Source organism: Onychostruthus taczanowskii, unplaced genomic scaffold (genome assembly GCF_017590055.1).
Source record: "Onychostruthus taczanowskii isolate IOZ18803 unplaced genomic scaffold, ASM1759005v1 scaffold36, whole genome shotgun sequence".
NCBI lineage: Eukaryota > Metazoa > Chordata > Aves > Passeriformes > Passeridae > Onychostruthus > Onychostruthus taczanowskii.
The window spans coordinates 429811-495923 of NW_024501015.1; the positions used below are offsets into that span (position 1 = coordinate 429811).

The 66113-nt window shown below is 40.3% G+C and overlaps 2 protein-coding genes across 7 annotated transcripts; one reads left to right on the forward strand and one right to left on the reverse strand.

The window, feature by feature from the left end:
- Nucleotides 1–15815: 15815 nt before the first annotated feature.
- TRA2A (transformer 2 alpha homolog) lies at nt 15816–40613 on the reverse strand. Of its 4 annotated transcripts, XM_041411399.1 has the most exons (9): nt 40350–40613; nt 31354–31487; nt 29632–29797; nt 27027–27215; nt 18743–18858; nt 18223–18282; nt 17768–17875; nt 16990–17057; nt 15816–16810 (listed from the first exon to the last, which is right to left on the reverse strand). In XM_041411399.1, the coding sequence occupies exons 1-9, from the start codon at nt 40383–40385 to the stop codon at nt 16800–16802; spliced, it is 888 nt and encodes a 295-aa protein (XP_041267333.1). In that variant the 5' UTR covers nt 40386–40613; the 3' UTR covers nt 15816–16799. The 4 variants fall into 4 exon arrangements, with proteins under 4 accessions (XP_041267333.1, XP_041267332.1, XP_041267330.1 ...); XM_041411398.1 differs by lacking the exon at nt 17768–17875 and having other exon boundaries at nt 18175–18282; nt 29632–29791; XM_041411396.1 differs by lacking the exon at nt 17768–17875 and having other exon boundaries at nt 18175–18279.
- A 4398-nt stretch (nt 40614–45011) lies between these two features.
- CCDC126 (coiled-coil domain containing 126) lies at nt 45012–60247 on the forward strand. 3 transcript variants are annotated; one of them, XM_041411522.1, is made up of 4 exons: nt 45012–45287; nt 55325–55464; nt 56062–56465; nt 58647–60247. In XM_041411522.1, the coding sequence occupies exons 3-4, from the start codon at nt 56228–56230 to the stop codon at nt 58826–58828; spliced, it is 420 nt and encodes a 139-aa protein (XP_041267456.1). In that variant the 5' UTR covers nt 45012–45287; nt 55325–55464; nt 56062–56227; the 3' UTR covers nt 58829–60247. The 3 variants fall into 3 exon arrangements, with proteins under 3 accessions (XP_041267456.1, XP_041267459.1, XP_041267457.1); XM_041411525.1 differs by having other exon boundaries at nt 55330–55464; XM_041411523.1 differs by lacking the exon at nt 45012–45287 and adding an exon at nt 53223–53338.
- Nucleotides 60248–66113: the final 5866 nt, after the last annotated feature.

The window sequence follows — 66113 nt, forward strand, 5'->3', positions numbered from 1 at the left end:
ATTCAGACATATGCCCCTAGCAGGGATGCTGGCTCCTCACATTTTCTTTGTGAAAATGTGGAGACAGAAGAAGAAGAGTGTGTACATGTGTGGTTCCCAAGAAAGTGGATTTCACATCCCTGCATGGATAAAACACACCATTCTTCCCAAGAGCTATAGGTAAATCTGATCTCCAAAAGACTGATGTCCTAAGCAATGATTTTCAGAATGTTTCCTTTTCTGCCAGCAAAAGCCAATGGGAAAAGGGTAGCAAGCTCTAAGCCAGAGAGCAAGTCACCCAGTGGGATCTGTATCCCACAAATAGGCTGGATTCAGCCTTACCAGGGTACCAGCACAGTCCCTGCAGACCTGTTCAGAACCTCTCATTTTAATGAAATACAGTCCTATCCTTCCTGGTGTCTTCACATTCTCATTTTCAGGGCAACAGGATCCTTGCTGTTTGACAGAGGCAGCTAGTTGTGAAGTTTGATGTGTATTTACACAGGAAAAGCGTGACAAACCTCTGGTGCTGCTTATTTTCCTACTCAGTCTCTACTCTTCTTTGCCCGACTTGTAGCCATGCCTTTTCTGATTTGTCTGTGTTTCTTTTCTACTCCTTCCTTCCCTTTACAACTCTTGACCTTAATATTCCACCCAATTTTCTTTCCCCAGCTGTTATTCTCTCTCTCCCTGTCTCTTCACCTGCCTCCTTCCCCTCTTCTCCTTATTGAACAGTATTTGGTGCCTCTATCCCTCCAGAAGCCCATTTAGGCAATGAACTATGGAGTGATGTACTCCTCATGTAGGTTTCCCCATCTGCAGGGTTCCCACTTGCCTCTGAGAACAGATTTGGTGAGTATCAGGCTTTGCTGGAGCTTTACTGCTGATTTAGGGAATCCCTGTGAGTTCCAGCTGGGCTTTGAAGGGGGCAGAGAAGAAGCAGCCCCAAGGGGCAGTGAAAGACTGTTTCAATATAATATGCTTGAGCAGTTCCTTCAGGGGATTTTTCTTGAAAAACAGTGATCTGATATCTTACAACTCTATTTTGATGAGTTATCTCCCATGAGTAGGACTTTGGTGGTGGAAATATCTCACCAGACGCATGGGTGGAGTAGCTGTGGGCTCGGGAAGCTGCTGCTGGTGGAAATGCTGGGGTCAGCATGCTCTGGAGCTCAGGCAGACACTGGCTACAGCAGAGGCAGTTTCTGCCAAGAAATTGGCACTATGCTGGAGAAGAAGCAGTGCAGACCCTGAGCTGAGAGGAGGAAGTTAAAAGCAGATGAGATCTTTGTGGGTTTGCAGTAACCGATGTCTGACAGGAAGAGTAAATTCATGCCAGCATAAAGGAAAGCAAAAAAAGGAGGAGAGCCATAGTCAAAAATCCATATTGTTCACTCAGTGACTAAACACTTGTCTGACTGCAGAAGAAAAACAGTGTATTAGCTGCAAGAAGAGAAATAAAACTCTTTCTGTAGCTTACTCTGAAACTGAAGTTCTGCTTCTTTATTAATGACTTTTAGGACTGTAAACATCACCTTCTCCTCTCTGTAAATCTTTCTGCTGTTTATGTAATTTTACAAGTTCCATGGTTATTGATTCAAATGTTAATAGTTTGTACTCAGCAACATACCATACAAATGGATTCATCACAAATCAACTTTCTGTAATAAGAACCTTCACTGCAGCTGGAAGTGAGGAGGCGACAGTGTTGCAGAGAGATGAGGTAACAGAGAGGGGGATTGGTGGGAGGGAAAGTCTTAGCACTGGTTGGAGAAAGCAGATAAAACGCTAAGCTCCAGGTAGTGTCATCCACTGCCAGAAGTGACTTCTTGGACAAGAATAATTTCTTCTTCATTTTTGTCTTCATCTTGCTCAGTCCCACTCTTCTCCATAGGCAGAAATCACAAAATTTCCACAGCCACCTGCTCCACAGTGTGTTTGGCCGATGGTGTGTCCCAGAATGTCCTCTTTCCACAAATTGTTTCTCTCCAAATTCTTGATTCCAGTAACTCCTTCCCTTCCCTTCCCTTCCCTTCCCTTCCCTTCCCTTCCCTTCCCTTCCCTCTGTAACTCCCTGAGCAATCTCTGAATTTTCCAATTTGCACTTCTGTCCTCAGCCTTGCACCTTGTTTTCCCCTCTCCTTGCCCACATTCCAGTGTGGTTTAGCAAAGCAACAGGAAATTCCTTCCTTATACCTCCTTTCTCTCTTCACTTCTGGTGCATTCATTATTCCTGTTGCTGAAGCTCACAAATGCCATTTAGCTTTTGCCAAACACCGAAATGACTGGCAAATCCTTCCTATCTCTCTCTTGCACATGACGGTTTTCTTCTTCCATCTTTGCCAATGAGGAACTGTACTTTGATTATAAAGGTGATGCTGATTTAGGTAACACTTTGTCTTGTTAGAGGAGAGGACCACCTTCCCAGCACAGGAAGAGAATCAAAGCGGAGCCTTTCCTGATTAAGCCTGATCCAATGCACCTGGTGAATTTTGGAAATTCTTGGGTACCTCCTCAGAGTTCTACTCACATTCCTCCTGATTAGTAGAAGATTATGGGAAGTTTTTGCATGGATATCACCATCAAGAAAGTAAGCTGGCAGCATGTTTCAATGAGCCATTTTCATGCTGATATTTAAGAAGCTAACTCATAAAATTATCACTATTGCCATGGAGGCTCATCTTTCTTACTCCAAACAAGTTAGAAATCATAGAATCAGAGAATCATAGAACATCCTGAGTCGGAACGGACCCACAAGGATCAACAAATCCAACTTTTAGAAAGAAGAGTGTGACAAAAAGACCTTGGCAGTGTTTGGAGCTGTCAGAGTTTTTGGGGCTGCTTCTTCCCTGGGGCTGTTATTAATGAGGGACTCAACACTGGTCCGTGCTGATTTTCAGCAGCAAGAGGGTCAAACAGCTGCTCAGATACATTCAGTTGCCTGTGACGTGCCTTCAGTAAAAGGCAGTGAGACAGCAGAGTGCAGTCACAGTGGAACTAATGAGCTAAAAGTAGAAAGAAGGAGGGGACAAGAGCAGGTGGCTTTAACAGGCGGGAAAAGGAAGGTTTATATTTCCACATGCCACAGAGGATGATTTTAGCTATCTGGGTAGGTATTCAAGTGGAAATCCTCTCTGCTGCTAGCCAGGCTCAGCAAGAGATGAGCAGAGATGCTGCTCTTAGACCCTGGCTACCTCCCCATATCCATTTCACCAGTCCCAATGGGGTAAATGGGTGCTGAAGCCCAGAACTGGATACATCGACAGCTGCTCTTGGTTCAGCCAGAGACGACAGCAACCCCCTTGCTTGGATTTGCTAAGCTCCCCTGTGTGGGGTGCTGCAAAAGAGGCAGCAGCTGCTATTTACTTTTTCTTTGAGAAGTTGTAGAAGGAATGAGTTGCATCTTTGGGACACTTTGAGACTTTGCCAGAGACAGCCATAATTTATCACCTGCAGCGTCAGGACGACGCGCTGGGCTGGCTCACGGGCTCGTGCTGGTGGGGGACGCAGCTCCTCCCTTGGCACTGTGAGGCTGGACAAGCTGGGAGGGCAGGGGTGGAAGCTCCTCCTGGGTGAGCCGGGGATCACTGTGACACACCACAGGTGTTGGGGGGTTGTGACTGTAGGTCTGTCCCAAGAAAACAGGAAGCCCATCAGGAATCATGAGCTTTCTGCTGTGCTTCTAGGGATGTTTTCTCTATGCTCTCTCCTCTGTGTGCTTTACAGGACAAGTAGGGAAGGGGTAAGAAATCAGGCATTGCAGAAAAATTCATCCAGATCAATCCCCAAAAGAGAGCAAGCTCTTACAGAAGCTCCAGAGGGTTTTATAGCGTCTCTGTGGTAAGCATAGCTTTGCTGCCCATCAAACACCTTAATAACTTGGTGCTTGTGAGACATCCCAGTTACACCTCTGTAACCACTGTTCCTGTAAGAGGCACTGTTCTACCTCAGCCTTCTGCCTAAGGATTAACACAGGGAATGGTTTTATTAATGTAAAAATACATGGCTATCCAAATGAGCTACCTCAAATGCTTGAAGTGTTTTGCTTAACTTCACCTATCCAGTGGCTGAACTGGGTGCAGAAGCCGAGAGGCAAAACTGTCTCAACTCAGGAGACAGTGCAGAGGTGGGAAGCCACCAGACCTGCCCTGCTTATCCTCTACTAATGCAGCCCAGCTCATCCTCAGGGCAACACAGACCATCTGCGTGGAGAGACAGAGTGACAGTGTCTCAAAGGGCTTATTTGGTCATTTGGTTTGCTTACTTTAGAGGGTAATACCTGTGACACCTTGGAAGCTTGCAGTTTAAAAATGGTATTCAGTGCTTTTTTGGGGCAGAGGAGGGAAAAGCAGATGAGTGTCTATGAGTGATTAGTCCAGGCTCTGTGGACTTGGAACCAGGCATTGCCATTTAGAAGGTTACTACACTTTATATAAATAAAAACTGCCTGTTGAGGATGACTAAACCTCACTAGTTTTGTTTAAAAATAAGAACATAAATAAACATTATACACTGTTTTGCCATTGTTCCCAGTCTATTTTTCTAGCAAGTCAGAAGAAGCTGTAGTTTTCTCCAGGAAAAAAAGTTGTGGATACATTCCTGCTCCCACCCTCCTCTTTCCCATCCTGCTCTTCCTCCTGCTTTCTCATTACATCACTTCTGTTTCAGCAGACTAACAGTTGCTGCAGGAATTGAAGAATCTGCACCTACTCCAAGACAAAGAGACTTGCCATTAAAATGCCTTTAAAAAACAGTTATTACCAGAAGTTATGGTTAAGAAAAAAAGATGAAGATGTGTTTTAAAAGATCAGAGAGGTTGGATCCAGGCCGGAGCAGATTTTGCTTCTCTATTCAGAGAAGCAAAATCTTCTGAGGTCTTGCCCCTGGTGACACAAGATGTTGCTCCCCCACTCTTGCTGTCTCTTGCCAGGATGGAGGAGTCCCAATTGCTATGGATTGTGAGTGGGTTTCTGACCACACAATAGAGGAAAGGAGTCATTGTTTTTCTCCTTGTGCCAAAGTGGAGCAATAAGAAATATTTTTGAGTGACTTATATCCCCAAGGGCAGGACATGAGAGTTCGTGTATCTGTGTCAATAACCTAGCTCTCATCTCCAGCCTTACTGCAGGAGTCTTCTCCGTGGCATTGCCTGTAGATCTGCCTCCTTCAGATCCCTGTGGTGCTTATCTCATTAAACACCACCTTCCTCTGACAGTGGCTTTCTTTCCCTGCTAAGCTCTAAAGCTGATGTTAAAGCTCTCCATCTCCTCAAAGATACATTTCTGCATGGGAACCCCAATGTTCTGAGGCAGGTTGGTGCAAACCATTAGCTCTTCTACCTTTTTCTCCATTGAGTTTGAGCTCAAGATCCCTTGCAGAGGGATAGGTCCATGCTTAGAAAACAAAAGTTTTGGTTTTAGCTAAGTTTTGGTTTGCTAATTTTGCTGCAAATTTCAGCAAAGTTTTCATTTGACTGGTTCCTCCACACTTCCCCCACTGTGGATACTCCAGCCCTGTTATCTACTTAATTCTCATTGTATTTGCTTACTTGCCCCTCTTATGCATTAGAGAGCTCTTGCCCACTTTCTCCTTCCCTACGCAGCTTGCAATACCCCAGAAAGTTAGACACTAGTGGCCACAAGAAGAATTGGAAAAATTGAGAACTGTAAAATGTTCACTTGTGAAAAAATATTTTAAAGATGCTAAAGGAAGAAATAAGCAAGTAATCTGCCCACTGTGGGGAGTTAATTTAAAAAATGGGCATATCCTTTATAGGTCTAGCAATTTCCCAGCTACCTGCTTCTATTAGTTCATTAAATTGATTAATGATATTCTTAGTCAAAGAAGAATTGCAACAGTCACAAAGAAAAAGACAAAGAAGCAGGCAGATGCTGCTTTTGTATCTCTGGTTGTGCAGTTCCAACAGACAATGAAAATTTCCTCTCTGTGAGTAGCTGGAAATCCACTATTCCCCAGAGAAGTTGTTTCTTTTTGCAGTTTGAGAACTCCGGTAAAATGATTTCATTCAAAGTTTTCCCATTTTAAGGCTTTGATAGATTCTAGCCAGGTATCAGGCTCTTGATTTCCCTCTTCTTGTCTCTCTCCTCAGGATTTTGTGTGTGCTGTCTGAGCAGTATTTAGCCTGGAGTGAGCACCTCTGCTTTTCTGCTTTTGGACACAGCTGAGATGCACACAGGCACCGAGAGCCAGCAGCCCCTTGCTCACCTGGAGGCACACCTGGGTGCCAAAATATCACTGGTGTTTCACCTGGACAGAGCCCAGAGGGGAAGTGCCCGGGTGGGGGGTCCAAGCCCCCGTTCTGGCTGACCACTGTGCAGGCTTGCCTGGAGCCACTGCTGTGCTGTAGCATGGCTGGGACTTGGATGAAGGCTCCACTGAGTCTTTCTCACTGGTGCAACACAGAGATATCTTTCTCAAACTGAAAAGATAAGGTTGGAGGCATGGCAAGGCAGGGGTTAAGCACAGATGGAAGGGGCAGAAGCAGACATAGATTCTCTTTCTCTGTACTCCCCTGACAGAGGCAGGCACCAGGGACCCTCATGAAGAAAAAATGAGCTTTTTTATTCATTAATTTCTGGACTCCTCTGGCCGTTTAAAAAGAAATTAAAATCTGGAGCACAAGTAGCACCTTCTTCCCAAAGGATTCAAACAACAGGAGGGCCACAATTCAAACTTTCTAAATACTTCTGCTGGCCACAGCCCAAACTCAATACCAGTTACTTCCAATCCCACCTGCTCTGACAGTCACTGGAGCAGCTGGGCTTGCAGCACATTGTGGTTGGGGGATTTGGAAGCTGCCCCAGAGCAGGTGATGGAGCTGCTGAGTCTCTGACCAAGCACATTTCTCTCCCTCTTCACCTGGGACTGGCAGGAAAAAGGATGGGGAATCCCCAGGTGTCTCCATCTCTCTGGGTGCCTCCCAGTGAACCCCGGCCAGCCCCGGGTCGGCAAACAGTGGGGGGGCAGCCCCGAAGTGACCGACAGCGGGGGGACACTCTCTGGTGCCCCGAGGGTACTGAGGGCAGCTAGGCTAGTCACCTTTGCAGCAGAAGAGACGCTGGAGACATCGGTGGAGGGTAAAAGGCCGACTCTGAACAGAGGCCAGTCCAAGGTTTATTCGGAGCTCCCCAGGGAGCCCCTCTCCTCAGGGTGCGCCGTGCTCAGAGCAAGACAAAGGAATCTCAAGGTTACATTTAAAGGGGGGGAGGAAACCGAGGGTAGATACATTTGCTGACCAATAAAGACCCTCCAGGGATACAGCCTTAGGGGATGGACATTTGGGATAGCGTATAACATCATCCTTGGGGGGCTGACCCCTGGCTTCGGGCTAATCACTCGACGGCTTTGACCGAAAGATCTAGATAGAAGGGATGGGATGCTGAGTGACTGACAGAGAGCCAGGGCGGGGATTTGGGGGATGATCTCAACACAGGAGAATGGTTACACAGGTAGAGGAAGGGGGTACAAAAAGGGGTACATCATCTGGGGAGAATAAGGGGATACAAAATCAGAACTATTACAAAGTATAAAAGCACACTGCAACACCCAGGGTGCTCCTTGCTGGCATCAGTCACTGCTCAGCTGCAGGAGGTCTTCAAGTTAGAAATCCTCAACCCCCAGTTTTGGCAGCAGTGAAATGGGAGAATATTTTGGCAGCAGAGAACTGAGAGCATGTTTTGTCTTTCCTAGGGCTGGGGGGTGGGTAGAGAAGCCCCCAGGTTTTGCCCACAACAGTCCCCCAGATTTCAAGGTGGGGAACAGTTGCAGCCCAGGGACCCCTGTTTGACAGTGGGGTGTTGGGGGGTTGTCAGTAGGGGAGAGTGAGCCAAAATCCTCTTGGGTGCTACTGGTGGGAGGTTTGGGCTGTATGATCAGCCTCTGGACTGGGCTGTACAACTGCTTTTTGATTAAACCAGGGATAACCGCTGTCCTGAGTGCTCTGATTTCTGTGGTTGATATTTCAGGTTTCTCTGGCTTTGAAGACCTAAATTAACTCTGTGGTAAACTCTGTTAACTCTGTAGTAAAGATGTGCTAAACTGCAGAAATTTAAGGGAATATTAAAACATGGATTCTGTGATATTTTTAAAATGTCTGGGTGTTTGAGCCTGTGTTTCCAGCTGCTCTGCAATGTGCAGCTTGCAGGCACTGTGAGTGCTCAGCAAGGAGGGGCCTCCCCTCCAGCACTGGGCTGGGGACATCACAGGTGGGGTGGGATAGGCATGGACTGAGACATGGGGCTCAGCCCTTCCTCACACTGAAGAAAGCTCTCTGTTCCTTCATCATCTGAATCCACATGAGAAAGAATCCTCTTGTACTTTTTAGTTCCAGAACTGGATCCTCTGAAAACTCATCTCCTGTGACATCTGTTTGGCACCAGGCAGCCCGGTTCTTAAGGCTGTCCCTGTGCATGAGGCCACTCTTACATGTTCTGCATCTGTCAGTACTAGCTTAGACTTTATACACTTATTTTTCGATTATATCACGTTGTTTAATCATCTTTCACAGATCCTCTTGCAAATCGCCCACCATCTTCCAAAGCTGGAACAGACAAAATAAAAAAACATTGGAAGAGCATTTATTAACTTCATACATGGAAAACTGGGAGCAAATCTTCTCTCCAAGGTTACCCATGTACCCATCCAGTTCTCCTACATTCCCACCACACCACATGAGTCAATCCCAGTAGGAATTTTCCTTTGCAGGGAATATTTTCAGCTATATCAAAATTTAGTCCAGCTGCTAATTTCCATAAGGTTTTGTCTTTTTATATTTTGAAGATCTACTGTTCTCAACTCCTTTCTATGAATTTCACAGGTGAGTTGCTGCATGGGTTCCCTTCTAGCCTCCAGGAGATAGAAATTAAACACACTGTATATAAAACAGTCTGGAAATCTAGACTTTGACAGAATGTTTAAAACAATAGAGAACCCTGCTCTATACGTTCTACTCTGCGTGTGAGCCCGGCACCGGGGATTTTTGGGGTTTTTTGGTGAAGTTTTTCTCTTGCTACCTTTTCTCTCAAGTGCCAGCAGTGGATGTGGTGGTATCACACGCACCCTTGGCAGAGCCAGCTGCATTGGATATGGATATTCACCATGGCTGCACAGCAACAGCAGTGATTATTTGTGCTACTGTCACTGCTCATGCAGAAGATTTGGCATCTGCCACTTTAAATATTACTTATATTTGTTGTAAACATATGAAAGACACTTGGACACAAGCAAGAATCTGGTCTTCAGCTTGGCAAATAACCCTGCTTTTCCTGCTCTAGAGAGGCAGCAGGTCTGCTAGGTGCTCCTTTAGACATGGCCCAGTGGGATGAGGATGGCATCCTCCCTGTTCAGATGTCCACTGATACACGAAGAAGAAAGGCTTTGGAATGTGAAATGCAGGTTAGGACCTGTTATCTCTGCTTTTTTCCCCCTCTCTGCCAAGGAGAACAGAGCATTCAGTACACTTTCCTATGCTCCACACTTTGCAGGGGGGAGAAGAGAGCCAGTGAGAGCAAGAGGAACCCCACACCTGGCTAGGGGCAGCAGCTGGGGAAGTCAGTGTTTAGCTAATGGGAAACTTGACTACTTGTAGTTAACCTTCCTCTAAAGTTAATTAATTGCTCTGAAGGAAGAAAAATATCCATGCCTCCTAGAAGTATAAATTGTCTGACTGAAGTTGTATTTGATGAACTGTTAAAATCTTTGGGGCTTGGGTGTTTTTTTGTTGTGGGGGTGGGGATAGTTGTTTTGGGGGACTTTTGAGTTTGGGTGGTTTTTTGTTTGTGTTTGTGGGGTTTCAGAGTGTTTTGGGGGTTTTTTGGTAGTTTTTTGTTGTTGTTGTTTTGTTTTTTTGTTTGTTTTAAAGGAACCAGTTCCTAAGCATTTACCACACAAAACTGTTAAAGATACAACGCAGAAATCCAAATTATCAGCTCTGCCTGGAAGTAAGAATCATCAACCAGACAGAATTCACCTGTAAAATAACTATGGGATTTGACATCTGGGATTTTTCAGTGTGAAACAGATCACCTTTTTGTTCCTTGGATGATACTCCTCTCTGCCCAATCCTGCACTGAATCCAGTGGTCCGGAGAAAGGGGAAAGCTGACATCCAGATCAAGGAGGAAACAAGAAATAGGAGCACTGGGAAAGCATGTCAGACTGTGAAAGGTGAGAAGCAGGAGACAGCTGCTGGCTGGGAAAGTCCTCCATTCTGTTGCCATCCTAGCACAGTTCAGATCACACCAAAATATCCCAGCAGTACACGTGAGAGTCATCAACCAGTTGAATGTTCCCTGGTGAAGGCAGTTTGTGTGTTTATTGTGAGATTAGATGCTAGACAATATTTGTAATGATGTGTGTTGTTAGTGTAGTGGAATCATGTATCACCAACAGTGATTTAGTAATCAATGCTCCATGGTTCCTCTCTCCTACACTGCTGTGGGAGTTAGGCATCTGCTTCCACAGAACCTGTAAAAGACAATAGAGTCACTGCAAATTATTAAATCCCAATATCATAGAGGATATGATACCCTACCCATCAGCTACCTTTAGCCATCCATCAGGTTATCTTTATCTCCATGACTTTTACCATGGATTTCTACCATGAGACAAAGAGACCTCTTACAATTATTGAGGTAGTACTGCAAATACACATCTCCCTCATAAACTTGGATCCACAAACCAAACTGGCAAAAGGCTGGCTACTTATCATGCTGAGAACAGGAGCAAAAATGGAACAGTGAGAAAAAGGGGGTCCAGGCAGCCCATAGTTCCACCATCCAGAGAGTTGCAAGACTGCACTCCACACAGAACTGATCCACTGTTCTACCCCAGTTAGTTTATAATTTTATTTTAAAACAAATATAAAGCTCTGTGCAAGCCCCTGTGATACACCTGAAAGCTACTTGAGGAGTTCTCTGTCTGTACTTTTCTTTGGGGTAAACACTGAAAGACAAGGAAGCATGGTGGAAAATTACCTTGTGCCTGTGCTGCTTATCATTGCTGCTATTATCCAAGTATTATGGGACTGGTTCAGCATGAGAAAATTGAGCTTGGAAATTTTGGCAGATTCTAAATTACTGAACTTGAGATGCTGTGCAGAGTGCATCCTTGTCCTAATGCAGTAGTGGAAGAAGAGCAAGGGTGCAATCACAGATCAGAGCTGGTGGAACTGCTACATCAACATTGGCTCTTGGTAACCACAGCTCTCCATTCTTGATCCCTAATATATCAGATACCTTCCCAGTTGCAAGGCTCCACCAGGAACAAAGGAAAAAGAGAAAAGGGGAGGGACAGAGAAACAACTACATTTTAAGCTTAAAAAATAATCTTACACAGGAAGCATCACTAGCCTTTTGCACAGTGGGACAATTATTTCCACCATAGCACTTGCACATAGACTTAAAGAAAGGTTTGCAGACGTTTGTTGACAAAGATCTTTCATGTTTTGCCAAAACAATTTAGTTGCTATTTGAATGTGAAAGAGATCTACCATTAGATATCAAAAATGTAACCTCAGTTGCTACTACAAAGGTTAAGAAATCATTCTGTGTAAGGTGGTCTCTCAATTCCTCAGGAAATTCAGCAACAGACCCACTGAAGTGGCTTGTAGCCTTTCTAAGGCCATTATTGTATCTGCCAGTTTTAATGAACGTTTCAACTTCTGTATCTAAAGCAAGAGAAGGAAAAGTATTAGGGTTTATTTGTTCCAATTTAATAACAAGATACCTCAAACTGAGAAAGCGTGATGGTGGTATTTTTTGTGCTCTCTGGACATACTGACCTACTTAAGGCAAATTGTTTTCTACCTTTACTTGATCAAAGTGTTGTATTTACAAATACAAGTGTATGAAAGACAGAAAAACATCCCTCTGCTGAACCTAACAGTCCCTACCCGTCTATGTACAGATGCAGTGCTACCTGAAAGATTTTATGCAGAAGTAAAATGTCAGCAAGCAAGAAACTGTCTACAGGCACTGCAGATGAGGTGGCTTAAGTGCATTTTGTGTTCTCCTTTATGCTACTCTTTAAAAGGCAAGGGCAGTGACTGCGAGAATGAGGGGAATTCATTCACATCATTTGCCCAGCCAAAAAACCAAATTGCTTTTGTAGAAAGCAATAGAAAACGTTTATCCCAGATTGTTTTCCTTCTCTGGTTATTCACATTAGCTCTAGAGGACTGCAGCAGCTAAGTGGACTGATAGTAAAGGGTGGCAGTGGTCACACTAAGTCTGCCTGACCTGTTACTTCGTGAAGCCATGCAGCAGAAGGTGCTTTCCCAAAAAGCATGCTCTAGCTGCCTGGGCCCCACCATTTCCACATCATGCAGTACCACAGCCAAATGCTTTGCTGAGTACTGCAATACCAAGTCTTAATGTCATTACAGATTTGGAGTATGGTTACACAGGACAAATGACTAAACAACAGTCTTGATGAACTTCCTCTTATGTACATTGTCTTTATACACACACCCCCTCTTGGAAGGTATTCTGTCTCCACATGTGAACCAGTATGTCTCTTAACTGTTGCCATCGGGTGCAAATTTTCCATTACATACACAGTCTCGGAGTGGCCTGGGTAGCAGCTGTTGTGAACTTCTTGTGGCCACTTCTCGGAAGCATTTGGGAACACAGCATATTTAAGAGCAAGTGTTATCTTGCATTCTCTAGGCTACGCCTAGAACTGAGGCTATACATAAACCCAGATAAACGTCAGGTTTGCCTAAAGTCAGTATTTAAATATTCCCTGCAGCTCATTGTGAACTTCAGCTTCTTGTGTACTAGCACAGAGTAACATCAAGGTTTTTTACTTAGGTTGACTTGTTGTCACTCTGTTCTAAAAGTGTAGTATTTGTTCAGAGTTCTCACTACACTAATAATTCACCTAGGACAAGAAGTACAAAAATGTCTAGAGAAAAGTATGTGTGTTTCAGTAGCTGTGTTTGCAGAAACAGTGTAAAAATTTGGCTAATTGACTTCATATATAGAACCTGGAGCTTAAAGAAACCATGTTCCTAAATCCATTCACAACAAAGCAGAGATGACACTGCCATTCCTGGGGAGAATGCAAGCCACAAAAGTTAAAAAAAAAAAACCCTGCTAACCCAGAGATCTCTGCCCAAGTGATCTCAGTTAAAAAACCCCAACCAACTAACAAACCAACCAACCAAAAAACCCCACCCACAAATGAGGAAACAGCTGCAAATGACCCTTTCCTTTTCAGGACTGCCAGTTTTAGAGGTGGCCAATTAAGTGCAGCAATTATTCATACATTTCAGACAAGTATGTCCAGGACAGTAAGAATTACCACTCTCACCTGTTCGTCAAGTGGACTGCCTTACATCACTCAACATGAAGCACAAAATGAACCATGTAATACAATGCTGCTATCACTGATAGCTTTATATGGACTTGTGCTAATAAATAGGACGTTTAGGTCCACAGATCTATCTGTTGGAAGATACAATCGCCGAGCTAAGTATCGCAACACTCCTCTGGCTTCTAGGCAACATATTTGCTGAACTGCTCCCCAGCTGGCAAATACAGCTTCTCAAGCCTGGACATTTACAGGCCACAAATACTATAAACTGCAGAAAGTAGCCACCTCTCTCTCACTTCGTTATCCCAGTTCCCTGAGCCTGAATGCCTCCCTCAACCCGCACTGCAGCTACTCCCCGTGCCTTTGCATCTGGCTGCCTCACTGTTTCTACACACCGTTTCATAATCCATACAGAATGATCCAGGCTGGAAAAGACCTCTGAGATCAAGTCCAACCTCTGACCAATCACCACCTTGGCACTAAGTGCCACACTGGAACACAGCACCTTCAGGGATGGTGACTCCACCACATCCCTGGGCAGGGAATCCATTCCAACGTTTAACCCTTTCTGTCAAGAGATCAGAATGTCTGACCTGAATCTCCAGAGGCACAGCTTGAGGCTGTGGTCCTCTTGTTGTATTGTCTGGAAGAGGAGACTAACCCTCGGTTCTCTACAGCCTCAGTCAGGAACTTGTAGAACGATGCAGTCACCCCTGAGCCTTCTTTTCTCCAGGCTAAACCCCCTCAGCTCCCTCTGACATTCCACAGAGGACTTGTGCTCCAGACCCTCCTCAGCTCCGTTGTCCTTCTCTGAACACACTCCAGCACCCCAAGGTCTTTCTTGAGCTCACAAGCCCAAAACTGGACACAAGATTCGAGGTGTGGCCCTCCAGAGCTGAGTAGAGCAGAACAATCACTGATCTTGCTGGCCACATTTTCCTTGATCAGGCTGCTGCTGGCCTTCTTGGGCACCTGGGCTCACTCCTGGCCCATGCTCAGCCAGCTTGTGGACCAGCATCCCCAGGTCCTTTCCTGCCAGGCAGCTTTCAGCCACTCTGCCCCCAGCCTGTAGCACTGTCTGGGGTCGCTGTGACCCAAGTGCAGGACTTGGCACTTTACCTTACTGAACCTCAGCCCATCGATCCAGCCTGTCCAGACTCCTCTGCAGAACCTTCCTACCCTCCTGCAGATCAGTGCTCCCACCCACCTTGCCATCACCTGTGAGATTGCTGAGGGTGCACTCAATCCCCTCATCCAGGTCACTGATAAAAGACATGGACAGGATGGGACCCAGTGCTGAGCCTTGGAGAACCTCTTGGGACTGGCCAACAGCTGGATGTGGCATCATTCCCCTCCACCCTGTGGGGCCAGATATCCAGACTGGCTTTTTACTCAGCAAAGAGTCCCAAACCATGGGACTGCCAGCTTTTCCAGGAGAAGGCCGTGGGAGACAGTACCGTTCAAAGGCCTTGCTGCAGTCCAGGTAGACAAGATCCACAGCCTTTCCCTCTCCCAGTAAGTGGGTCACTGGGTCATGGGATGAGATCAGGTTAGTCAGGCAGGACTTGCCTTTCCTAAACCCATGCTGGTAGCGCCTGATCCCTTGGTTGTCCAGTATGTGTGATGGCACTCAAGATAGCTGCCCCATGACCATCCTGGGCCAATAGGCCTGTAGCTCCCTGGATCCTCCTTGCAGTGTCACACTGGCTAACCATGTTTTGAAAGAAAACCAAAATTAAATATACCAATAGTTTTTTATCTTGAGATATTGGGACTTCGGTTTAGAGAGAACAATTTTCCCAACATTTTCTAACTTGTCCGGATCACCATAAATACTGGTAAATTCATCAGAGTTGAAAGATTTGGCTTCAGTGTTTCAGCTATTCTGCTTTCAATTTACTAAGAATTTTCAACTGCAATTTATGGTAAGACATCATGGATTCAAAGGTATTGAACAACAATTTGTTCATGGTATTGAACAGTTAGAATTTGTTTTGTCACCAATTTCTCCTGGCATATTCTATCAGGCTTTTAAGATGTGTGCTGGTGTTTCTTTTAACTACTTGTTAATAGTTCCTGGCACCAGCACTCAGAAACAGCTAATGCAATTACACTTTACACACTTAACTCTGTTAAAATCATGACAAACTCTTTTGCTGGCCTTCCCTGACAATCAGGATGAAAATCTGCTGCAAGGGCTTTGTGGCTGTATTCCTCTTCCTGTGGCAACATCAACGTTCAACCAGCCACTTGCCACAAAACTGAAGAAAGTCAACAACGTTTCTCTTATTCGACCATCTCACCACAACTCCAGCAAGTGACAAAGATGGCACAAGAGAAAGCTGCTTAGCCATCCCATATGATCCAACATACTGATTCTCAGGGAAGACAAGGCTCCTGAAAAGACAGGTAAAAGCTGACTTTATCATCCACACCCCAGTATCAAGTATTGTTTAACCAAAGTGACACAAAACGCAGAATGAAAGACAAGAAACCACATTATCAGTGGACTTAACTTTTATTGAGGGAAAAAAAGGTTTACATGTAGCTATAGGTTTTTCTATCTATACTTCCAGAAGTTCAAAAAGGACTGGAAACAAAACTTGCTCCATCATTATTTTAATACCAAAAAGTTGGCCATCTTTTATTTCATGAACAGCAAATTATATAACTAATTGCTATGTTCAATAAATATTTTTTCTCCTGCACCAATTAAGGGGAAATATTCAATGAAGTACCACAAAGACTCCAGAAATTTAACAATTTTAATTTCAACTGTTATCCACTGTGTAGCAATCCAGAAACTTTTTTCTATAAAACACACAGCCTTAATTTCGAGTGTACAAGGATCTATTCTCCCAGTCAGTCAAATACCAAACTCTGATCTAGCTCAAATAGTCTACTTTCAAAGCAACTACTTGACAAAAAAAAAAAAAAAAAAAAAAAATTAAAAAATCCTCTGGTTCATGACTATCTAAGCAAATTCATCATTACAGAAAAGACTCAAAAGTCATTACTTGTTTATCAAAGTAATAGGTAAACATTTTAACAGAAAGATTAACAAGTTACTTGGAAATGCAGGTTTATGTTAAAGTATCCGAGTGTGTATACTACATATGACATGCAAGCTTTAAAAATATCAATGTTCTCTTCTGATTAGTCAGGAGTCCAACTGTTTTAGAAATAAAATAGGAATGACTTCCAAAATGTATCAGCACTTTGGGGTTCTCTATTTTTTTGCTCAAGATGTTTTACTACACAAAAACTACAACAATTACAATATTTAAGAGTATTACAATAAGAAGGGATGGAAAATGGGAATACTTCAACTGAAAATATGTATATCCTAAATGAACCAAAGACTTTTCAAAAGAAAGAGCTGGAAGGAGGACAAGAAAGGGAAGATGGAAGGGAAAGCAGTAGGGATGCTAAAGATCTGAACTTTGTATTTAAAAATCAAGTCCTCAACTGTAACTCTTCTGATCTTCAGTAGCGCCCTGGAAAACACAAAAGATGACACAATTACTAATTACACAATCATGAACTAACTGTACACATTATCTCAACTTAACTGTGCCCAGCTTTTTTTGCTTTCACATTCAGAATCCTCACTGATCAATTCATATAACAATGTTTGTGTCAGCCAGATTCTGTTTATTCACTTGTATTTACTTACTTGGACTATAGGAACGGGATCTTGATCGCGATCGGTATCGACTATAATAAGGCGATGGTGATCGTCTCCTTTAAAGGAAATTAAAAAAGAAACCAAACAACATCCATTATGAAAGAAGCCTTATTCACATCACTTCTACAGAACAGAACCACTTCCTTAGCACTGAAAGACTTGGCCTGCATGAATGATTTCTGCTTTATTTGGCTGTGGCTTATGGTTACTTAACAAATGCTTTTATATTTCTCTATTTGATGTATTTAAAGTCTAAGATATTCGCAGACAAAGAATTTAATAAACTCTCACTAGCCTTACAAACACATGAAGTGCTTTTCCAGATGCCTACAATTCTTGTTGAACAACATTCTCTGAAACCAGATAACTTTCAAAACAGCAAGATGGTTATGAAATGTCAAGCATTAAAAATCCCATCTACAAATAATCCCTTTTTAAACAGCAGTGTGTATCAGCTGTCCCTGGTTCTATATACAGCATAGAAAAATGAGTTCCCTTTTTATCTGTCCACTTGATTCCTGGGATACATGCTCTACACCTCCTTCACATAGCAAAATTAACCCCTTGCCCCACAGAAAAACCACGTTACATAAACACTGAAGATTCTGACTACTTCAATCCCATAAAACCTAAAGGGAATGAGGCTCTAACACATAACAGGCATGCATGCAGAATATTGCTACAAACTGAATAATATGTTTTATCATCTAACTTTCCAACAAATCAACAAATCCACTGTTACAGAAATGAAATAAAGATAAGGTACCTGTATCTGTAGTCATATTCTTCGTATCTGTCATATCCTCTGTCGTACCCCCTATCATAATATGAGTCCCGGCGACGACCCGCTCCACCGCCACCACCTCCTCCACTGCTATTAGGGGAAAAGAAAAAACCAAAAACAAAACCCCCTTTATATATCTAGTCTTCATCTTGAGTTAAATCATTAGATACAAAGTAAATATAAATTATTTTAAATCTTTTTTTAAAGTAGTCTTGTTGTAAGTCAGACACCTAAGACTGTATCACAAAAATAGTAAAGGGAATGAGGCTCTAACACATAACAGGCATGCATGCAGAATATTGCTACAAACTGAATAATATGTTTTATCATCTAACTTTCCAACAAATCAACAAATCCACTGTTACAGAAATGAAATAAAGATAAGGTACCTGTATCTGTAGTCATATTCTTCGTATCTGTCATATCCTCTGTCGTACCCCCTATCATAATATGAGTCCCGGCGACGACCCGCTCCACCGCCACCACCTCCTCCACTGCTATTAGGGGAAAAGAAAAAACCAAAAACAAAACCCCCTTTATATATCTAGTCTTCATCTTGAGTTAAATCATTAGATACAAAGTAAATATAAATTATTTTAAATCTTTTTTTAAAGTAGTCTTGTTGTAAGTATGACACCTAAGACTGTATCACAAAAATAGACAAAATGTTTAAATAAAAACACCTTCAAAATTCCCAGAACAATGAAGGATTTGACCCTAATTCTCAACAAAATCAAAGGCAAATGGGCACCTTAGTATTTCAACAGGCTAAGGATAAATTAATTGATCATGCTAGGTATTATTTTTTATTAACAGGTCCTTCAATATTTTTATAAATAAAGATACAATAAACAACAGTAGGATTTAAAAGTGTACGTGAACCACAGTACTGCATTCTTTATGCTAGTAATTTCTTCAACCAGAATCCAGCATTCAGTTTAAATCCACTGAACTTACTGTGTTGGTCTGCCCATGTAGATGCCTGGGGTGGGTGTATGTGCTCTTTTGGTGATTGAATAATCCACTCGAATCCTCCTGCCATCCAGCTCCATGCCATTTGCATGCTCCATCGCCTGCAGGAGAGACAAGGAACAGGGATGTGAAATCCGCAACCACTGGTAACTATGGAAGGCTATGTACAAACACATTATTTTCCACCAGAAAAACAAGCCCGGAACTTGTCTTGTTTAGACTGGTTACTAGTGCCCCACTGTGGCGACTGGCTCATCTCCTGTCCCCATGCCTGTCTGCCGGTGGTGTTACAGGACTGCACTGGGGCGCCGAACTAATGCGACTCTCAATCCCTTCTTAAGGGAGCACAGGCTAACCACTAACACTGCCACTCTCCCTAGACTTTATCTTCTACCCATCTGAAAGGTAAACTGAAAGTCAAACCAGCTTTTTTCTGAAAACTGCATCCTTCCTACCGCCGTCTCTGACCCAGAGGGGACGGGCGGATTCAAAAGCTGTGCAAAACAGTGGCTTCCTGTAGGGTGCACATGGCCGGATTACTGCTCGTCGGCTGCCATTTCATGCTCTCCCAGCCTCCTGCCATCTCCCTTACAAGGACCTACTTCAGCAGAGCTTAGTAAAATGGCGGGTTCAGCCTACATGGATACCTAATTACAACCTTCCTCCCCACTCCCTCTCACAATAGCAGCTCGCTTAAGTGATACACACAAGGGTCTGCGCTCAGACGCCCGTGCCTTCAGAACTGCCCGCAGCCCCTGCGCGCACTCGCTGGGTGTTCCAGCCCCAGCTTCTCCACTCTGAGAATCAATACAATGGCCTTTCACAAACTCAAACCATCAAAGTAAGTTATTCAAAGGAGCACAATGTACTTTTGAGATTCACAGTCATTCAAAAGTAACCTAAAAACCCAAACCCCAACAAATCCACAACGGTTCATTTTAACAGCTAATGATGGACTTTCAAGGATTTTTTTGAAAATATGCTTTTTGAATTTTAATAGCTTTTGTTTTCTGCTAGAGAATCCCTAAAATACCAATACACACTACTTACTTCTCAACACTAAGCACAACACTTAGTCCAATACACATTATTTTAATTTTTCATGTCTGGAGAAGAGACACTCTTACAATCTTGAGTTAAAGAACACAGCCACCTTGCTATTTTTTTATCTGCAAAACACAATACACAACTTCAAAACATGAAGGTGGCTCTAAGCAGAGAAATTTTTTTTCTTCTTTTTAATAATGAAACATTTGTTCAAAAATCTCAGCGCTAACAAGAGCCTTACTGAACTTACATACAAATCGTAAAGGAGATACAGAAACCTGATATCCATATGATTTAACTGTTGTGTCCAAACTGGAGGTGACTGATGATCATGGATGAATTTATTGAGCGTGAGTTTGTATTTTAGTAATGCTGTTTGTGTCCATACTATATCGCCACCTAGTGATTTGTGTTCCTGTACAAAACTAACCACATTTAGCCAACTGCAAGGCAAGCAAAGAGCACTCCCAGTCTTTCGACATACACTCAGGTACATTTTGTGACTAAAACACATTCCTCAGCTTTAGCCTTCTAGCCTTGACATCTTTTTTTTTTTTTCCCCCACAAGGATGATGTAAATGAAAATAAATCTGTGCATGCATCCTAGGAAAGTATGTGTGCACAAGCCTAACAATGAAGGCTGTAAATATCTGGCTAAAAAATTACCTTCATGATGAAACACACCTTTCTGGAAATGCAGCAAGTTAAATTGTAAGAAATTTTCTGCTGCATGGCATTTTCAATTCCAGTCAACAACTTACAGAATAATAAGCTTAGCTGACAAGAAGCCACCTCAAATCCAGAACATCTGGCATGTTTGTCTTATTTAGTTACGCCAACAAACACCTCTTCCAGAGGAAGAATTCTTTGACAGAGGGAGCAGTATAGAGAAGATCAACATACCAGTAAGAGAAATGAAGAATTAATTTTGAGAGTTGCCTGTTTGTTTTAGAAATACCAGGAAATGTATTACATTTCAGTGGATAAAGATCACGGTTAGCAGACTGCACAGAACTCCTGACACCCTGGTCATAATTTCTAATGTCCTACCAAATATTAAAACATTTTATTTTAAGAGCTGTCAGGAATAATTGCCAACTAAAATTTTGTAAAATAGAGAACATCTTTAATAGATAGACAAAAACAACAAAGCCTCTTATAGTTCTGACTGCATCCCCAAACACAGGAAAGCCAAAATCTACAACAATTAATAGCATGGATCATTCACATTCAGTAATTAGCAACTGGAAATTGCTTCTAAAGAGAAGATTCTCCGCACCACTCTTAACTTCACACCTCAGGTCATTGAAGCAAAGTACTTAAGCTGACATTTTTAGGTAAGGACTGCTGCAAGATGACAAAAAGCTCTCTCTGAAAACCTGTGTTCATGTAACTGATAAACAGCATTTATTTTGTATGAAGGCCGTAAAAATATTTAAGTGATCCTAATCACTGGCAATTCTGTGCTTTATTTAAAGCTAAAGTAGTTTACAAGAAAATTTTGGATTTTACAGTCTAACTGCATGCCATATTGAAAACAAATTTCAGTTTCCTTTTCTTGATGGTTTTGGGTATGCATGACTGCCGTGTTAAGAATATTTAAGTGTCAAAGAGAAAAAATTGCAAATTCTCTCTAAAAATGCTGAAGACATTCTCAAATACTGTTTAAGATGATGAAATGAAACTTTAAGAAGAAAAAAATCAAGTAATATTGGGTTTAAGACACACAGCGCCCTCTTAGGAGTCTTTAACAATCAACAATCTATTTTTATTGCAGCCTGGATTATTTTTCAAATATCTGAATGCCATTAAAAGACTTGCATGGCTTTTGCAAGAGGACAGTAAGCAAGAACACAGCATTCCTATAAACATACAATAACAATTCTAGTAGCAAATTCTATGGAAAACTTGATTTTTGTAGGCTAGAATATACACCTATATGTTTGCAGTCAGAAAACAGAACTAGGACTGGGAATGGCATAGGTTCAATCTTGGATCAAGTTTTTAAAATTTTGGGGTTTTAAACCTTCAGCAGACTATCCATAATAAGAAAACTGATTATCTATAAGGTGTTAGTTTGAGAAAATGAGCAGTTCCTGCACTACAGTGTCATCTCCAGTGGCTCAAAAAAGTCAGAAAGCAATAAATTTAAGAAAGATTTCAATGTCATTTGATATTTAATGCAGTATGTAATGTTTTCTGCATGTATGACCAATTAGGCAGATAGAGTAAAAAGTTTGGAAACACAACTTTTAATTAAATGCATAAACTTACATGGGTGGCTGGTATTAGTTAATCTGAGAATTCACTAAAAAAATTAAAGACTTTCAGTCTGGATAACTATTTCAATAACTTTCCATCACTACAAAGTTAGACACATAGAGACTGAATATGCCTAAACAGTCAAGCACAAGCAGTTTATATTGTGACTTATTTTGAAAATGTGTTCTCACAATTTAAAAATAACTGCACAAGGTACTGCCTTTTCTTTTCCTCACTGCAGTTTTTGGGGTTTCTTTGTTAGTTTTTTACCAGAAGTTCTCTACTGCATTTAACGACGCTGAGAAAAACATCATCTCCATTCCATCACAGGTACAGCAAGGGATGAAAGACACAATGGATTAAATTCCCCCCCCTCCAGTAATTGATTACTCATTCAGTTCTGGATTTACTGAGGACAACTGAAAAAAATTCTGAAAAAAATCCCAAACTGATGGAATTAATAAAGAAACTCATCTTTTTACACTTGCTGCAGTCTGCCAAGCTCAATTCAAGTGTCCATTTCACTTTTGAACAACATTCATTTTACATTCTCTAGTCTGAGATTTCAATGATTATGTTTAAACATATACAATTATGACCTTCAGCATTGATTGATTCAATGTATTATCTTTAAAGCATACTTTAGAGCTTCAGAGTCAAGAAATACAGGATTTTAGAGAACCAGAATGAAGAACTGGATGTCCCTGCAAGTATTAGCAATTCCATGGTATTTCAGATTTTCCAGAAGTCTGTAACTTGTAATTCCAAACATTTGAGACGTTCTAGTGCTCTTTTCTGGTATATCAGGGGTTGTTTTTGATACCATGAACAATACTTAAACATTTCTTCAACAAGCCATGGGAGTTTTGTTCAATAACATTGGTTCTAAGCAAGTCTGCTTGCACCACAGATTATATGTTTTTCAAGCTGAACTAATAAAGTCCATTATTATTTTGGTCTTTGGCAATTAAATGATGTTACTGGTTTGTGTTGATTGTTAATCAACAGCACTTAAGAAAACGGTTCTGGAAAGATACTCAAAACTTTTTGAAGAACAACATCTAACTAGCATTAGAAAATTCCATATTGCCAACAGCTGCTGTAGCTGATGCTTCTTAGATGAGTTCCTCCTACAGACAGTACATTCACAGTAGCCTCAGTTTAAACAACTAACACTTCACAGTCTGAGCTACTGAAAAGTTGGTTTAGCAGCATATGACATCCCTGGTAACTGTAGTAAGAACCACGCCGCTAGAACAGCCAGCACTTTTCACTCATGATTATCTCAATTTACTGTTAAGTAAGACCCTGACACAATCAATTCCTCCCCCATCAACCTTATTTTTTTCTCATCCTAGTACATAGAAGTTTGTAATCCTCTTAAACACAGGAGGAATATCCTTATGTGATGGGCTGATAAATATCCTCTATAATTTAGTGAAAACATTGCAAAACAACATTACAACGCTGGCTGCATGCCAGTGTTGCCAATACTGAGAACTAGGTAACAGAGTGTGAGAAACGAGTCTTGAACAGATGTTTACAGATATTGCCCTTTGCATGTTGCACATGCAAAGGACTTGCACATTCTGAGGACTTGGAAAAGAGTGGCCAAGACAAAACACTGCACCACCCAAGGCAAAAAAGCAGCACCAAGTATTTTTAAAAACCCAACAACTTCTTGAAATAAAACAACTTCACAATAAATGAAACCCACTATACCCATTCTAAAAACAGGTACATAATGACAGAAGCTTCTCAAACAGGTTTTCAACAAGCTGAAAGACAAGAACACTGGCCCAGCAAATCCTCAGGTTTCCATACAATCATTAGACATTCAACAGTTGTTTCCTAGACACCCATCAGTCCTTGACATTTACTGTCTGCTATCACACTTTGAACTAAAGACAGTGTCCATGAGCATCTTCAGTAAGGATCAAAACCTAAGAATTCAAACGAGTGTTATTTTGCAAACACTGTACCACTGCAATAAAAGACATCTGATGGAAAAGGAACCTTCTGTCTGATCATGAAGTTTCATCTTAACCTTGGCAGAGTTTCAAACAGAATAGAACATATCCTACAAGAAATCTCCTGGACTGGACACATGCTTTGAAAACTTCTTTCTCAGTCCTGTTATATTGGAATGTCTGAAGCTACTGTGATGCTTTGGCAGCTTCTCTGTGTAGTAGTTATCAAAAGCTAAGCTTCTGTTCCTCTTTATAATAAAGATGCTCATGAACAGCTACCAACAAGGCTGCTATGGTGTCACAAGCTGAAATTCTGAAATTCTAAAACAGTTTAAGTAAAATGCCCATTCTGTATTTTTAGGACACTGAGAAGTATCACCTTTAAGAAATGCTATTTTACATTGTCTTTGGTGCTCCAATACATTGATTTAGTTGACAACTTAAAATGTCTTTACCACCATATGGACACTGCACAACTTGGTTTCAAAATCAAGACTCATAGCAACATTTTAACTAGTTCAATAAATGATCCAGTTTGTAAAAGTGGTAACAGGGATGACAACCTGAGGGATTTTACCTGCCCAAGAATCCACGCACAACTGACAGTGATTAATCTTTAAGTTAAGAAAGTTTAAATATAACTACTCACAAATAATTTGATGTAAAATTTTAGTATTAGCTGTATTTCAGAGCATGTCTGCTGAGAAGCTTCCCTATGCTAGCCCTCCTGAAGGGCAATAGTAAAGACTATGAAAAATCCACCTTTTTCTCTAGAGTTCTACTCTCATTTAATCCATCTTTCTTTAAAAGGGCCGGAATTTAGTTCAACATACCAGCTTATTATTTAGATGTTTAGGATATTGGAGGTTTGGGATTCTGGTTACTGTTTTTGGTTGGCTGGAGTTTTTGAAATTACTCTTTTTTTCAGAGGAGTTAATTATTCAGAACAGAAGTAATTCAAGTATCATTGCTTTTATACACACGCAATCTTTCAGACTATCTTCCACATACAGAATTTCTAAGTTTCCTTCAGTGTTCTCCTACAGGGCCTGTCACAAAATTTCACACCTACAGCTATCTGTCTATGTACCTATATTTATATATCTCCCCTTTTACTACACCAGCTGCCACTTATTGCCATCTTCACATCTGTCCTCAAGGCTCATGAAATAAGTAAAATAAACAAGCTTTGCTTCTGTCCTTCTTGCCAAAGTATTTCAGTTATTTGAATTCCAGGTGTTGGGAGAGTTTGCATCCTTTCCCCCTCTTCAGGCACCAATCCATTGGAGAAAAGAAAAATGGGTTTAATTACATTCCAAATTATTTCAGTTCCTGCTTAAGGCCCTAATCTTTACTTCTGTATTTCCGAATGGAAGTAACATCCCTTTTTGTTTTCCTTTGCATTCCAGTTTCATAGCATCTGCCAAACAGCTTTATACTAAATGAATTACTTCATGCTATTTACACAGAACATTTTAAGAAATGCATGGTATCACACATGACCATTGCCCGTGGCAACCAGAGAAAAAACCTACCTCTAAAGACATATGAAGCTGCAAAACAGACAAGACTGGTATATGAATGTGCCAAGGAATACTGTGCAAATATTTCAGATGTGAAATGTTTTACAAAACAGCCACTTTTTTGGCTGTTTCAAAATCCCAACATATTCAGTGTGCAAAGAAATACAAAGCCAGAAGTTAGAACAGAGCAGGCCATTAAAGACAGATGGATATACAGCTATCCACCCCATTAACCTCTCTACCAGCCTCTCCAACTGAGACTGCAGGAGAATACAGAAGGGACACTAAAGGAAGTTTTGTGTCCTTTTACTTACCTCTATAACTTGCAATAACCACACATATATACATCTACAAGACTACTCTTCCCATAAACGGATTCTCAGTTGGATCATACCAGAAGTCAAACACAAGAACTTAGTTCAGTCAAGTAATCCAAATAAAAGTTTTTTCTTTTAAATATCATCAAGTAGCATCAGCATTCTTATTTTTCAGCTCCTGATAGGTTCCAGAGCTGTCATCCTCCCTGCCTTCAATACTAAATGATCTATAAAGAGAGGAGTCGCATTTAGTATCTCCTTATAAATAAAACTTAGCAAATGCACACAGCACATCTGCCCAAACCTATTAATCCATAAACAAGATGAAGTCTGTGACTCTGTCTTAAAGAAAGAGATGCACACAATGCAGGCTTAAAGATTATTTTAGAGGGTGTCTTTACTTTTAATAGCAACTTTATCTATGAATTTCAGTATATGTGGTAAAGTTCACGGTATCATTACAGGGGTAAAAAAACTACTGCTTATTGTAGATTGTGGTGAATCATAACACAGGCTGCTGTTCATATTCTTTGATTCTCTCCTTACAGATCAATTATACTAACAACTCAGTCTAACTATTAACAGCTATCTGTTAAACAACCAGGAAAGCAATGGACCAAGGCACAAATCAAGACAAGCCCCACTCTTTTTCAAATGTACAATGACATGCCTAAAAGGGGGGAAAATACACAGGGAATCTCCAGGCAAGGCACAAATCAAGACAAACCCCACTCTTTCAAATGTACAATGACATGCCTAAAAGGGGGGAAAATACACAGGGAATCTCCAGAATTTTCATCCAGAAAACAACTTAAAACTTTAACTTCCAAAATGTTTCAAAAATACTTTCGACATAGGAGCATTAAAGATTTGCATTTTGAAGTAACAGATTAAAATCGAAGTCCAGTGCTTATTGGCGATTTAATACAGACAGCTTATGCTCAAAATCTGCCCATGCACCTGAACACTGAACTCAAATGCTTCATTTGTTTAGAAGTGCTGCATTGCTTGAACAAAGCATTTAAAATTAATCTCAGTGTGAGAATCTGCACGTGAATACACACTCAAAAACTTGTCTTTTTTTACAGGCAGTTAAAGAAGATAATGCATCAAGAGCACACCTGAAAAAAGTAGCAAAGCATGCATTTACCTCTTTAGAGTCATCAATTCTCTCAAAATACACGAAAGCAAATCCTCTTGAGCGCCCAGTCCGTTGATCGTAAACCACATTGACACCAGTCAGAGGCCCGTAACGCGAGAAGACTTCACGCAAATCTCTCTCAGTAGTGTACAAACTGAGACCAAACACTCCAAGACAGGTATTGGGATCTGGATTAGCCTGGTAACACAAATGTTCAACTCCAATTAATTTTCTGTTTTAAAAAAAGCAAAAATTGAATATTCTTATAGCAAAAAATTATAATTATAAAAAATTTAATCTGAAGAAAACTAAACAGGTAATACACAGTTTAACACTTTTAACAGTTACCATTCTAATTGTAAGATTGTTTCAAAAAGCAACTACTTTCAATGGGTTTAATTTTAGAAAAAAGACCAAGACAAATTTCTCATATTGGTAAAAAACTCAGTTGACAAAATTTAGCATTCTGATTTACAAAAAAGCTACAGAACAGGAGTAACCCATGCTATTAGTATTTCATACTGAAGTTACCAACAAGAGGCAGGCACCACACACAAACCTGTGCTGAGAACAGGCCGGCCAGCCTGAACTCCCACCTTCAGCCCTTTTGCATGGTCATCACAGGCACTAGAGTGCACACTGCCTCCAGCTGCCCACACTACATGTGAGCACTTGAGCTCCTAAGCACAGACAACTTAACTATAATCTACCTTCTACTGAAACTTCCTCCACCTCAGCATTTCCTATCCAATATACTGAAAGTCAATATTTACACTTGTCAGTTAATCTTTCCACTTGTAAACTGGATGAAAGGCACCCGATTCTTTCATCTAGAAAGCAGCAAGTGTTGAAGGCCAGTTCTGTGAAACTGTAATCCAAAAGCACGCATATTTCTTTAGCACAAAACTCTTCAATCTCTATCATGATGTGGGATACTTAATAAATTTCACTTCAACTGGACAAAGTCAAATATGTAATAGCACAAGGCACAAGTTCTCTTTTAGGTTCAAAATTTCTTTACATGCCAGAGAATTCGTATCTAATGTCAAATCCTCTGCAGGAATTATTTTGATCAAAATCAACCTATTTTTCAGTTAGGTCTCTGGCACCTCTAATACGAGATGCAGCAATTTAAAACACCAGCAACAAGCAAAGAGATTGAATGTTTCTGCCAAAATAACAAGTGGAAGCTGACACAGCTGAAATTTTTATTTCAGTTTCAGCTAAGTCGTCTATGCATAACAGTTTATGTCCCAGAGCCTGCTTTTCAGCGTCATTCAAACACTGAAAAGGTTTAGATCGTCTGTCATATTTTTTTCAGCACATTTGTTCAGGAACCTATTGTGAAAATAAGATGCCTGCACTATTCATCTATTTGAAGTTCCTTTCTTTCCATTTGTCAAAATTCAAACTTCTGTTTTAAGATACAAATATTCTGCAATTCCTCACTATAGCTGAAGACCACAAGACCTGGCAGTTTGTAACTGAAAAGTTTTAATTATATACATCAAGATATGTAATTTTTACTCCATATTTCAATGGCACTGGCAACTGCACTAATTTTATTACTGAAATCCTGTAAGTACAATGAAATTTGTCTTTTGAATAATTGTTTCAGGTGAATTCCTCCACACATCCATACCTGTTCCATGTTTTTAACATCCCTCTTACACTTAAACCTTGTTAGTTTTTTCGAAGCAAGAGAATACTGAGATCAGTCTGCAGACCCTAAGAGCCAAGTGACAACTACATCACCACTGGAAGGTCTAAACTGATTGTGGAGGACTAGAGGGCAGCTTCTGTATTAGGTTTTTGTACTGCCTCCCATCAACCTAGTATGCAAGCTCTCTCTACAAAAAGTGGCAAAATTGCTTTCCAATTTTCAACCCCAACCATTCTGCTGTTACAAAGAAGGCCACTGGGAGCAATCTCAGAATGACAAGATTAGCATTTTGGATTTTGGCTAGTGTAGCTATACTTCCTCCTGCTCATACAGAGACATTTCTCATTATATTTTGAAAGACTTACTGTGCCACCTTTTCACAACTGTAAGTTTTTCTAGTCTACTATTAAGATTTACTTATTACCTAATAACACAACGCTTTACTTCAAGGTAAACCAAATTAAATAATCAGAAGCACAAAATCACAAGCAACCTTCAACATATGCTCTACAAGCAAATAAACACTTGGGAATTTCCTTCTGTGGATCCCTATGTCAATCTTATCAATACTTGCAGGTTGCCAGCACACACAGATGTGGTCTCATTTTTGTAAAGGTTACATACACTTTTTTTTAACAAAAAAAGAATCAGAACAGCTCAACTTCCAGAGCTGACTGAAGCTGACATGTCACCATACGTGCACATGCTGACTTGCAATAGAATGTTTTTCAATTAAATTCTACAACTTCCCTGCCAGTTAGCTGCAGGCTCAAGAAGTAAGCGCTCAGCTGTAAGGACAGATTGCTCCACACACAACACCCACTCCCACACAATTCCTGTACCCTCCAGTGACAAAACAGCAGGTCAAACTCAGCCTGCAGGTAAGCTGGACTACACTGATACAAGCAGCAATTGTTTTGTCGATACTCAGCCTTTTTGATCATGACATACTCTGCTGCCAGTGTGCCTTCTCCTGTTGGACATGGGAGAATGACTACGGCTCCTGCGACGACGGTATTCTGGTGTGTATGACCTGCTTCGAGAACGTCTCCTATGGGAATGAGAATGGGATCTGGAACGAGTGTAACGTCTGTGCGAATGCCTTCTGGACCTGGATCTTCGACAAAGAGAAAGCCTTCAGTCAGGTCAAATGCATATGGTCATAATTTATTGAAATGTAAACAGTACATTTTCTAGAGAAAAATCTTTTTTTAGATGGTGTCTACAGCATTAAACCCATTAAGCTTTTTCTACTTTGCACACCTAAAGATTGCATGGATCTCTAATCACCTGCTCGGTAGGACCACTTTTAACTCTTGGAGAGTACTTCTGGCATACACTAAGGATTGTATTCAGAACAGTTTTCAGGAATTTCAGAGTTTAAACTTGCATCAGCTTGGCTGCTTATTTAACTAACAACTACACAGTGACACAGAAACTAGATGTGCCACACTGCAAAATACTGTTTTGACTGAAAAATTGAAATATCTGGCAGGACTACAGTGCTGCAATATCTACAGGCAAAGATTGTCTAGGCATGAAAATTACTCCACACAAAAATAAAGCAAATCCCAACATCTGCTCTACTACTCAAAACTCTTCCTTGCAAATGTCTTGCTGATAATAACCTGTTTAAAACAGGTAGGTAATAATCATCTGGCTAAACATTTCAAGAAGAGAACCTGTAACATTAATAGAACTTTGGCAGTTCAGAGCACGGCAAATCTTTCAGCTGCTCTGGAACAAAGTGTATAAATAGAGAAGACGTATTACTGATCTCTCCCAAGAACTAGGAAGGAGAAACAACATGAGACTATTCCTCTTTCCGCTCTAGTGCTACAAATGCTGTTTCCTGGTTTCTCCTATGGTTGTTGAAGAAACATTCAGTAGCTCTCCCCATTTTCATCAACATGTTGCTAAAAGGGAACACAGAAGATGGGCAGAACAAACCAGGTAATATTTATGGTGTACGTAGAGAAAAAAGCCTGACACATTTCTCTTCTGATCCATGAAAGCTCCATCAGACCTGAAAGCTATAAAGCTTTACCTCCACACATCCATACTTGGGGGTAGAGAAGGAAAGAGAAGACGTGCAGCACTGAAAAATTAATTTAAATCTTACAACTCTCATAAATAAAGAACCTATCCACACCCAATTTAAGATGTAGTTTTTGATTATATTTTTAAAGCCTCCAATGAAAGAATGTCAGGAACATTCACAAACACTGTTTTCCAGTATTTCCAACAGTTAGACAACTTACTCTTTTTGTCTAACCCTGATGCTTTGCACCCAGTCTCACTTGACTTTTTTTTTTTTTTGTTTTTCCCTTTAAAGGAAAGGTCCACACAAGAATTCCTCCATAAACAATTTCAGAAGAAGGAAGCAGGAGCTTCACAAAATTGAAACGCAATCCATTCTCTCTCTTCTGGACGAGAGAAACCCATATATTTCAGCAGTGATTTCTACATTACTACTTTTATAGTATTTCCTCTATTCATACCCATGAAATCATTTCCCAACTTTGTCCACCTATATGAGCACAAACAGGCAAATTAACTGTTAATACATCCCAAAAAGTTTGTAATTTTTACAACAGGTAAAAATAAACTTCATCAACCTACCAAAATACCAGCAGTAACACTCAGCTGACATGAATAACTTTCTGAACATACCTTGATTTTGATCTTGACCTAGAGTGCGACTCAGAATGTTTGGAAGCCCTCGATGGACTGCGAGATCCTGACCTGCTCTCTGATTTTACGCGAGCAGGACTCCCAGCTGGAGATTTTGACTGGGAGCGAGACTCCTAACAAAAAAGATAGTATTAAAAATGGTATTGGTTGTGTAAATGCCTAACTCCTAACATTTAAAGTACAGTAATTCTATTATATTGATTGCTCCTGGAAAACAAATGGTTAGACAATACCCTCCAAAAAATTTCATTTTGCTAACCCACTGTTAATATTGTATGCTTGCCTCAAATAGGTCCCTGCTTGAACCAGATCACCAATTCTCTATTAACTAAGTAATCATGCAAATTCATCTACAACTTGATCATACAGACACTGGAACATAAACCATACATTTACTTAACCTAGGACCCATTCATTCTTCCAGATTCTTTTAATTCTACTTCACTCTTGCTTTCTACTTTTCTTCATTCTTCATTGAGTTTTTCATTTTTCATACTTCGTGTATTCTTCCCCAATTCAAACAATTCATTATAGCCTTAAAAAAATATTCAAGTGCTTCTATCTGACCAATCTTCTGTTCAATTTTTTCCCCCATTCAATTTTAATTTTCTGATCTTTAATACTTTTCATTAGCCTTCTTTTATCTTGATTTATCTTCCACATTCTTGGAAAAAACTCTTCAATTTCTTCACGAACATTAACCTTAATGGAAAAAGAACATTTAGTATATTTAAGCACGTGGGGATTATAAAACTCTGCTGGAGTTCAGATGTTATCTACCAAATTGAAAAGCCAGCAGGTAAAGTGCAAGAAACTATTTTATAAAACAACTTTTTAAAAAAATATCTTTAAAACTGTATAAGTGTCTATGTTCTAACAATAAGCTTACTGAGTTCTCAGTGTTTTACTGTATTTGCAAAGCTACCCTCCTCCCCTCTGAGATTTTGTTTTGTAAGATACATAGATACACTAAAAACTAATTAGCACAAATATACTGAAGTGTTGATATCAGTGATTCCCCCCCGCTAAAATAATAACTATGCGCTTCCAATATTAAATATCCCAAATTTTACTCCTCCAGATTACTAACACATTAAATTCAACAGAATGGCCCAAGATTTCCAGTCAAAACCTATCTATGCACATACTTACTTGCATAATACATGCACATAGGTATAAGCAACATAAATTATTATTCTTCCTACTTTTTCTTCCTCATTGTTATCCTGTTTTCCTTATATAATCCATATAAACTAAGATGTAGAACCGTACAGTTAAAGCAATCCAATAGAAGTAAAAACAGGAGGGGTTTTTTTCTTGCATGGTAAGGCACACAAGAGAAAAACTAGGAAAACAAGCAAACAAAGAGCAGGTTAGGATTTCCTCACATATTATAGTGTACAGCATTTCTAGGGAGCTTAGCTATAAAACCCCTACAGAACAGTATGCTATATACATTTGTAACTTTACGAAATACTTAATGAAAAAATGCATACCAAGTTCACCTCCCCAAGGTGTCACATTTCATGTTTATTTGCATGATTTCTTCTCCTGACCGTCCTCACAATTTTTTCCTCTTTCTTACTCTACCTATATCCAGTTTCTTTCGCAGTTAAAATTCTTCACTACCTTGGGCTGGAGTTCTTTTTCAAAGGATGCTGTCTTCATATTTCAAGACAGTAAATTCACCAGAAATGGAACCTGAGAAGCCCCTTCCTAACAACTACCGCAGGCACACTACTGTTCCCCTTTACCACAATAAAAAGGACAAAGGACTCATGGAGCATGTCACCTACCAGGATGATAGCCTGCCAAACTTTAACAATGAAGGCCAAATTCAAAGCTTGGCTGTCAACGGCGGACCATGTAACCCTTATGAAGATGGCTATGTACTGAGCTAACCACAGGACTTCACTGAAATCAATTATGAACATGCCCTTAAGTATTACCAAATTTGGTGGTTTAACATTTGAAATTCACTGTTTGCAATAAAGAAAAATTTCTCTTATAACCACTAACATGATTTTTTATCACCTCGCCTCTTCGTACTCTTCAATGTCTGACAGCCGCTTCAATTCTTCTCTTTATAACTCATCACTTGCAACAATTGCCAATTTCTCTGGGAACTATTTGTATTTCTCTCCCAGTCAAAATGATCAGTAATAAAGAAAAACATTCAAAGTTACATCAGATTTAGAAAACACCCTTCAATAAAAAGGCACCCTCCTCAGACACTCCTTCTTCATAAGGATACTGCATTGTCCATATTTTTTACATCTGAAAGATCAATTCTTGAACGAGAACTCTGGAAACTTGAACAAAGGCAACCCCCATCCCACCCCTCAGTCCTGCACAATCTAGAAGTGTTGGGAGGTGCCAAAAATACCATGGACACAATTGCTCCCATACAATGTAGAAGTCAGCTTAGTGTTCTTAGCTATTCAACTGAAGCATCTTACAATACCACCCATAGAGTCTTTAATAAAATCAGCTATGACACCAAAACTACATAAAGTAAACAAAAGCAAATATTACATAATTAGATATAGTTGAATATAGTTTGATATAGTTTGGAAGTCTGAGACCCTTACGGGCTGTATTCACAAACACACAACTTGAAAACTACAGTGACACAGGGGACCATGTAAATTCTTCGAGGTGTCAAACGTCCTCCACCAAGTAACTGTGGATGTGAACTGCGGCTGAAGAGAGATTACCCGACAGCAGCTGCACGCGGTCACTGGCAACCAATTACATCTCATCTCGTAATCAACATAGCTCACCTAGCTACAACTCCTACAATGCTTCTGAAGGAGACTAAGAGAATCACGATAACCTCCAAAAGTTTGAGGACTTAAGGACAATGCTGAAAAAGTGCCTCGTAATATTTATATCAGCAAAACGACAGGCAGGGATTAAGGGATTCAGAGCTTCAAGGAATCACAAAGAGATTTAAAAGAATTTTTCTTCTCTGCTTACCACTATAATTAAACAATTAGCAAGCTGTATATTAGTCTACATCACAGGCCAACCCAATTGTTCTTCATTAACTACTTATATCCATTCTGCAATATGTATGACAAAAGTCCTCAACACTTAGTATGTAATCTTTAACATAAGAAACCAGACAACTCTACTACTCCAAAGCACTAAAATGCCTTAATTTTGTACCAGTCTTAAAGCAACCTATGCATTCTCATCTTAGCTCTGTTATTACCACAGAAACTAAATATTGTGTAGGAGAGAAAAGACTAAAATTGCACTTTGGATCCTCAGCACTTTCTAATCTTTCTGTTCTAAAGATCCATAGTCATGTAAGGGCCACAGATGAGACTCAGTTAAACTCAGCTCCTCATCCCACCAGCTTCCTACAGTACAGTACCTATCTTAATGCCTTGGGCTTCATTATGCAGCTGTCCAGTCACTACTTTCACCCTTACAAACTTGCAGGCAGATAATTCACTATCCCCATGGCAAACTATCTAGATTTGCTGCCACTAGAGTCTGCAGGAAAAGAAACAGAGCTTTTCAAGATTCTTCAGGTAAGACTTCCCTTTCAAAAGACATCCTGCATTTGCCAATAACACTTTTCCCAGGAAACACCTCTCCCCAAAACACCAAAAAACCCACCCCCACAAAAAACCCCATACACCCTCCCCCCTGCCAATAACAATTACAAAAACCCAACTCGGTTGTAACAGTGTGCTTCTTTAGAGTAAGATGTAAGTGGTTTCCTCAAACACACACCAGGAAATGGGACTAATGATTCACCACGAATTGCAACTTGGAGCCAAAATCGTAGACAAACAATAAATCTAAGGTTTCAGCTTCAGTTACTGATTGTCTGGATAAAATACACAACTAGAAGCATTTAAAGAGAGTTCTGAGGAATATTTTTTAATCCTTCTTACTGTCCTTTATCCCAGGAAGTAACAAACCGAAGTGATACAGAAAGGATCTCTCCTCCACCCCCATTACTCCACAATCATATAAACCCAGACACTGAACAACTATCAGCAACTTTGGATGATCCATCTGAGCCAGGCATCAGTCAGTCCACATATGTCATCTATCCTGGTAAAACAGTTTAACTGGTCAAAAAGTTCTCTCACTTAAATTCCTTGCATTTTATGAAAGAAATACTACTTTCCAATGCAATTACTATTTTAAAAGCATTTAAAACACTTTTATGCAGAGGAGAATTGCAGAAGTCTTGAAGAAGCATTCTTTCCATTTTCCAGCCATCAAGAGAAGGTAGGATAAAGAACATGGGGGGATCCACAACAAACAAAACAAACAACTGACCAACCAACCAACACCTTTATCAAACCAACCACACAAAACAAAACAATCCCATGTTCTTTCACACTACTCTTCTGTCCTGAACTTGTCATGCCTCACCCTAACTCTCACCTTACAATTTCAGAGTATGACTGAAAAGGCTATCAAAATTTAGAGTGAGATGCTAACTAAAAATAAGGACGTAAGTTTAAACTCAGCTTTCTATAGCAAAGCATGGGAAATTAAAAAAAAAAATCCCTAACATTAAATCACAAATTTCAGGTGAAATTCATTTGACCTGGAGTGAAAAAAAAGGACAGGACAAGTGGTCTAGCAATACCATTTCCAAAAATCTTATTAAAAATTCCTACCCAAACTAGAAAAATAAATTAAGTCAAACTCTATTAAAAGGGGACAAAAAATATAAGCAGTCAAAAAAGCTACATGAATTTAGCAGCAGCCCACATTCGCCGGATAGAACTGTTAAGCTAGCAACATCTCACTTATGAGGACAAGATTACTTTTTGGCAGGGATCTACCGACTTTACTTGAAACTCAAAAGAGAAGTTAAACCCTTTTTGCTTCATACTGCGATGTGTCACCATACTAAAAAAAAAATTGGATCCCTTAATTAGGTAATCGTCTATAAATATGACAATAGTACACATAATAAGCTTCATTATAAAAAGCGTCTTTTAAGTTGTTATCTAGAAGACCTGGATATTTTAAAAGTTACTAAAATAACCAAACTTTATATATTTCTCAATGATCCCACTTATGAAAAGAAAGAAAAGGTTTCAGCAGTGAACATCTTGAAATTACAAGCTAATCTTCTCACTGAGGCTTAAAACACACCTCTTCAGGGAGGGTTCTGTAGTCATTCCTCTACCCCACATGGAAGACGGTAAAAAGAATTTGTGTTCAAATTGAGCAGTTTTCCCAGCTGACATGGTCCAGAACAATGCAGAATTTATTAAGCTTGATTAAAACAATAAAAATTAAAAATCGGACTCCCAGAAAAACTCTCCCACATTGTCATCAGACACCGCAGGGTGACCACAGCACTCTCCAAGTGAAGGCAGAACCCCTGAGCATTAGCAGTCCATTGTGCTTGTGTTTGAAAAGGTGTGGGAAGCAACATTCCTTCCTTTCCATAGAGGTGGCAGAGTGCCACTGCAGGAGAGGTGGATGGAATACAATAGCAAACAAGCCCTTGGGGTTTTTTTGGTTTTTTTTTTTGCCAAAGAAATCATCTCAAAGTTGTTCAGTTAGGTAATTCTATACGTATCTAAGTATTTTGCATTCAAACTTCATGAAGAAAATATAAAGCACTTTCACAGCTAAACTAACCCAAAAGCCACTTGTGTACCTATAAAATAGGCATGCTTCCTTCAATAGGATGGACCACATGCAAAATCCTGCATTTCTTGAAGTGTATTATTAGATTACACTATTTATTCCCCTATAAGATCCTGCATACTGCTGGTTCATTAGAAGGAAGACAATCAATACAGAGTTGTAAAATGGAATTTTACCTTTGTTCTGATAAAAGGTTTTGCCTATTTAGACAAACAACACATTAATACTGGTAGAAAACGACTGAACTGTTAAGATTGCAGAAATGAATTGTTACCAGAAGCTCAACAGAAAAAAACTGATCAAAGTTTCAAGTGGATCTACTGAAGTGCAGGTTTGTTCAGACTCCCTTCTGTTCATTGCTCTGGGAAACATCTAAAGTTGCACCACAGATTGAACACCAAATAAACAATAGCCCATAAAAAATAATAAAAAATACGAAAGGAAGTAAGAGTTGCCTGCCATCTGACAGACATAAAAGATTTAAAAAGCCTCATTTGTCTAACTGCTCACAAAAAACACTCAATAGTGATAAAATACTTTGATGTTTCCAAAACCAAGTCACTGGATAAGAAGCAGAATTTAAAATATTTTTGTATTCTTAATGTCCATAAACTTAGCTCTAGCACATCCACTGTATTAATAATTCCTCTGTCAATTTCTTTGTATTAAATAACCATGCTTGAGGAGGGGGCTTTCTTAACAGAGAACTTAAGCTTAAGTTGAAACAAAATGGCACAAAACCAGAGCAGATGTTGATTAGCCTGAGCATATTTGATTAACATGTGCTTTAAAAAATAAAAAGTCAATAAAGAAGTGAGTTTAAGAAGGAAAAGCTCTACAATGATTTCACACCCAACACTTTAGAAATAGAAGTTTTAAAGAATGCAAACTAAGAAATTTCATTGAAATTTATTTCCCTCATTACTAATGGCCTGTTCAGGTTAGTCAATATGATCTAAAAACAATAAATTAGAAGTAAAGCACACACAGTATCTTACTGTCGATAAAATTAGCATTTAAAGCAATTCTGCTGATACTCGACTTTCACTAAAGTGTTTTTGGGACAATATGCATTTACACAGATGAAATGTAAAAGGCCTCAAAGTAAACTTAAAACACCCTTACTCTTTCAGCATTCAGTTTATAAAAGCACATCACACTAATTAGCACTTAAACTGACAGGGGGTGGAAGAATTGAAAGGGTACTCAGAATTCTTATTTGTGCCAAATTCCATGAAAACAGGTTCTTTACAAACTTTCTTCCAGTTTCTGCAGTTCTTTCTCCCAGGGACAACTTCTGCTTTACTCTCAGTGCCTGGATGTAGCAAACTGAAGCATCAGGACACTCAGTGCCTGACAGAGTCCTATGCAATTGGGAATAGCAGACTGAACACTACAGCCCCAAAATTATACGTGCTTAATTTTATGCCTGTGAGCACTTTCAGTGGAAATGAAAAATAAAACATTACTCTGAAATATAATTTTTTTTCAAGAATGTTAGTACCATCAAAACAAAGCAGCATTACTGAAGAAAAAAAAAACGAAAAGGCTTACAAATGTTCTTCAGTAGAACCACAAAACCCCCAACTAGGAATCAATCGAGTACCTGCCATTATGCTCAGCTATGCCATACTGATTGAGAATTTTCAGTGTAGCAAGCAAAAACAAACGAAGTTTTCCAAATGAAGACTCAACATAGTCATCAGTTCTTTCCAACAGGTAAATTTTCCATCACACCAAAAAAAAAAAAAAAACCAACTGATAAGCAGAAGTCACAGAAACTGCTACTGCACGACTTTTCAGACTTCATGTTCTCCCAAAACATTTTACTTCTACATTTGGGAGGAGGTGGTGTGCAGAAATGCTGAAATTACAGAGCTGTAACAGCTTTGTAACATAAACAACAGACCCATCAAAGAGCCCAACACCAATGTTCTGACAACTAACCTAACATAACCTCTTTCCTAACAATAACCTATACTGGGAATACAGATAAGAAAATAATCCTAAAAGATATAATTCTTGACTGTAAAATGGGAGATTACTGTCATCATAAAAAAGAGAAAAAACCAACCAAGCATACTCATTGCTCAAGTTTCTGAAACTTAGCTGTTTCCCTTTCAAAGATCTGTTTATTTACCCAATACTACTTAGCTACACAGCCACCTTTTGTCCAAGCAATCAACATACAGGGGCAGGGTTTTACCTTGCGAACAAGCAGCAGCACTTATTGCATACCTAAGTAAAGAACTTGCAGCCTATGGATTTTTTTGTTTTAATCACCACAAAAATGGCAACAATAGTAATGCAAAAGTAATTTGTGGAAGGTAATGCCGTTCTTCCAAGATTTTATTGCTCGTTTCCCCAGACAGTAGCTACATATGTAACTGCAAGGCTGCTGTCACTGGACCATCACAGAGAGTCACCAAGAGGATGCTCAGGTGTTCTTCTAAAGAATTTCTTAAAAGAACAAACAAAAAGAAAACCTCTGCAAAATTAAAAAAAAAAAAAAGTAAATTGTGAGGGAGGAGCACACATTTCGTTCCTGTTTCAAGCAGCTTCTAATTCCTGCTTGACTTGATCATCACTAACAAACAAAAAAAAACCCCAAAAAAACAAAAAAAACCGCCACAAAACCAAAGCCACAAAAACACTGAAAATGGAAGGGACCTGTCACACGTGTGCATGAAAACCCGCAGCCATCAGGGGGAAGACACAGGCCTAACGAGGTTACAAAGCCACAGCAGCTCGTTCGAAGCCTTCAGCTTCACGATCGATGACTTTCAATGGTTTAATAACGACGGCCGGACCTCCCCAGTGGCGGGAGGGGGCTCCCGAGCCAGGACAGACCGCTCACCTCGCACAAAAGGGCGCGGGGTCCCTCCACTCTCGGGCGGGAGGAGGCCTCGGCGGCCCGGCCGGGGGAGCGGGAACGGGCAGGACAGCGACCCCCGGGCCCGGCGGCAACCAGGCGGCTGGGGACCGCGGGAAGGGAACGGAGCAGCGGGGGGAACCCCGGGGCTACAGCAGCGCTGTTTGCACAGGATCAGCCCGCGCTGGCTGGGCAGGGGCCGGGCCGCAGCACCGGGACCCGGCGCCCGCACCCCGCCGGGACCATGGGAGCAGGGAGCGTGTGAGGAGAGACGCGGGCAGCGGAGAGGGACGCGGGTCGTCACCCACGGCCCAGGCAAGCCTCGGGCGCCTGAAGGAGCCATTTTAGAGCCAAGCTGCGCTGCCCCCACCCCCACCAGGCCCGAGGACGCCGAGTGTCGCCACCCGCCGCCCCCGGGTCCGATCCCCCCCTCGACACGGCCCGCGCAGGGGAGGCCACTCACCCTTCCCTCGAAGTTGTTCTCCTCCACGTCGCTCATGTCGGCAGAGTCCTGGCCAAGGGGCTGGGGCGAAAGGGGGACGCTAGTCCCGATTAGCAGCAATAACACCCACGGCCGCTGTTATCGCCACCGTTACCGCTATTACCGCTACTGCCGGCACTATCGCCACAGCCACCTCCCGCCCGCGCCTCCCGCACCGCCGCAAAATGGCGCCGCCGCGGCCGCTCCGTCTGCGCCCGGCACCGCGCTCGGGGCGGGGCCGCGCCCGCCCCTCACAAAGGAGGCGACGAGCGCTGCGGGGAGACCCGCCGCGCATGCGCGCCCCCGCCAGCGCGGGAGCGAGCGCGCTGTCCCCAGACCCGCCCCGGCCCACCAGGTGTGCGGATGTTGCTGCCGAAATGCGGAATATGTAAACAAATCGTCTTAAGAAAGGATGTTCTTTGATGTCTGATATTTGTGAGCTTTCAAGCCTAATGAGTAAGAAGAGAGATTTAATCCCTGAAACAGGCAGCTGTCAAGCAAGCGCTGAGTGATGTCCCGGCGTTAAAAAGACAAATTAGCTGTCGGTGGAATTGCCTTGTCAATGTTCAGGGCTGGACATGTTTCAGTGATATCCGACCTAGGGGAAAGTTAACAAAGCCTGGGAAGAAGGCGTTACCACTGATAGTGGACACAAAGAAGGCAGAATTCACGGGAGAACTCCCATGATAAGGAAGAAACTGCTAAAGACAACTTGACGATGTGCGGAAGCAGCTGACCGGGAAAAACGTAATTCCGGCAGGGGGAGATGTGTGACCGACTCAACAAACCCACCGACCCAAAAGAAGAGAAAGACTGAGCATGCGGGCCAATTAGCATGAGAAGCGAGAGAATAATTACCCAATAGAAGACAGAATACTAACTAGTAAGAGAACGAGGTAACTTGTAGCCAATGAACATTAGCGTCTTTGTTGCTAAAATGTATAGTAGCGAAAAGTTTTGGGAGTCGTCGTGAAGGCTTTGTGGATTTCCCACAGCACCCCTTTCTGCGCAGAGCTGTCCGTAAACCAAACGCTGTGTGTGGACTGGCCTCCTGCACACCGGCTGAAAGGAACTTATTTGAGACAACGCGGGGCAGCGCCGCAGCCCTGCTGCCTCTGCAGCACAAAGCCTTCTCCTCTCGGCTACCAGGACTGCTCCTTCACACCGGGAGAAATCAGCCTTGCTCCTGGGTCGCCTTATCTTCCACCTCCCCAGCACATTCTCTGTGCTCCCGCGGTGCGAGGAAGAACATTTATATGAATTTGTGTGGGTCTGTGCCATCGGGGGTGCTGTGTTATGGCAAGAGGATATTTAATATGCAAGGCTGGGGGGCTGCTTTTATTGTACACACGTGGAGGTAAAGTCACAGGATCCAGTCTTGCATGCTTCTATGAAATAAAGGCCTAAATTTTGACTTGCAATCATGAGAATTGCATTTGTAACCATGGTTTTGTTAAAAGCTTTATCCTTTCTGCTCAGTCACCTCAGAAAGGTTTCCCTGATCCTGTATCCTATGCAGTTTTGGTGCTTCCTCCTCCAGCATGCACCAATAGCTACAGCAGCTGATACCTTGCAGGCATTTGAGACCAGGCATGCAGTTCCTTAAGTAAGAAAATTTCCCAAGATGATGAAACATCTAAACTTGCTCTGCCAGTGCAGGAAAACACTGGGTTCCCGACAAGTGCTTTGTCCCATTGGAGATGTCACACACTGGTAGCCAGTGGTCACCACAGCTTGAGATTCTAACAGAGCCTTGACATACACTCTTCTTCTCTTTCTTCCTACCTGGAGCATAAATGGTGGTTGTTTTGTGCCTCTGTTGTAAATGGAAGGCTGGAACATGCCAGCCCTTGCTCTTTTTCCTTGGTGATTCAGAAACAAGTAATCAATTGAAGAGTAAATTATCTCACAATGGTAAAGAAGGTAGGATTGAGGATGAGTCTTCATTGTCATCTAGGTCTGCAAAATATTTAGTTTTGGGTAAAAGTTTCTTGCACGTCACTTACTTAAATAGTTTCAGTCATTTCCTTAGTCAGTTCCTGTTTAATTACAATTAAATTTTCATTCCTAGGAGGCTGGCCTGAGTTTTAGCCTCTGCTGATGTAAAAACAATTCTGAATCCATGTCATAATCTATCTTTTATAACAGCTCTACTCAGTTCAGCTCTGGTACATAGATTTATTCATCTCCCTTTTCAAATGTAACATTATTAGTAAAGTTCTTATTCTACTGCAAGATCACATGCTGTTCTGGCATATTCTGATCCTGTCTGATGTTGCCTATATTTTAACTACAGGAACAAAAAGAAATGAGCAGGAAGAACATGCTTAAATTCTGAGGTGAAAATACCAATCAGTCTTCTACCACAGAATGGATCACTGAAAAAAAAATGGAATATGAAGGACCCAATGAAAATACATAATGGTTACACTAAAAAATAAACCAAAACAAAAACAAGCTGCAGAGGGAGGAAAAGTTCAGGAGAATAGAGGACAGGAACACAATTTTTGTTAACGTGTACCTGTATGAAATCTAGCTACAGTCCACTTTGTGATTTGAGTTCCTGAGGGTTAGTCTAGACCTGATGCACACATTCAAGACATTTGCATTATTCTAGCAGAATTTTTTCATTCCTGTTATCCTAAAATGTTCTGGCTATTAAACCTAAAATATAAATGGCAGTTGCTGATGCAAGTACCTATTTTTCAAAAGTCTAATCAATTTTACATTTTGAATTGAAAACTACACCATTCACCATTTTTTTCCTGTAACTTATCTGCCTTCATTGTTCTTTACAATGACCTCACTCTACAATGACTTCACCTGTAGTTCCCTGGACCATAAAGACAGTTATTATTTTATATTATATTTCAGCTTTCACTATTTATTAGTAAGACTCCCAGGTTGATCCGGGTCATTGGGAGTGCCTCTCCTAAATGGAAGATGGTTTGAACACAGAAAACACCTAGGGATGGCCTAAAGGATACACTAACATGACATAATTACATGTTTTTCAAGCATGCCTTATAGAGGTTTTTCAAGGAATATTAATACACTGCTTTAATACAGTGTTAGCTTTAATGCAGTAGTAAGTATAGAGTATTTGGAAAAAAATACACTTTGGGGGGAAAGATAGGCCCAGATCAGGCCCATTCCCTAAAGGGAAAGGGTATAAACAACTGGTAAGGGAAAAGGAAGAGGGAAAAATAGGAGTGGCAGTAAAGCAAGTATAAAGTTGCATGTATTCTTATCTGCATATACAGATTATAGGATTAACTACTTAAGCAAGGAAGCAGAAGCTATGCTAATCTCACAGCATATTGATTAGTGTGCTGTTCTCTAGCCATTACCATTTAGCAGTTTAAACATATTAGGAGAGGAAGTTCTTAATACATATTTAAAAAGGACGGAGCAATAGCTATGCAAATTAAATTTGAAAGGAGCGTCTACAGATAATGATTGGCAGGAGAATGAAATAACATTGCAGCAGCAATCTAATTCTGGTGGGTTTTAAAAATTTATTATTATTTTGACAAATAATACAGAACACTTCAACATACCTGCAATCCTGGGCTTTTATCTACCCCTTGAAATGATACCAAGAGTATTACTACCCAAAATGAAAGGACTATATAAACACTTTTAAGGTGTGATTTTCATATGCCACTGAAAAGAGACACTGTGCTGGATATTGTTTTGTCATATAGTTTTTATCACACATCTCAGATTCATCAGCTGACATAACACCTGCCAGGAGTTTTGTCTGTATATTTAGGTCTAGACCACTAACCACTCTGATGTATCATTGTCCCTTTTTCTAGAACAGCATTGCATTTAAATGCTGATTTTTCCTGCAGCTAACCCATGCAGAATACGCAGGCTGGAAGCAAGGAGAAGCCATGTGGGAGGGAGGGAGGGAGGGAGGCGCACGCTGAAGGGATCCAGATAAGGTGACCAACAGGTACTTCTGAATGCTGTCACCTCCGCAGCTGTTGAACGTGTTCTTTACTTTGCCCTCATGTTCACCTTTCCTTAACGGACACCAGCTTCCTTTAAACAGCACCTTGCAGGAAGAGCCTGGGGTGACTCTCTAGCACAGTCCTGCACTCACAATGAATTTTATTTAGGCGATTATCACGGTGGGCAGTGGGGGTTATATACCACCCCAGCTGGACAATCACAGAATCCTTAGGGTTGGAAGGGACCTCTGGAGATTCCCTAGTCCACCCCTGGCCAGGCAGGGTCACCTAGAGCAGGTGACCCAGGAATGTGTCCAGGTGGATTTTGAATGTCACCAGAGCAGGAGACTCCACGACCTCCCTGTGCAACCTATTCCAGTGCTTTGCCACCCTCAACGCGAAGAACTTCATGTTGAGGTGGACCTTGTGTGTTAGTTCACGGCCTTCGCTCGCCGTCCTGGCGCGGGGCACCACCAAAACTCTGGCACCATCCTCTCGGCACTCGCCTTTGAGATATTTAAAAGTATTGATGAGACCCCCTCTCAGTCTTCTCTAGATGAAACATGCCCAGAACACGGATGAGGACAAACTCCGCGCACAGCCGCGGGGCGCGGAGCCCGCCCCCTCACGCCGCTGCCGCAGCTCCCTCCCGCCGCTGGGGGGCGGCCGCGGCGCCGGGCGGGCATTGGGCCGGGGCGGCGGGAGTGGGGGGGGGGCCCGTCCTCCCGTCAGTCCGCTCGCCCGTCCGTGTGCGTTTTCACGGGGGAAAGGCTGGGACCGGGATGGCGCGGGCTGGCTGCGGCTCTCCCGCACTCGCGGGTGCGCACCGCGCCTGAGCGCCCGCCTTGGCCCGCCCCTCCTTCGGGAGCTGCGGGACGGGCTCGTCTTCCTTCGGGCTTCCTCCCCGGCGGGTCCCGGTACCTGCGGCGGGGTCGGTGCGGGCCCGCCGAGGGCAGGCGCGGTGAGTTGTGCTGGGGCCGGGTTCCTTGGCCGCGACCCGTGTCCCGGGGCTGCGGTGCGGTGTCCTTGGGCGGGGAGGGAGCGGTGGAGCAAACGAGGGCTTTCTGGTTTCCTTCGCCGTCAGCAGTGGGCTTCCAGTCTTAAGCTATGACTGCAGTGACTCTGCAAGATCGATGCCTTCTGCTGTAAGGACATAACTTCCAGAGAGGTAAAGCATGATTGGAGTGATGCGATGGAACTCACGGGAAGGGAAAAAAAAAAAAAAAATCATATTCAGGCAAAGGCAGGATCCTTAGCAATGTCAGGTTAAGTGATCTTCCGGCGCTAGCAAGTCTGCGTGAAAAAAACAAAACAAACGGGTAAATATTTCACTGAAATTTGTCTCGTTGGTACCACTGAAGAAATAAGAAAAAGTAATATGGAATGAAGTCTGCAAGATTTGAAACATTCAGTTTTAGGAGATTATAATGTATGGAATTTTTTGACGGCAAGAGTTGCAGAACAGTGCTACATGTAATAAAATTGGTTTTGTTTGTAACATCTGATGATGTTTTGGCTGCACTTACCTTCGATTTTGGTAAACATGTATAATGTACTATTATCTCCACCTTATTTCAGTAACTTTGTTCATCATTCATTATTAATAAACTCTCTTTTCAGTTTCCTTACCTAACATGGTAGCATCCTGTAAATTTTCTTTTATGTCTCTTGTCATCTAAAAGATACTGCCAACTAGAGTGCAGTGTAATTTCTGTGTTTGTGTGCCACAAAACAAGCATAGATTATTTTTGTTCTATGCTATGACATGATGTGGAGTTTCCTTAGAACAGTTCAGATTGGGTTAGCTAGATCTCTTTGGTTGCTGTTTTGAGTTTTTTTCTGTTGTTGTTTTCCCCCCCCAGTAGGTGAACTGGGGGAGGCGGATGTGTTTTTTCACTGTGAAAAGTGATCTTTGTAGGAATTGCAACTTTTTATTTCAAGAGAACCCTGAGAATGTGAACATGATGTACATTCTAGTGTGCATGTGATTTGTCCTAAGTGTCACATAGTGTTAATTTTGGAACAGATGTAATGAATTGCTGTTTTACTCTCATGAGACTATCAGAGAAAGGAGACAATATGAAGATGGTATTAGACTCTGAGTAGCATCTTCTGGTCATGTCACAAGCAGTGGGATTGCACTTTTAGACCAAATGTAGAAATTTATTGTTATCTTTGTTCCTGTTTTGACTGCAGATACCCGTGTGTATAAAACCCAAGTTATTCTAACCTCTTTTTGGTATTTTAGGTGTCAAAAGCTGCAGCTGTTTAATAGGTACTCGAGAGCTCCAGAGAATTAAGCAATTATGCTGGAATTCCTTTGGTCCTTTCCTCCCTCTCCTCCCTCCCCCGCCTCCCCCCAGCTTTTCCTTTTTAAAGCTTTTGTAGTATCTGCTTTTAGAGACTCCTTTTGGCTGTTATCTCCTTGAAGGAGGCATTGGCATCAGCTAATCACAAATTGTGATGTATCTTGGGGATTGGACATCATTGTCATTTAGCTGTTAAAAGATATTTCCTCTGGTGTTCATGATCGCTTGTACCTTTTCTGAGAATAGTAAAGTTCTAGTTCTTGCATCTTGCCTAAACTCTAAGTGGGATAAATGCGTGCTGTCAGCTAAAATTGTCAGCTGTGTAGTCAACATATCTGAAAACAAGTAAGTGTCAAAAATAACCATTTTCCAGTAGCTGTGAAAAATCTGTGAGACTCAGTCACTCAAATGAATCTGTTTTTCCTGGTACAAGTTTACTGATAAAATGTACTTTATATGCTGTTTGTTTATTAACAACCTCTTTGACCTGTGATTTATAAGTTGTGCCATTTTATCAGCTGGGTTTTGTCAACTGAGCATTATTAATAGCAGCCTTTTATATTTTCTTCTGTGATTTACTAAAAAAACTTTATAAACTTTACAAAAATAGTGTATTAGCATTTGCATATGTAATTTAGAAAATAATTTTGGATTGCTTAGAATTGAATGGGTACTTTGCCCATGTAAAAGAGGGCCTGAACCAGGGGCATTGACGAGGAAATGTAAAACTTATTCCAATGAAATTGGTTTCTTCATCAATACTAAAGAAATAGTAGGCTACCATGTTATAAATAATCTGGTTAAATTTGGGTACGTTTTCCTTAGTGTTAAGAATAAAGTATTTTGCAGTGCACAGCACTGAGGTGTTACAGTTAACTAATGTCTGTCATAATCCATTATTATGCTACATTGAGCTGACAAGTCAATCTAAAAGTAAGATTGTAGAAGAAAAGATGTAGAAGAAATCACTTGACTTTAACATTTCCTCCAGTGTTATTTTTCTGAAATCTTCACCTGGGTCAGCCTACTGGGAAGGAGCATGAATCCAAAGCCTCGTCTCTATTGCAGTTTTACCAGAGAAACATAATTTTGGTGGACAAATTCATGTGCAGTTTGAATTGTACAGGTTTCTTGAAAGAAAATCAGGCAAGTTAAATTCTTCTCTTCTCCCCGGTGGAACAAGTGCTTTTTTTGTTGCCGTTCTACAGGAATAGTGTTTGTGTGGTGCACTGTGTGTACATGTGTGAGCAGTGGCAATCTCTCCCCCACTGCAGCTCTCACTTGGTTGGTTGTCTCCCCCCTCCCCTCTTTATTCTCTTTAATGACACCTGCCTTCCTTTTAGGTCTCTTTAAAACGTTCAGTGAAAGTCCCTCTCTTACCAGTACCATACATGCATCATCTTGTAGGCTTGGCTCTCTGTAAAACTAGTCAAAATTAGCTAAACATCTCAGGAGGAAGTTTTGGAGTCTCAGGGGTTTTGGAAAGAGTGATACAAGGACAGCTGTGAAATTTCACAAGGGAGTACTATGGGCTACTTGTCATAGCCTGCCATTAATAAATTGTGGCAGTGTTACTGGGAAGTGAGAAGCCAAGAAAGTGCCTCGTGCTCTGTTGTGACTCTTCTCAAGGAGCAAGGGTCCTACAGGGACCTGAATGGTGGCAATAAAGCATGAAGAGAAAATAGAGAAAAGTGTGCCAGGGAAAATCAAGCTGAGATTTTTTTTTTTTTTTAAATACTTTTTTCTCTATTATTATTTTAAGAATCTGATACAGAGACGTAGAAATGTTTATAGGCCCAGTGGGAGGAGGGCAAGTTCGGAAAGTGTAGCATACTGTCCCTATTGATATACTGTCCCTATTGATATCTGCTTGCTTTAATTTTCTTCACAAGCCTTGCCAAGCCCTTTCCCCTCGAAATCCTGGATCTTGGCTGACTGCCCACAGGCAAGGAACAAAGAATTTCTGTTTTTAAATGGTTGGTTTATTTTAAAAAACATTCATTGGCAGTAGTAGGCAAAATAAAAGGGGAAGGTGTTGAAAAAAAGAAGATACTCTAAGGTACTTGAGAAGACTTCTTAGACACAATGCAAAATGAAAATAATTATTGGTAGAAAGTGTAAAACAAAAGCAATGAAAATAGGAATGCATGCATTTAAATAGAAACAGCTTTCCAGTATTTCTAAAATACTGATAAAAGGTAGTCTAGTGTTTGGGCTCTCAGATAATTTTATACCAGAGCCACTGTAAGCTTGCTGTGTGGGTTTTCAAGTCGAAAGCAATGTGTTTGTGCTCTCAACTCCAAGTTCATCTACAAAACAAATTGGTGCTGTTCTTAGAAGCCTGTAGGAGGTAAAACCGTTCCTGGTGTAGGATATGTTTGAGGTAGTCCCAGCAGCTCGTCAGCAGCAGCACTGTGTCTGCTAGATGAGCTGTGACTTTTGTTGGCCCATATATCCTTTGGCTGCGTCGAGAGACAGGAGCTGTTGGGAGCACATAAGATTTTCTTCTTTCTTTGTAGAAGAGTAGATATTTTTGGTAGTTACCCAGTTTTGCTATTCCCTTAAACTTCATGTTTCTTTCACTTGGAGTATCCGTTAAAGTGTTCCCCAAAAGGCAGCTAGCAACAAGACAAAAGGATTTTTTTTTTTCAGTGTGCCAAGGTAATTGCAAATCTTGGGCATGTAGAAGCAGGGAATGAAGGAACACATGCTGTAGGAGAAGATATAAAGATAGCTGTCCTGGAAAAGACACAAAGGCAGACTTCTTTGGCAGCATGCTCTGAAAGCGGTACAGAAACTACAGCCCAGCAGCCGTCATAGTGGTAGGGCAGCTTTATTTGCCCAGAAGTGTGCCTTCTTACGTGCTCTTAAGATAGCAGCATGTTTTATAGCATTAATATTTTCACATGAGTGTAGCAGCTATTAATATAAATGGTCTCTTCTATCTACTCATCTGTGATGCAGTCTGGAAAGACCCTTGAGTTTCATCAGTTGCCTCAGTTTTGGTGGGCTGAGTTATGTCAGGCATTGCTGATGTTTTGTCAGTACAGATCTTCTTTTCCCTCTCTGCTGTGATATTTTTCTGTTGACCAAATTTTACAGCAGCAATAATAGGAATACTTGAAGTGCTGAGAGTAAATTTTATCAAAAGACAGCTTAATGTGGTTTTGCTTGTCTGGGAACTGGCATTGCTGTTAATGGTTGGTTCCAAGTGGAATATCCTGCTCTTTTATGGCACTATGCAGCTGTCTGAGTGAACCTGATTAATGAACCTGGGAACCAAAGGACAGTCACCTGTATGGATGTGCCAGTACAGGATAGCAGTCTCATTGGCCTCTTCTCGAGAACTTGTGTACTCATAAAAATATGACGAATGTGGTTCTTTCTTACACACCAGTTTTAACCAGGGCTCTGTGTAAACACTTCACTTCTCTGGGCACCCGTTTGCCAGCTGCACCTCATGTAGATTTTTCACCTACTGACAAACCAACAACCATCTAAGACTGCAAATTACCAGAATACAAATATCATTTTTGGCATTCCAAAAAGCCTCAGCATGTGAGCTCCTGGGCTTCTAGCTGCTTATTTCATTGTCTCAATCTTTTACAATTAATTGAGTAGTGGATATGTTCTGTACTGTTTTGCTGTATGTCAGTCATTCTTTAGACTTCCCATTTGCATTGCTTCACAGAAATGACTGAGGGTTTTCCAAATAACATAGAACCAACTTGTCTGCTCTCAGAATGGTCAGCACAATTGATTCCTGTCAGCTGAGTGATGCTCAAAATTTTCTGTTGGAAAATTAGAAAACAAAATATTTTGGAGGTGACAGAGGTAAATGGGCCGGAGGGTGCACTCTGTAAATAGATGCAAAAAAGGGGAAAATAATAGAATGGAGATAGATGCTACTGTGAAATTTTTTTCTTGGTACTCTGTAATGCCCAGTGATTCTTGTCTTCCTGAAATGTTTGTTGGCTGTTGCGATGAGGTATCACTCTGCATATTTAGAGACAGTTATTTGTTTACTGATACAGTACCCTCTCTGTACTGAGGGATGTTTGTTGCCATGAATTTAATAGTAATTTCTTGTACAGATGTAATTTTACTGTGGTAATTTAAAATTGTTAATAATTTCATAAACTGAGATGGTAATAAATTCTGATTTTGTACTGTACAATTATTTTATTATTAATTATTCATATTAATGTTATTATTAATGTCAGCTTTTTTTATACTATCCTGATTTCTGTCTTCTGTCTGTTCTATTGCAAGATTTTTTCCACTTGCTCTTTAGTTGGATGTATGCCTCAAGGACTGTATATGGCTTTTTTTTTTAAAGCTCTGTCTTGATAAATCACTTCTTTTTATGCAGTTTATGTGGTTGCAAAGCCAGATCTGCTCTCGAATGCATAGTGTCATGTTGCTGTTTATCATCATTTGAAAGTGAGGAACTGATAAATATTGTGGTAGTAAGTAATAGATGGAGTAAAATTCCCACTTATCAGGCCTACTTTCCTAATATATGAGTGCATTAGAGACTAGGTCTCTAGAGTATCACTGAGGAACTACTGCCTTTGTATTTGAGATTCTGTCTTTCAAAATACATGACCAAAGAGGTGACTTTATTGGACTGTATCTTAACAATATTCTTTTCATTGCATTTTTCTTGGCTTTATTCTTAAAAGTATTTTTGATCTTTGAAACAAATAGGTTTCTCTCGGGCTTTGGTTTTCTGTATTCTTTGCATCTGCAAACTTCTCATTAATACCTACCAAAAATACCTGATGGACCTGCTGCTTTCTTTTTCTCTTACAAATAATTACTGTCATCTGTCCTGTACATTTTTCAAAACTAGAAGGTACTCAAATAATCTCTGCAGAACAGGTTTAAATTTGCCCTGCAACCATTTCTAGTGGTTTAGGAAGTTTGGAGTCTCTTGGGCAGGCTAGAAAAATGATGATGAATATGTGCCAGTCTTTCAGGGGCCGATTGACTGGCAGAAGTGACAGTGCTGTAAGGTGAAATAAGCTTTTAAGGGTTTAGGTATGCCTTGTTTTCAGAGCATGTACGAGTCATTCCTTTGCATTATATAGACCATTTAATTTTTGTGTTGTATGTTAATATAATCTCTTGGTTTTTGTGGGAATGAGTAAAGACGAAGACTTTGCAACAAAATTCAAGAAGGATGTTTTGTAAGTATGGGCTAGTTACCGTGAAGAAGGGTCAGTATTCAAACTGAAGTCTGATGCTAGTTAAATAGTAGTTAAGTATAACTTTGCTATATTATGGAACGTATAAGACATTTTCTGTAGCTTTTTGTTTTGTCTTTGCTCCTTTTGTTTCATGTAGTCAATAATATAATTTATATATGACTGATTTTGAAATACAGGTATGCAGGCTAGAGACATGATTTTATTTTGGAGTGGGTGAGTGTCTTAGTTCATTGCTTTGTTGCCAGATGGATTTCAGTGTTGTGGTACCACTGGACAAAGTTTATCCACATTGGCTGGTTTTGGTAATACTTTTTTTAGACAATCAACAGTGAAGAAAACCAAGCTGTTTATATGTCTGTGAAAGGCAAACCTAGTGTCAGATCCTCATTCAGGAATTGGTTGTAGCTCCAAATTCGAATGTTGCTCCTGGCTTGGGCTTGTAACTTTCAGAATAATTTAAATATACATGTTGATTTAAAGTACTTCGGGAAACTGGCTCTTGAATCAGTTACTTTGGGCTGCTAATTGAAAGGATTACGTGGAAGACATTCTTTTCTTCATGGATTCTTGAATTGCCATTTTGCCTGCAGTCAACTCGGGGGTTTTGTTTGATTTGGGTTTGTTTTGTTTTGGGGTTTTGTATCTTTTTTTTTCCCTCCTCAGATTTTCAAATTTTGTTCTGGTTGTACTGCTTCATCTTTACGGTTGTCTGCCTTTGTCTCAGTCTCTGTGATTAGAGATGGTGGTGGGAATTGTAGAAAGGTGTAGCTGTGATGCATCCTTTTTCCTGTTGCTCTCTGCAGTGCTTTGCCTTTGCCACAAAAGTCCCTCAGCTGCGGTGGGAAGAGTGGTGTGCCAGCATTTCTAACCAGGATAAATCAGCGTGAAGAAGGAAGTCTCAGCTTCCTTTTTTTCCTGCTCAGGGAGGATTTCCAACTCAGCATATTGTGTGCTTTGAGAGAATGAGGGAGAATAAAGATCACAAAGTACACTTACTTTCTTTCATGTGTGCATGTATCTTATGGGATACTGCCTCTAAATTACTGAAAACAAAGGTCCATTCTAGGCCCAAGTTTTGAGCTTAGAAGTGTTGAAACTATAATGTAGTTGTAGAGAAGTGCTGACCCTTCAGGGCAACAAGAGGTACAAGAATATTCCAGTCCATCCATCTTACTGTGCTATTTCCTTCCTAATATGTTCGCCTGCTGCTCCAATACTCTTTTTTTTCCTACTTCCAAATCATTTGGGCATAAGCTTACTTTTTTTTTTTTTTTTTTTTTTTTTTTTTTAATGTATTTTATTTTTTTTTCCCAAAGGGTGTTGCAGGGAGTGTCTTATGAGTCACTAGAAGTGCTTGCATTTATGCATTTCAGGGGGAAAAAGGAGACCAAATCTCCAGAATTTTGAGATTACACTGGAATTCATGAAGAGGGAATGGCCTTTAAAATTTGTAGCAAAAGTGGCAAGTACAAATAGTTCCCTTCATTTTGGTAAGCCTTGCTCTGAGTTCCTTTGCCTCGTGTCAGTATATGGGTGTTATGCAATTTCCCAGCAGGTTAAGTGCTTGATTTCCATTAGTTTCAGTAGTCAGTGTGTGCACTGTGAATCAGATATGCATGGCTATGGCCCAGTCTGCAATTCCTGCTGCTTCTTGGCAGGAGTTTATTCAATCTGTTCCTCTTGGCTAGACCTCTTATCCTGGCTTGTGGTCTTATTTACAGTGTGATGGCAGAGTTATTTCTACTCCAGAGGACTGTAGTGATATTGTCTAAATGCTTCAGAATGAGATATGGCTGGAGATCTGTGGAGAGGTGAACTCAGTTTAAGTTTTGCAAGAGCTATTTGTTCTTTTTTCTTTTTTTTTTTTAATTGAAAAAGTAGAGACTGTTGGGAATGGGGTTTGAAACTTACAGTGTCTTCTCGAGAGATACTGTTTGGTCTTCTGAGCCATCACATGAATACTCTTCTCCTGGACCTCATAATGTTTTCCATCATTTTTGATACTGTTCAGAGATTATATAGATACGTAATGATGTGGGTGCAGTTTATTCATTGAAGTCTGAGTGCAGAGCCATGGATTTGGCAAAGAGCTAGGGAAAAGAAGTTTTGGTTAGTGCATGTTTAGGGAAGATCTGTTTCAGGAAATCCTAAGCCACACAATTCCAGATATTCATGCTATGGAATGTAAATTTTTACTGTTTTCCCACTTATTTTATGTTCTTAAGACAAATTAGTATCTTAAAACCAGTTTTAAGGGGATTAAGCACATTCCTTGAACAGAGTACATCCCACTGCATTTACAGTGGGAGTTCAAATTGCTGTGTGTTGGCTGTCTGTCCCTGTGCACAGTCATACCCCACGGTGGAGGCTGAGCTGAGCTGTTCTTCATTCAGTGACTAGGGATTGCCACTGGCACTAGTGCACCCAGCAGTCAGTTTATGTACTGGCAGTGGCTGCCATATGGCATTTTACACACAGCTGGTTCTTACTTTATGTCAGCTTTGGTGTCCAGGTCCTGATGTCGCCCCTGCCTTGGGTTAATCATTTTCAGAATAATTTAGATCTGCATGTTGATTTTGGAGCACTTCAGAAATTTGCCACTTGAATCAGGCGCGCTGGCTCGCCTGTTGAGAGGATTATCTGGAGAGTGAAGGGTAAGCGGCAAGCAGCGCTCGGCGCCCTGCTGGCAGTCACACTTGTGTTGGCAGCAGACAGCGGGGTGTCGGCATAAGGCCAATGGAACTGGCCAGTGCAGGGGATGAAAAGTGCCATGGAGGCAGAGTTAGGGTTAGATGGGAGCTCAGCAGCTCGAGAAACTCGGTCTCAATATTCTGATACAAACCGAGGTGTAAGTGCCGCTACAGAAAGTCTGGTGAGGAACTCTATTACATGCATAATTTCAGTCTAAGTGGTGCTTGTGTCAGGTAGTACGTGGGGAAGAACTGGGAATAGTGAGGAAAAATGTAACTATTGTGTAAAATGAGTAGCTTTATCTGGATGTTAAATAATAGAAATCCTCTTTTAAGAAAGTATTGAACAATTGGAGTAGTGTCAGAGATGGATGAAAAATGAGAAATATGAAGTATGCACATGGAAAGAGTCTAAAAAATGTGGGATCTGTTTGTGGGGTAAAAATTAGTAAGAGAATGATGCCTGTGTAAATATGTGTGCATGTACATATACGATGAATCTGGAACATCTGTTGTCACTGTCTTAGAAGAAGAAGGAGATGCTCATGAGATTCTTACCAAGCTTTCTTTTAGAAGTGTGTTGAAGTCAGTTACTGAGCATTCAAGTGCATGCATTCATAATAAAATGGAGAGTAATTCTATGTTCTTCCCTAACAATTGCTTGAAGTTAGGTTTGAAAATGTTGTTCTGTTTTAAAAGCATGTAGCTGGAAGCCTTTGACTGCAACTACTCCACAAGTAAATGAAGATATCTTCACTTTTTGTTTAAATCTTTTTTTTTCCCCAGGACAGACATTCCTGAAGATGTGTGGCTCAAACTGCTTCCAACTGTCTGAACATTTGTTATTTAACTGATGAAGCTTTCCTACCATTTGCTTTCCTCCTGAAGCCTTCATCTATTGAAGGACCAGAATTGGGTATACTATGGTAAGACATTTTTTAAAGTTGAAGTAAAATGCTGAAATGCAATGTGCCAATTTTAGTTTTGTCTCTATTCAATTATAAGGCACCACAACAAATAAAAAACCTTAATGGTGTACAAAGTCAGGAGAGGAAGCTTTGAACTGGCTAACCAACCAAGTGTTGTCTGTTCACACTTGCACTGTACTTCAAAGTGAAGAATAAGAATCAAGTGAATAATTTCACAAGATCGTGTGTTTAGATGTATGTGTATAACTCATCACCATGTTGTACAGAAATGTTATACAGGTCTCTTCTAGATACTGCATCTTCTTTCAAATGCATTTGAGTTCAATATCAGTTTAAATTACAATATTTAAAATACTTGTGGTGCTTTGTGGAAGCACAGAAGTTTTGATTTTTGGAGAATAAAAATCTGTAAAAATAGGAAGAAGAAACCTTGTAAATAACAGGTGAGAAGGAAATATAACTGAACCTCTAAGCAGATAAAAGAACTTGTTTGTTAGATGATGCAATAATACTGTATTTGGAAACTGATATTTGTTCTTGATATCAGTAACTGTAGCAGTTTTGAATAACCAAGTGGTACTTTACAAATTTCAGGAATCAAGACCAGCTAAAACATGAGAAGATCTATTCAAGATGATCCAGCCAGAAGATTTTTCACTTTATAGAAATATTATTTTTGTTTAATATGTAATATAATTAGACAAAGCCAAATTCAGTTACTTTTCCTGAAATTAGGACGTGCCTGTGGCCTTCATCAGAAATGTTTCTAACATTTTCAAGAAAAAATATGTCCCAAAAACTGAGTATGTTTTTACTAATCTTTGGAATCATTTGGGGTTTGATGTTGCTGCGCTACACTTTTCAGTATCCAAGACGCCAAAGCAGTGCTGAGTTGCGTGGACAGATATTAGATCTCAGTAAAAGATATGTCAAAGCACTGGCAGAAGAAAATAAAAACCTGATGAATGGTGGTGGTGGAGCCTCTGTGTCAGGATATGGTAAGAGGAAAAAAGCCATACTAGTTACTTTAATATATTATTTTTCTGTAAAAAAACTGTAAAGTTATAAATTTTCTTTATTTTTAAAGTAGTGTATGCTCTTCAGCAGAAAAAAACTTCTCTGTATTAACTGATTTGATTTTAGTTTATTAAGTGAAGTTGAAGATTAAGATGAGTTGCAAAATCAAGCTTCATACATGAAATTTTTGCTTTCCAGGATTTTTTTAGATCTCTTCAGGTACATGAATGCAGTTATTTAGAGAAGCAACATCACACTTGTCTGTTTCTGAATCTTCAGCTATTAACAAATAAGCATGTGCTTGATACAGGGACAAAGTTTATATAAAAGTCACTTCAACATTCCAGATTCTTCTAGTACCTCATTGGTAACTTCCTGCTTTTATTTCTGGAATTTTCTTCACCTTAAAAAAAGCAATGAAAAAGCAAGATACTAGTAGAGTTTGCAGTCTGGAGACTGCAAGGCAGTTATGAATTTGGCAGAATCTCTCCTTGTTTTACAAGTAGCCATAAGAGACAACGTCCCTTTTTTTGTGAGCTGTAATACTTGGTGCATCATATCTCTGACTTGCCTGTCTTGTGCAAGCTTGATAAATAGGTTGCCAGTATTTACTATCTTCTGCAATATTGAAAAGATAACTAAAATTGTTTATTTCAAAAAATAGTATCTCAAATAGTATCTCAGTAGTATCTGAAAAGACGTATAGTAATGAACTTTGATCCCCTTAAGATTTGCTTAATTGGCTGGTAGGATGCCCTTTGCAGGCATTTGATAAGAGTGCAAGCAGCAAAAATGTGTCTCAAGTCGTTTTGCTGCTGCTAAGGAAGAAGGAAGCAAGTCTGTAATGACAAGATGTGCAGGAACAACCCAAGAGGAACAGCAGAGTAAAAAGTGTTCAGACCTCTAATCTTTTCATTCTTAAAATTAATTTTTATCACAGTAAGAGACTACCTTCTCTTTTCTTCCCTGTTTTCTCCTCCCACCTTTTTTTTTTAAATCAAGGACTTCCTTCCTTTACTGTGTAATTATTTTTTTCTGTCATTAAAAAAAAAATCCTTGTGTACTGTAGCTTTCTCCTGTTCTATAAGTCTCTTGATCCACCTGCTGATCATCAGAATTAAAACTTGACAATTCCCTCCATCAGATTGTTGAGCACAAAATGATACTGCAGAGTACATGACCCACCCTCTGTTATTGACAGCAGACCCTGCTCTGTCTTGAGTTGTTTAGCAATTTTTTTTCAAAGTAAACATTACTAAACAAGAGCTAGTTAATTTTAGAGGGAGGTACTTATTTTTAAAAAATTTAATTTACTACTAATTTTTAATTTTATCTGTTTTACTCCTATTTTTTCACTTTGATGCCTGTGATCTTTCTCCCCAGTCTTTCTGCTTAGTTAACTGATTAGATAGAGGGCAGGGGGTAGAGACAGAGTTTGTAGATTTCTTTGTGTGTAAGGGCAATCTTAACATCTTGTAAAACCTGGTAAGTTTGTTAGTGTTTTTCAAATCTGAAAAAGATGGTGATTGGCAACAGCGTAAATAGTTTTGTATTGAAATATGTTACTGTTTTTTTGTTCCAGATCATGAGAATTTTTTACCATCTTTTCTCTTATTTTTCAGTCAATAAAGATGTAAATAGTTTTTTTTTACCCTTCTTTTATAGCTTATGTAAGAAGTAATAAGATACCTTCTAATAACAGCTTTTCTATGGGCGAAATCTGTCATTTAGGGGAAAGCTATTAACTATCTTTTTTTTTATGCTGGAAAGTATTTAGATATATTCTCTGGCATCCAAGGCTAAAAGATGACATAGCTGAGTATTCCAATGCTGTTATCTGGATGAAAATTTAAATAATATTTTTGAATAGCCACTTCTAATGTTCCAACTAGTGTTTTTGCTCTTATACTCTAATATTAAATTGGCTGCCTTCACAGTTCCCTGTTATGGTGGTATCTTCCTTCCCTAAAATAACAAAGGAATGTTATGAAAGAAAATTCAAGCAGCTGTTTAATTCTGTACTTCTTGATCAATCTGCATTCCTTTCCAAAAAGTATGCTAGGCAGAATAGCAAGTCTTAAGATGTGAATATGTTGAAATAGGAGTTCTTTTCCACGCAGAGTAAATAACAGGCTGTAATTTGTTTTTTCCATTATCTTCAGCTGATCTTAAGAGAACAATTGCTGTTCTTCTGGATGACATCTTACAACGCCTGGTGAAACTGGAAAACAAGGTTGATTACATTGTTGTGAATGGCTCAGCAACAAATACCACTAATGGAACTAACCATCAGGTGCCAGTGACTTCAAACAAACGTGCAAAGCCAGCAAGCAACATCAGATAGCAGACAGGCCTGCTTTGTGTTGCTACACCATTGATGGATAATATTTAAGATAAGCTTTTTGTCTCTGGCTAGGGCAAAGCAGTAGTTGACTCTAAAGCAAGCATAAACTATTGTATTCTACAACGTGCTTGGATCTGTGTAGGCCTAACATGTGCTTAGGTTCCCAAAGCATTATTTCATTGCCTCTGAGCAGTGCTTCTGAAGTGATCTTTGTTGTCTCTAAAGATATTTTGATATGATTTGATGTAGTAGGCCATTGGATAATAACAATACGTGGAAAGCAATGGGAAACTTATAGGTAGGTTTCTAAATCTATTTATTTAAGTATGACTATAACATATCTTTTGGATAGGTGAGCAGTATTGTAGTTTATTCATTTTTTGTGATCTGCATTAAGCCAAGGTAACTGAGGAAAATGTGTTGCTAAAAAGATGTTAGAAGATGTGTACACTTAAAATATTTTCTTACTTATTTACTAAAACAATATTAAATTGAGGATAGCATTGGTGGTAATATTTTAAAATTGTGACCCAAAGAATGTCTTTATTTGCACTATCTGTCAGAATAGTTAAAGAGAATTTACTGTATATTTAAGAAAATTTATTATAATAGGAAAACATTCTAGGTAGTAACACTGTCCAGGTTTATCTTTATGCTAGAGATAGGGCAGTTAGATTATCAAAAGCAAATCATCGTCTGTGATATCTTAGATGATTATTTCTTAAAAAGATATTTAAGTGTATGTATTTTGTAATTGCAGATAAAATTATTTAAGTGATGGAAATAAGTTTTGAATATGTGAATATAGTTTATTTTTAAACATTGCTGTTTGTTTTAACATTTTAATGCCTTGCAGTTTGTGTTTAGTATAGCACACCGTCTGCCTGAATTGCTTTCTTGATCAGAAGGAAAAGCAATGAAGGGAATCAAGGCATCTCTGCATTTTACAGGGGTATGTGTACTAAGGGTGTCTAATCATGGAATATTTGAGAGCTAAGATCATGTTTGCCTTATGTCTAAGTCAGCCTTACAGCAAAGTGAATTGCATGCAGTGTTGGGTACACTGTATCTCAGATGTTACTGAAATCATATTGAAGTGCCACTGAACCTGTTTTTTAAACTGTACTGAATGTTTGGTGGGGACAGAATGTTCAGGGACTTTTGCCAAAAGTGTCCTGTAAGTGAGGTTTTGGGGATGAGTAAAACCAGAGGCACGGGGTGATACACCAGGCAAAGTTATGTGTTTTTCTCCTTTCTTCTGTTTCCCTGCTTATATTCTCAATGGTTATAAAGGAAAATACAATTGCAATCTCAATTAGTACTTAGTATCCAGATGATTTTTTTTTGTCACATTGTGTGTAAACATGTCCTCACTTCAATGCAGAAAGAGAAAAATAAATTTTTAATTGTACTTGTAAATGTTCCTGGGTTTGTTTGTTTGTAATTAAATGGTCTTGTCATTCTTGCTACATGTGCTCGATCAGTGTCTGGATTGGAAAATCGTACATCTCTGAGTTTTAGTAGTACTCTTTCTGGTATTCTTCCTTCTTAGTCACTGAGTTCTGCTCTTGAAATTCTAATGCCCTGAAACTTTGCTCAGGTTAGAGGTGAGGGGAGAAAGAATTGAAAATAAAAGGATCTATTTAGATCTTTAATTGCAAAGACTTCACTGTTTAACCTAAGAGTAAAGAAGATCTGTGCAGAACTTCCTTTGAACCTGCAGATTGACAATGTGAAGATGATAGATTTTTTTATATCCATCTGTCTGGTTTGTTTCCTAGATACTTGGTTTTTACAAACCGAAACCTTTGTGCTATAAACACATAGTTCTTTTCAAGTGGCAAAACTTAACTTCATGTGTGCAGACCAGTGTAAAAAAGGGTAAGGAAGGGGTAAAGGGAGGGTCTCAGCTGACTTTCCTATTAACAATAGTAAGGAAACAGCTGCATGTTCTAGCCTGCAGCCTCCTGTATAGGACACGTGAGAGGTGTGGCAGCCCTGCAAAGGTAGGAGGTTGTGTGAAGAGGTTGGTTGGTTGGTTCTTAGGCTGGATGGGGTTTGGGATAATATTTCCTTTTCTTTCTTCTCCTTCTATTCTTTAGAAGGCAGGAGGACATATAACCTCTCTTATATAAACAACTGCTGATTTGGGGGACGGGGGAGTATTTTGGTTTTATTTTTGAAATCTTTTGGTAAATTAGGGGACTTGAATTTTCTCAGCTGTAATTTGCCTCGTGAGTGTTTATCAGCTGATTTGTCTAGGTAATTGGCACTACTTCTGTGCCTGTAAGTGATTGCTTAATGTAGCAAAAAAAATGACAAGGTTCACTTCCAAACAAAAATTCTAATGAAGAAAAATGGAAAGAAAAGACTATATATTGATTGCTGTCTAAATAGACAGAAACAGCACAGGTCTCAATACAGCCCTTGAGTTCTACAACTAAATACGTGGCAGGCAAAAATCTTGGGGAAATTGTCTTTATTCATTCTTCCTTTCTGTTGCTTTTCTCATCTAAATAAATAGTTTTGAATCTCTGCATAGTAATCTTAATGTAATGAAGATATCAAAATATTTTCTCACAATTGTATGTGAAGAAGCGCTGAGGGGTTCCACATTAAAAAACTTTTGAGATGAATGGATGGTCAGATGGACAGACACTCCTCTGAAACACACTGATACAGCTCTTAACAAGTTGCCTATCCACTATTAAGATCACAGAAGTTTGTTGATCTGTTTTAAATTAAATAAATTTAAAGATAGAGAGACATGGCCCGGGATATACAGGTTTTTGTGTTTTGTGTGGAGAAACATCGGTGTCCTTGACACCCAGTACTGTGCATCACATATTGCACAGTTGTCTGTTTTTCCAAGTGACTGCTAAATCCTTGTTTTTCAGTAACACAATCATTTGAAAAAGCTGACTGGATAGATCTGAATTCTAATTAAAATTATTTTACTAATTCAGAGATTTCCAAACGGCATCATGTTTGTGATGTGTGCAAGTTGCTTTAGCAACCAAGCTCCTCCTGTGCAGGTACACGTTCTGGGAGTGTTTGCTGCTGTCACAACCTTTGTTCATGGGAATGCAGAGGCAGAGTAAATTTGGGTACCTCTCTCAAGAAGTTATTTAGAAAAATGATTGCATAAAATTTTAACATCCCAGTTTATTACATTTTCTTGAAAACATTTTAATTCCTAAAAATACACTGACTAATTGAATTAACTGAATGTCTAAAACATTCTTATGTAAAATTGGTGTGGTATTTTTAAAGGTGATATAAAATGTAAATTAACAATTAATCCAAATATGACCCTCCTTACCTAACAATTGTGCTCTTTTATAATTTTGTTCTTTACAAAACAAAGGGTCTGCTATTTTGGGGTTCAATTTAGTGTATCTGATAGCATGCCACCTTCAAAGGCAAGGGCAAAATGGGAGACTTCCCTTTATAGCAGCCAAAAAAGTGAATTAGACTTTTCCTATGTTTTTCATGTGGAAAAGACTGGTACTGAATGGGTATTTCACTAATCTCAGTTTGTTAGCAATCATGCACATAGGCATTTGAAGATATTCTTTAGGTTGTTAAAATGAAGTCAAATTTTAAAAATCACATTACACACATTCATGGAATCACATCTCTTAACCACCAGTGGCATCACATGCTGCTGAATTATCTTATCTCTAAGTGATCTTAATTACTACAAGTTTCCTAACTGTGTTTGTCAGTACCTCCAGCAAAAACTGTCATTATTAATTGATCCTTACTTGCACATGAGCATTCCCTGTGGCATTCATAAACTTACTTTGTCAGTTGGTGTTTAATCGGGTTCTGTTTTTCTAAAAGCAAAACTGAAGGAAAACATGTTAACATTTTTAAATACTGTAAACTAGGTTTAATAATACACAAACTAATTTTTATTGTAGCATAGTATATGGTCATGCTTAGAAGTTTATAAAAGTGAGTACTGCTTGCATTTACTTTTAAGTACATTGGGATATTGATAACACGTGTGGACGGAGGAAACAATTTGACAGAGACTGTTTCTGTTATGCTTTATGCCTCTTAAATTCTTCTTGTTTTCAGAAGAGCTAATCAGATAGTCATTGACCAGATCCATAGAAATAGAATGACTGACTACTACTTCAAAATGATGACTTGAGGTTTAAAATATTAAAACAGGTTTTTCCTAAATTAATTATTTTTGCATTGGTGAAGTGGCTATCTTCAATTTATAGATGTTTCACTGAGAATAATTTTAAGCACTTGTCAAATTTGTGAGGGTTTAAAAAAATTTAAAGGGTCACACGTTTTATTGTTAACAGAGGGTGTTGAGAGAGACTGTCAACACCCTATGAAGCATTAAGCTGTTGCCTTTGATGTGTAGGCAGCACCTTAGGTCTCACAGAGCTGTACTATATGTGTCCATATGTTCAACCCACTTTGATGTGTTCAGAGATCTTGGGCCAGCAGTATCCGTATGCTACATCACAGCTACAGGAGGTAAAACATGCCATCTGGATTCCTGTTCCTTTTACTTACCTTGTGTCATGGCTTCTTCACGGTAGCAGAAAGCCTTCTATTTTTTTTTCCCCCCTGCTATTCAAAATTATTTGGTAGTTTACAAAAAAATCTGTTTTGAGCAGGCTTTAATGAATTTTAGTTTGGATGTCTATTAACAATTTCCTAGAAGGGATGAGTTTTCTAAATGGGTTTTCTAAATTCAAAATGTATTCCAATACTCATGCTATAACAGTAAAAAGAGTGTTTGAGATACCTTTATTAGCTAAGAACACCATTTCCGTGTTACCAAGTACCTTTTATATCCCAAGTAAGTCTACTGATCTGGATTTGGATCCAAGCAGATCTTGTGGGGGTCTTATTACTGGGTGCTAATAAACTGAATGCTGTCTGTATTGCAAAACACTTGCTGTGATCAAATCCTGGGGAAAAAATCCTCTATTTTTTTGATGGGAAGTAGTTCATAAGACAGATGCCTCACAAAAAAAAAAAAAAAAAAAAAAAAAAGACTTGATTTCCTAGTCTCAGTAATTTCTCACTGGCTGTTCATGCATAAACACTGACATGAGTGACATATAGACTAACATTTGTACCCCTCACTGAAAGCTGCCTTATTAAGAAACCTGGTTCTTCTCTCTGAACCCAAGCTGTATTTCAGGGGACTGTTTTTGACAAAGATCTTGCACAGATGAGGCACATCAACCCATGACACAGGAGCTCTGCTCATTCTGTGTGAGCCAGGCTTGCCAGAGCTCATCCCCCACGCCCACACCTCCCCCTTTATTGGCAGTGCTGGGATCTCTGGCACCAGCAAAATGTGCATACAGATAAGGTATCTCAGAGATCTTCCGTTTTGTGCAGCTTCTGTGGAGCAGTGTGTTCCTCAGTATGTTCAAACTCTTGCTGCAGAGCTTCTAGTCCTGCTTTCAAGGTCCCCTTTCCCCCATCTGTTTCTTTTTTTAAGTTTTGGTCAGGAAGGATTTTCTCTTCCCTGAATTTTCCCCTGACAATCCTGAGGTTCTTTTGGTGTAATTTTGTTTTCTTCCACTAGCTTACTTGAAGATGTATTGAGTGCAGTGGGGACTTGCTCCCTTATGTTCCTGCCTTTGAGGGTGACCTGTTTGTGTTCAGATCTCAGTGGGACAGAACGTGTGTGTTGTGTTGCAGTGCTGCCTGCTCTGCTGAAATTTCTTATACATGTGGCATAGCCACAGGACAAATGCCCAGACCATATGCCCTATCACCTTATTTGGATACTGAGAGTTTCCCTGCGGTTTCATCTCCTTCTGGGGGATGTTTTGGCAAAACATTGCCATGATCCTTGTGACATTCCTCTTCACCACCTTCTGCTGCATTGCTGGTGGCTTGCCCAGTTCAAAACTCTATGTGGAGATTTCCCTGAATTGCTGTATTTTTTTTTTTTCCTCCAGGGAAGTATCATTGTATGGTATGGAAAAAGCCTTTCTTCTTGGATTTCAATTTGATAGTCTGAAGGCTCATAGTTTATGCTAGCAGGTAGAGCACGATTTAAATACCAATTTCCTAAAGCTCGGATAAGGAAAATGTACTATATTTTTTTCTTCACATATTTGATCACTTTGTGACCAGTCTGTTTGTATCAAGGGGAAGCAGTCAATTTACACAAAGAGTGAGTGTCAGAAATAGCAGTCTGTGGAGTTGTTCCAATATGGTTACATTGATTGTGGCATATGGAGAGGAATTGGGACTTGCAGGTTGCCAGTCTAAGAACCATCTTTGGTTAGGAATGTTTCCCAGAGTTGGCCTCCTGTAGTCTTGAACTATGAGCAAAAGAGATTTTCTAATGGAACATATCTTTTTTTTTTTTTTTTTTTTTTTTTTTGTAAAGGAAAAGGAATCAATGACCAACAAAAAGTGCCCCTCAGAAAAGTGGAGCAGCAGAGGGGGATGTGGGTGCAGGGCAGGCACTGGGAGGGCTTGGATGCTGTGCTGTGTGGCTGGTGGCACCCAAGACTGTGGGTGCCCTTCTGAGTCACTGCACTTGTGGGTGTGTGTGGCCGTGCCTGGCACAGCTGCTCAGGGAGTGTGTCCATGCCAAGGGGCACAGGGGGGTGACTGCCGTCCCAGAGAGTGTGTGCACACCACGCCTGTCCTGTCCTTGATATCGAGCCCCTCAAGATTTGAATTAAACTTTGCAATTTTTTTTTGTTGTTAATCAGTAGCCATAGCTGGACAGTTATGGTTGAGCAATTGCATTGTGAACGTCGTATGCTTGGCTAATTTTTTGTTTTAAGGAAAAGAGAAGACAATTCCAAGATGAATGGACTGTCTGGATGAGAGCCACCAGCAATGAAGCCAGCAGAACAGAGCAGTAACTGTGGGAAAGGGAATTCCAGCTGTGGGCGAACACGACCACCTACTGAAAATAGACCCCGGACTCAAATGGGCAGAACTGTGCCTGGGTGCTAATTAGCAAACAGGGGGCTGAATACTAATTAGTAGAAAAATTGCACAATTTATGGCCAATGAACGCCGATGCCTTTGTTAAAAATGTAATCAATAGCGTAAAGTTTTGATGACCTAGCCTTTTGTGCGTTACCTAGCTCCCTGCTCTGCGCATGAAACAAAGCAGCACCTCGCCCCGCTGCGCGCCCGGTAACGACAGCACCGCGGCCGGGACGGCACGGCGGCGCGGGGCTGGCCGTGCCCGCGGGCCCGCACACCGCACACACCGCCCGCACACACCGCCAGCACACACCGCACACACACACCGCACACACCGCCC

Coding starts and splice junctions, on each gene's coding strand:
- CCDC126 (XM_041411522.1), top strand. CDS start 56,228: ATGTTTCTAACATTTTCAAGAAAAAATATGTCCCAAAAACTGAGTATG. Junction 56,466..58,646: donor AGCCTCTGTGTCAGGATATG/GTAAGAGGAAAA, acceptor CATTATCTTCAG/CTGATCTTAAGAGAACAATT.
- TRA2A (XM_041411399.1), bottom strand. CDS start 40,385: ATGAGCGACGTGGAGGAGAACAACTTCGAGGGAAGG. Junction 27,216..29,631: donor GAAGGCACACTGGCAGCAGA/GTATGTCATGAT, acceptor TTGTGTTACCAG/GCTAATCCAGATCCCAATAC. Junction 18,859..27,026: donor GAATTGATGACTCTAAAGAG/GTAAATGCATGC, acceptor TCTCTCCTGCAG/GCGATGGAGCATGCAAATGG.